Raw genomic sequence first — 60,948 nt, 5'->3', positions numbered from 1 at the left:
TGTTTAACACACTTGTGATGAAGAGCAAGAATTATAATTCAGATAAAGAAGTACCCTGGACAAAGCTCCACTTAGTCCAATTATGGTTCTCAAATCAAATTCTTATATGAAGTTCAGAATCCTTATCCATGATGTTATAGCCTCTACCTCTACTTGTTAGTTCTTAATCAAGTAAATCATTCAATTTCATTTACCAAACCTAATGCCTTAGTGCCTAGTCAATTCAATTGAAGAATGAAGTTTATAAGTTCAGGCCAACACAATAAGTTTCTACCCTTATTCCTAAGTGATAGCAAACAAATCAATCTAATCCCAAGTCCCTTAATCCTCACCAACTTCCGTTGTGCAAGAAGAAAGAAAAACACTTGTGTGCACTCAAGAGAATATTGATTCAGAGAAAAGATACATGGAAAAGAAACTTTATTCATATAAGAAAATAAGAAGTTTAAACCATAATCAGAACTAAGGTTCACTTCACCCAAAGTACAAAGAGAAACTAGCCAAGCATGGCTAGGGAATTCATAATGCAAACTAAATGAACAAAAACCTGAAAGAAGAGGGCCAAGAAGCCTCCCACAAGCTCCAAGGAACTAAAACTCTAAGTTTTGTTCAAAAAAGTACAAGATACCTAAAAGAAATAACAAAATCCCTATTTATAGAGTTTCCAGCGGTAATCCACGCATGTGCGGGGTCTCCACCACGCACATGCGTGGGCAAGACGCTCAAAATCGCACAATTCACAGCATCAGATTTTGCCACCACGCATGTGCGGGGTCTCCACCACGCACATGCGTGGCCAATCTGTCAATTTTCAGCTTTTAAGTCTGTTTACCACGCATGTGCGTGGCCATAACGGCGCACATGCGTGGTCTTCACGTTCCAGCCCCTTCCTCATACAGAACCACCACGCATGTGCGGGGTCTCCACCACGCACATGCGTGGTCTTTGACGAACGCACTGTCGCGGGTGCGTGCCAAAGTATTCTACTTTGAATGCAGTACAAGGTGTTGAACACCAGGATCGATCTCACAAGGACTCGGTGAGGTATTAATTGATAATAGAGTAAAACAAAGCAATTAAAAAGGGGGTTTGATTGATTTGATTGTAAAGTAACAAACAAAACTTAAAAGAGATTTAATCAGATAAAAGAAAGTGTTAGTCATCGGATTATAACATTCAAGTGCAACAAACCTTCATCGGTTACAAAAGATTAATTCTTCCTCATTGTTTCCCTAATTCGTGAGAGTTGATTAACTAAGCGAAAATCAATTCACAGTTTCCTAAACTAAGCGATTAAGAAACAGTTACGAACTAACATGAACTAAGCGAACATGCACCAACTCTTATTCCTAAACCTAAGGAATTAAGCAAACCCTAGATCAGAAATTGAGATGAAAAGAATTAATAAAGAAAGAAATTTGCATTAAGAACAGAACCTCAAGTTTGCAAACACAAGAATATTAAAAATCCTAAGACTAACTATGGAGTTTAGCAACTCATATTAGAAAAGAGGGAGAGATATGAGAGGGGAGGAGGTGAGGGTGTAATGGTGAGGTGGTGTGTGGTGAGGTCTAACAAAAGCCTAAACTCACTTATTTATACTAATAAATAAACTTGTTCATCAAGTAACAATCTTTGTCATCTAAATCTTTTCTAAATCTTCACAATATCGGGCCCACATAAAGGAGTAAGCTGCTGAACAATCAGGCATTCGTGGGTCCCATAAGAAGTCTGAATCTTCAATTGAGGTAAACATGAGAGTTGTAGATCTTTAAGTCAGCTTCGCGGGCCTTCAATCGGATCCTAATTCGGAGTTCTGTAGCCCAAGATATGATCATTTTAGTGCAGACTGTTCCAAACTCGCAGGATTAGCGACAGCAACTTTGCAAGGAATTTATGACCATGTTAGAGGCTGATTCTCAAATTGTGCTGAACATGAAAGTTGTAGGGCTTCGAGTGATCTTTCCAATGACATATTATGCGCCCAATTTGGATATTTGTAGCTCCAGGTTCAACCTGTTCTAGCAAAACAGTCACAGAAACTAAAAGTGTAGAATTAAGCACTTTTCCATGAATAATCCAAATAAGCACTAATGGTCAAAACATGGCTAAGTCATAACAATTAAGCACAAAAATATATATAATGAAGCTTTGAAAGACACACGTAAAGTGCATCAATTATGCGCTTATCAAATACCCCCACACTTAACCTTTTGCACTCCTGGGCAAAACTTAACTTCAAAAAAGATTCAGAAAATCAATTATGATAACAAGTACTTCCTAAAACATAAAAACTCAGCTCACACTTATCTTTGAGAAGTAGAAATTCAGATTTATGAGCAAGAAAACAACCACTTCATTTTCCACAAAGATTAGACAAATTAGATTCCATCACCTACATTCCAAGCCAACAAGAAATCGCAAATTGAACATCAAAGTTGGATGCAAGTGTTATACTCTCTACTCTCAAGTGTTTGGGCTTGTGTTTAATTATGCTTAAGCAACTCTCATCATCTCATGAAAATATGCATCTATCATAGGCTTGACAAGATTCTAACACACCAATTAAATTGAACAAATGCATACAAAGATCAAAGGACTTTTGAAGGTTGTAATGAGGCTAAGGTCAAGGAAGGATTTATGAAAGATATTCAGAGTTAAAACCTTAGGAAAAATAAGAGCAATGGGGAAAAATTCAAATTAAACTTACTCACAACCCCAAGAATTAACACATTATTCCTTATACAACTTTATTTTTTTCAACTTCCACTTCCTTTTCTTTCTTTAGTACCTTCCTTCACTTTGTAACTTCTCTTTTTTTCTTTCTTTTTCTTTTTTGACATTTGCATATATTTTTTTTTTTCAGCATTTCCATTTTTTTTTCTTTCAACTTTTTTTTTTCAGCTTGCTTACAATTTATCCACAAGGAAGGTACCTTTTTAGAGCAACTTAGACCATGCATTCAAATAAATCACCCCCGCACTTGTTGAATACTCATTCCCAAGTCAATTCCAAAGCTCTTACATTTCCTAAGGTAAGGTATCATCATTGTTTTTCACTTAGGCTTGTATTGAGCTACAAAAGAATGGAGATATTAGGCTCAAAGGGGCTAAAACAAAGGTTAAAACATGCAAGGTCAGCTTTTTAGGCAAATAACTTATTGAAAAAGAATGCCTTATCACTTCAATGTATACACATGAACAACAATTTCAGTCAGAATCAAGTCAAGTTCTGCAGTGCATATAAACATGAGGAAATCACACAAGAAAGAAGAGAATGATGGCAAAGACATTACCATTCAAGTGTTTGGTCCAAAACCTCACAAGGTATTCTCACATGGCAAACATATAACACAATGAATCCAACAAATCAATTCTCAATGCAAATCATGATGAACTCAAAATACAAGCAACTTCATCCAAAAGAGACATGAAACTTAACAGAAAAGTGGTTACATTGCTCACAAACTCAGCATCTCTAAAACTCATTGAAAAAGTGTGAACTATTTTATTGAAAACAATAAAAACAAAGCAAATAAATTATAATTGCAAACTATCCTAACTGAGGTTCTACTACTCCTAAATAAGATTCTCACCCCACACTTAAATCACACATTGTCCTCAATGTGAGGCACAAATCATCAAATAAATTAGACAAGTGTAATAAAAGAGAAAGGTTAGGAAAAAACAGGGATCAAGGGAGCTGGCGAGGCATGAAACCTGGTAATGCTCTGAAAATGCTATCACCTGGGTCCGGTGGAGGCCTTGCATTAAGGGGAAGCTCATAGTCTTGAGGCACAACAACAACAATCCACAAGTCAGGTGGCTTTGGAGGGATCTCATCTGCAACAATCTTACCAAACCCAAACTGTTTTCTAGCACCTTCAGCATGACTCATGACAATGTTCAGTTTGAGTGAAAACTTTTTTCGAGTATGTGTCCAACCTGAAATAAGAGTAAATGAAAAATCAGTACATTCAACAATCAACTCTTTGTCTGGAGGTTTCGGTAGAGGTTTCAAAAAGTATTCCTCCATTGAGGTTGGCTTCTTGCAATCAACAAACTCTCCAATAAGCACGACTTTTTCAAAAATGTCTAGGTTAATTAAAAGTGGCTTATGTGGAAAAATTGCTAATTTAGATCCACGTTCTACATCCATCTTCTTAACTTCATCCCCTGCAAAACATTTCTTGAAATTATCCAACAACTTATTTTCTTCTTCACTAGGATAAATCTTCTCACTCTCATAAGTTCTATGTGGAAGAGGGAGATATATTTCTTGTTTGTTGTCCTCATCATTAGAATTAGCATCAGAAGCAACATCGACTTCAAACTCATTAACATCACCAGAACCATCAGTGCTAGCATCAAGATGAGTATCAACACAAGGATTAACTTCATCATCAATCTCTGCATCAGCTTCATGTTGCAATGTGGGAGCGTGTGCAACTAGCTCGTTAACTGGAGCTTGTAAATTCGCAGTATCTTGCAGGTGTTGATTAGCATTTGCATTGAGATTTGCAGACATTTGGTTCAACATGTCTTGAATTTCTTGCAATTTGGAAGGTTCCTCGTGTCGAGGTTGTTGAAACTGGGCTTGGTTTGCTTCATATTGCTTTAAAAGGTCTTCCAAAAATTGGGGTGGATCATTCCAAGGTTGATGGAATTCCTCTTGAGAATAATGTAGATCATGAAAAGGATATTGAAAATCCTCTTGCAGATAGTAGCATGGTGGTGCATAAATAGACTGCTGGAATTGCCCTTGTGGATGATAGCAAGGTGGGTCACACCAAATATTTTCAAAATGCTCTTGTAGATAACATTGAGGTGACTCAAACAATCCCTATTACAAATGATGATGACAACGAGAAATCTTTAGAAGACTATGGGAGCAGTAGCCACGAGGCTAAGGATCATGAAAATGATAGACAGAATTTCAGCACCTGTGTGATGTTATCAAAACCCATCTTAGCATTGAAGTTTAATCAAATGAAGATGCAGGTAGAAGCTCCCGTTGTACTTTCCCAATCCTTGAATTCTTTAGAAACTTCTGTCACCTCGGTTCCATAAGCAGCACAGTTGTACAAATACAGAAATGTATATTTAATTTGGAGCAGCAAAACCTGGGTTTAGAGTTGAAAATTTCTGTGCCCACTAGGGTGGGCAACTTTTATTTTGGTCCACCGGTGGACCATAGTTGACAACCATTGGATCTTGGCATATAAGAATATTCTTTAGATGAATGGTTAGGATTAAAAGGATAGTAAAAGGGTAAAAGTGTAATATACTTTATCTTATTATTAAAAATAAACTAAAAAATAATAATTTAATATTCTTGAATGTTCATCAATGTTCTCCATGTTCATCTCCACCCAGAAATTCACGCCCACACTGTGTATCCAAAACGCAGAACCGAAAAAAACACAACATTTTCCTTTATCCGATGTTCTTCCTCAACTCATACAACCAAACACAGCCACCATCTAAGAAAAACTCATTTCCCACCATGTTCTTCAATCACTACCCATCTGTTTTTATTTTGATAAGCCAAAGTGGTTAATTAAAGGGGGCCCTTAGTACGTAGCACTAGAAGAAGATACAAAGGGGAAAAAGAAAAGCAGGGACTAAAAGGACGAACATATGTCCAAAGCCAAGCATCACGAAGAAAATAGGAGCACAAAGCAACCTATCTCTGTCTAAAAAACAATGAAACCTTCGAATATAAACATTAATTCACTCCCTTGCAAAGTCTATGAATAAAACGCCCTTACAGACCAGAGTCTAAAAAAAACGCCCTTATAAGCAATTAAGCCTCATCAAACAAAATCATGAATTTGTTTGAGGCTAAGAAAGCCACTGCTGAACAGGTACCAGTCTTTACAACACAGCAGCAGTTGCAGGAGAAAAACGATGAGAGGATCACGAGGAAGAGGGAGAAACCACTACACGAATCTGACTACCAGAAGCAATAACATTACTCCAAGTAAGTAATTTACAGAGGACCTCGACGCCGTGGTGGCCTGGAGAGAAGAGGTGGCTCCAGATCTGTTATAATGAGAGAAAGTTTTACGGCGCGGCGACAGGGTTGGCTCAAGTGAACGCCTTCTGGTTGATTTCACCGGAGCACGACGAGATCCAGCTCTTGCGCTGCCCCCTTCCCCGCGCCGCGCGACCAACACCTTCGTCGTGGCTTCAGCCCTCGATCGAACCCGCACCCGACCTGGCACCGCCTGTAAACCCCAAATTACAACAACCCTGCAACCTACGAACCTCCTCCCAGAAGCGTGAGTGAGGGAAGCGTGAGTGAGGAGAGGGATTTTTTTTCCCAGGTTATCCAGATCCAGTTTAGAGAGAAGCGTGAGTGAGGAGAGAGGGATTTATTTATTTTTTTGGAATTTAATTTTTATATATTTTATTTTGTAAATTACTACTATGACCCTTGGTCCACCCGTGGACCACTTTGTTAATTGACCATCCTAGTGGGCACCGAAAATTTCGCTGCATTGAAATTCAAGAATGCACGTTTTGAGATTTCGTACCTCACATAGGGATGGCAAAGGGTCCAAGACCCATTGGGTAACCGCAAAAAATACCCATAATGGGTAGGGTAAAAACCCGCTAGATGGATATGGGGTTGGGTATGGGTAAATACCCGTAAAAACTAATGGGTACGGGTGCTACCCGCACACATATTATACGTATGCATACACATAATTGGTAGTATATGTTAATTAACTTAAAGTATAACTTCCTAACTTCTTTTAAAAAATATGTAAGTGAAGTCTTAATATTATATATACGAATCATAATTATTCTCACTTATTTTTAAAATAAATTATTAACCGACAACTTTAGGAGTTTATCAATAATCTAAATTTATAAATTTAAAGCTTCAATTCTCGCTTATTCCTTTTATAAAATTTATACCTATTCCAATGATTTTACTTCTTAAATATTCGGATGATCGTTTGTATTTTTAATTTATGCTTTTTATTTTATAATAACAGTTATATTTTGATTTTCTATTAAAAAAAGTTAAATTTTCGCTAGTTAAATTGCGGGTAACGGGTACGGGTATGGGTATATAGGTACCCACAGGGTATGGGGACGGGCATTCAGACTGCTACCCACGCGGATATGGGTACGGGTACGGGTACTTTTTGAAAAGTCGGGTATAGGGATGGGTACTATAATACCCTACCCAGATCCTACCCATTGCCATCCCTTCACAAAACGTGAAAGGAATAGTCAAATCTATACTTATATTAAAACACTAACATTCCAAGAATTTTTCTGTAAGAAGAGTCATCCAACCCTTTATCAACTAATCCCAAGCTTACATATGTTCCCTCATGTATTATTTTATTACTTTTTATTCTCTATTTCTTTATTCTGATGGGGCCTTTTCTCTAAAATAATACTATTTTATTCTCTTTCACTTCAGATGGACCCCTCCTCTCTCAAATAATATTATTTTATTCTCTCTCTCCTTCAATTTATTTTTTTCCTTCATTTGTTTTAATGATTCACTTTCTCCATGCATTATTTCCCACACTTCCGTATTCTCTCCAATCATATTTATTAATCCCCTTTTATATGCTCTTTGAAATTCTTATTAAAATTTCCTTTGTCCCATAAAATTTCCTTTGTTAATAACATAATTTTTTGGAACTCGATTCATGGACTTGGTTCTTTTCAAATTCTTATTATATTTTTCTTTGATTTTTTTGAAACTCGATTCCTTAATTTATTTTTCTCTCTCAACTAGAGCTTTTACCCGTGCGCTGCACGGCGAAAAAGATTATAAACTTTGTACATGAACAAATTAAAAAGACAACAATCCATTGAAATCCAAATATGAATACGAATTTCATTAAACTTACGAATAATTTGAACTCAAATTGAATATCTTTTGATTAGAATCTCTTCTAAATTCAATAAAGGCACAAAAAATACATAGATATCACAATTAGTTAATTCATCTTGGACTGCCATCTCTTCCTTTCTATAATTGAAAGTAGCTATCCCTTAAACTTTATCTACTGGGTGTATTATTTACGTAATTCCTTGAGTTGACCCTCGCGTCTTCTGTTTGTGCTTTGGCGGACTACGCCCATTGTCAGATGTCCATGGCGGATTGGTTCACGATGGTTCACCCTTCGAGGGGGACTAGGTTTGAGATGCTTGATCAGGAGGACCCCGACTCATGGGTGGTCGACCCCGCTGGCCACCGAGCGACTTACTCGGGGAGAATAATGGAAGACCGTGTCGATAGTATGGGACACTTGACGGAGGGAGTTCTGAGGAGATGTACCGTCAGCTTTAACCTGCCACCCGGCGTGCACTGTGGACCCGGTGTAGGAGTACCACCACCACCGTCATCTTCGGACGACGAGGACCCCTCGGAGGAGGAGCCTGTGGGAGGGACTTCATCGAACTCTAGCTCACCTACTGTTGTTGTTATTGATAACCTTGGTTCGGGTCCTGGACCCGTGAGACCATCACAAGAGCATGTCGCAGTAGCGAGAGGGGGAAAGATTTCATACATTGACCTAGTCGTTCTGGATTCCGACTCGGACGATGACCACGCTAGCATGAAGTTGTGAGTGCTGGGGTGAACTCCTCTGGACATGATTAGAGTAGGAGTAGCGTTATAACTCTGGTCGTCATGTTTCTTTTTGGGACAGGGTAGGTTCCTGACCGTTAGCTTTTTGTGTGGTTTTCTTTATGGAATTCACAGAGAGTTGGTCGGACTAGGAGGTCTTGCTTAGGCTGTTTTGGGCCGACCTATTCTCGTTTTTAGAGGACTGTGTTGCGAACACTTGACATTTCACTTTGGTTTGTACATATTTCCCACGGGCGCCACTTTCGGTTACTTCCCGTCACTGGAGGATACTCGTGACGTGGTCCACTACTTACAGCGGGGGCTGTAAATATATATTGTACATTAGTTATGTTGTCTTTTGCTGTAGAGTCTTTACTTCGACAAGTCTTTAGTTTTATTATTTAAAACAAATCGGAAAAAAAAATATTCACGTTTTTCCGCTTTATTTTCTTTTTGGTTACTAAAGTGATGCCACCGAAATCGGGGTGTTACATACCCCTTGTACCCCTATTAATAATAAATTAGTGCTACCCAAAGTTAGCTGTTTCTCAATTTTTTCTCCTTATCTACCAGTTATTAGTGCTACTCAAAGTTAGTTGTTTCTCAATTTTTTGAGATTTCCTTATCCAACAGTCTTCACTTTGTATCTTGTACTTCTTTTTCCTTCATTTTAGTGGGTTGGGTACCCCTTGTACCCCTATTAATAATAAATTGGCTGCCTAATAAATTAGTGCTACCCAAAGTTAGTTGTTTCTCAATTTTTTGAGATTTCCTTATCCAACAGTCTTCACTTTGTATCTTGTACTTCTTTTTCCTTCATTTTAATGGGTTGCGTACCCCTTGTACCCCCTATTAATAATAAATTGGCTGCCTAATAAATTAGTGCTACCCAAAGTTAGTTGTTTCTCAATTTTGTGATTTCTTTATCCACCAGTTATCACTTTTTGAAATTGAACAAAGAAAAAAAAAACTACTTGATTTTTTTGAATTTGTTAAAAATCTAGTCTATGTTCACGGAAATGCAGGATTGCACAACCCTTTTGATTTGCACTACACTCAATCATGCACTTTTACCATATAGCATTGTTGCTATGTTTATAGCTCCCACACTTGAAAGTGGCATGGAATGTCAAAGAAGTTATAACAAACACATGCAATTAAGTATTCACAGTGACTAAAGTGTTTTCAAGCATTTCAAACCAGAAAAGATTAGTTCCACTGTCACCCAATTAAAACATCTTGATACATAAAGCTGAAATGTGACTCCAAATCTGTTTATGACATGAAACTGAATAGAATCCAAACTAAACACACAACAAAACAAAATGGCAAACAAAATACCAAAGCTACCAGTTTCCTAAACTTATTCCTAAGTGAATGAACTTCTTGTATGGTAGATTCCAAGAGTTGATTAGTATCCAACAGATCTTTCTCCAAAGTCAATACCCTTGCCTTTTGTGCTTCCACCTCATCCATCATTTTTTTGTTCTTCATCACTAGATCATTGATAAGCTTGGTTGATACTCGACTTGTCTCATCACACCAAATAAAAAAGTCACAATGTTCCGGTCTACCAAATTTTTGACAGCCAAAAAACATCCTCCCTGGGTTTTTCAGTTTTAGAAACTCTGACAGTACAAGGATCACCACAGAAGCATCTTTGCATGTTGGACCCCCTAATTGATGATGTGCTTTTGGAAACAGAGGAAGCTGATGAATTGCCATTATCCATTGCCTAGGACAGGAAATTATGATATAAAGTGAGAAAATGCTACATATATTTTGTAATTTAGAACAAAAAACTCCATACATGTGACCAAAACAGCACCTAGTGGCTTCTTTGTTAGAGTAAATTCTTGATGACTAACATGTATATTCAATAAAATTGTCTGAAACTCTCAGTGGAATTTGTTCCCCTGGAAAAACTAGCAAAAGCCAAATTTCAACTATATATGTGACTCTACCATATATTGACAAATAAATGTCCTGCAGCAAGCTCTTAACTTATAACGATAAAAACCAGATGTAAATTACTTTCATTACTATCACTTATTTTAAAACCTTATATATATCACTGTCCCTCAAAACAAATCATATAGTTTTGACTATGAAATTTATCATCCATAATAGAATTGATGCAGCATGCGCTAAGCATAGAAAAGAAACTCATTGTATTTGAATTCACAAAGATTCTATTTCTTAATAAGACCACAACCTGAAGGACACTTTCACATATATAGTTGAAAAATAATAGTTAAGAGTCACATATGTGACTCTACCATATATTGACAAATAAATGTCCTGCAACAAGCTCTTAACTTATAACGACAAAGACCAAGATGTAAATTACTTTCATTACTGTCACTTATTTTAAAACCTTATATATATCACTGTCCCTCAAAACAAATCATATAGTTTTGACTATGAAATTTATCATCCATAATAGAATTGAAATATGCTGTTCCTGCAGGACAAAAATTGTAATTGGATTAAAATATGCTGTTCCAGCATGCGCTAAGCATAGAAAAGAAACTCATTGTAATTGAATTCACAAAGATTCTATTTCTTAATGAGACCACAACCTGCAGGACACTTTAGCTTGAAAAGTTAGCTTCTAAACAACAATGAATTTCAAACACTCCCCAGTAAACAGCAATGAATTTCAAACACTCCCCATGAACAATTTCTTCTAAATAAACAACAATGAACAACAATGAATTGATGCAGCCTGGAGTATATCACACTCAGAATTCTTCACTAAGGATAAATCCAAATTTGATAGCTATAAATTGATTGCAGGTGATAACGAAATAAAGAGATCACCTTGTATTTCAATTGCTTGGCCTCACACCACTCAATCTTTGATAAACTCAATTTCATGAAAATCATTTGTAATTCAATTTCAAACAAAATAAGTCGCTGGTATGCAAGTTCAAGATCTAACCTTCGAATTTTAGACAAAATTAGTCGTGTGGTTGTGCTTGCTAGGGTTTTAAAGTTGAGAATACGCACCGTTAGATGAAGAGAGGTAGATGAAGAACCCTAATCGCCAGCCTTGATGCAGAAGATGAGGGAAATGAACCAAATCGCGAGCCTTGCTGCAGAAGATGAGGAAAACGACCCAAACCGTGAAATCCAAATCGGGAGCCTTGGGACGCACAAGAGAAGGTGGACGCACCTCTTGTGAGGGACGCACAAGAGAAGGTGGACGCACAGCCGCCGGCGAGGTGGTCACTGAGCAAAGATGAATTTTGAGAATTAGGAATTAGGGTTGATGATAGTAAGAGAGATTAGGGTTCATGAATTCTTTAAGGTTTATGGTAAATTATAATTTAGATTAGGATTAAATCAGATATTTGGAAATTCAATAAAATAAATTAAAACATATTTTTAGTTGAGGGATTAAGTAAAATAGTTAACAAGTAAAGGGACCAAACCGTGAAATATAAAACTTATTATGATACCAGATGACATGGAAACCTATTACACTTGGCTTATTTTGATTGGCACTAAAAGGGGGGGGGGGCATGGCTGCTGTTTTAAACTGGAACAACATATTTAAGCTTGCCATTAACTTTAATTATTCCCACATTCTTTTTAATGTGGTTTTAATTATAAATCCCCTTCCCCATGTTGTTTTCTTCTAGGGTTTTGTTACCAATAGGGGTTATTTTAAATGCCTGTCAATCTTCTTCTATGAGTATTAACTTGCATTGGTATTGGAATTGATGTGACTCTTCATGAGTTTTACGTGTTTGTTGGCCTTCCATCTTCTTACGTGCATCTATAAATTAGCATGACCATGGTAATCTCACTCTATGCCTTTGTCAAAACCCTTTCAATCTCCTTGAATTAGTTCTCATTTGCCCCAATTGGTTATCTGGCATAAGTGCAATGTTCATAATTTTAAACCTAATGCAATTACATATATACGCGCGCATTTTTGTTTCACTTTGTAAATCTCCAATCTAATAAATTCAAATATATGTAATTGCATCTTCATAGAAAAATCATTTATACGGCTCATGTGTAGAATTGTAATTTTTTGCCACTTAATTCTTTTTTTCAAAAGCTTTATATTGGTTAAATCAGTGTATGCGTGCAAACACTATAATTGAAGGCATAAATTTATGTTTTTTTAATATATACATCTTTATTATGATTCTTCTTTGATTTTTAGTATATTAAATTTTTGGCTTAAATGCATTTGGTGCCCCTGATGTATTCCAAAAGTGCACCGAATGCCCCTCCGTCAGGTTGACGTTAAAATCCTAACGGAGGAGCTGACGTGGATATTATTTTTACTTTTTCCTTTATTTTCACTGATGCCACGTGGATTTTATCAACTAAAAACAAAAAAAAGAAAAAATGAAGGATTTCACGTGCTGGACTAAATTGGGATTAGGGTTTAGTAAAATCCCCAAATTGGAACATAGGAACCATCGAACCAGAAGAAGAGAAGAAGAAGAGAAGTGTGGCTGTGAACCCTGATTTGGAAACCTTCGAAAGAGAGAGGTTTAGGCGAGTAAGTAATCGCGAGGAAGAACCAGAGGCATCCATGGCAAGTAATTTTTCAACAAGGAGCTCTGCGTCCAGTGGGTATGGTCGAAGGAGGAACGTACTGTGCAAGTGCGGTGTTGTTGCTCCGGTTATCACTACTTGGACGAATGAAAATGGTAACATTGGGAGGCGTTTCTTTGGATGTGGAAGGTTTAAGGTAATTTGCCTAATTTTTAGCATTCTATGAAGGTTGATTGTCTCCTTCTATTCTGTTGTGACTGAAATTTCCTAGGCATTTTCATCATCTGTATCTAGTGGACTTTCTAGATCATCAGTAGATCCATCTTCATTGTCAAAATCATTAAAGCAGGTTGGATTATTGGCAGCATCATCATCCTCTTCTTCTAAAGTATAATCTGGATTTCTTTCATCTTCTGGAACTTCTAAAGCTGGCCTCCAATCCCAACTCTCATCAAAATCACTGTCATCAAGACTAAACTCACTGTCATCCCCTTCTTTGTTTCCCTCTTCATTTGTTACCTTCTTTTTTCCTTTCTCCTTCTTCGTGTCCTTATTCTTCTCCTTCTTCTTGTCCTTCTTTTTCTCCTTTTTTTTTCTGAGATTTTAGTTGTCCCTCAACCTGAGATTGTGGTTCTCCCTCAACCTGAACTTCGACAGTATCATTAACTCTTTCACCATTACCTTGCCCCTCATTCAATGCCTCATTATTAACCCCCTCACCATTGCCTCCTTCACCATTAACTCCTTCACCATTACCTTGCCCCTCATTCAATGCCTCATTATTAACCCCCTCACCATTACCTCCTTCACCATTAACTCCTTCACCATTACCTTGCCCCTCATTCAATGCGTCATTAGTAACATCAGCAACATTTAATGCATCAGTACACTGTGGCTCATTCACAGCTTCATTTCCCTTACCCCCCTCAACATCAGCAGGTGTAAAATCAATTAAAGGAACTTCTTCCATAATCTCTGGCTCCTCATATACTATATGCTCAACATAGAAGTTAATTACCTCATGACCCCTCACATCATTGAGAAACACATAAACATCTGAATCATCTTTGAAAGGCTTACAACCTATGTCAAGTCCTAGGGCAGGATGTCTATACCACACATTAAAATTCACATAGCCAATGTTTCTGACAATTCTGCCTAGATCAATTGAGTTAATCTCATCTATATCCCAGTTTGGTAGAGTAAGACAAACCCCATTTATATAATCTACCCTAGGTTCACACACAAATTTTCCACCATGCCATATATGCACTGTTGATAAATCTCGACTAATGGGCCTGCAGTGAAAACAACATGCAATGGGAATAAACAAGAGGCAATAAACAAATGTGCATCAACATCAACATAAGTGGAAACACACTTTATCAACAGCACTGTCGCAGAACAAAAGGACAAACAAAAGATGTTTAAATATTGGAGAAGATTCTTGAAAAATAGTACCTAAACCGATAATTGTCGGGAAACTTATCCCCCCAAAGAGAGTATGTAGGGTTATCTCCTAACTTTTCGCATGTGCTCTCTTCAGGGACCACATTTTTGCCTTTATCCTGTCTCGGGGACCCTCTTCCTCTCCCACCAGGACCACGCCCACGACCTCGACCTCGACCTCGATTAGGAGACCCAACAACCATGTGAGAAGATTCGAAGAACAGGTTTGATGAAAGTTATGGGGCCTGGAACGCACAAGGTTTCCAAATCAGGGTTCACAGCCACACTTCTCTTCTTCTGGTTCGATGGTTCCTATGTTCCAATTTGGGGATTTTACTAAACCCTAATCCCAATTTAGTCCAGCACGTGCAATCCTTCATTTTTTCTTTTTTTTGTTTTTAGTTGATAAAATCCACGTCGCATCAGTGAAAATAAAGGAAAAAGTAAAAATAATATCCAAGTCAGCTCCTCCGTTAGGATTTTAACGTCAACCTGACGGAGGGGCATTCGATGTACTTTCTCAAAAGAAGGGGGGTACAAACGTTTACAAAAAAAGGGTAGGGTTATCATTTGCACTTTTGGAATACATCAGGGGCACCAAATGCATTTAAGCCTAAATTTTTTATAATCAAAGTATTTATTGTGTATCAAATATAGTAGTAAATTTCGCCGTGCAGCGCACGAGGAAAAACACTAGTTCAACTTAAAACCATACATGCACTTTGTTATGTCTTCATTAGTTGCTTTTACCAATTGTTTGGTTGGAGGAGAATAGAGGGGAGGGGAGGGATTTTTAAAATTTGAATTTGTTTGGTTCAAACTTTAGGAGGGGACCGGCCCCAATTCCAAAAATAACCCAACACAAATATAAAAATTCATATTTTTTATCCTAGGATTTTCCTTCTTTATTTCATGTTTTATTTCCTTCCTTCTTCATACCAACCGCCGGCTCCCCTCTCTGGTCTCTCTCTCCGCTGCCGCCTCTCCGTTTCTCTCCGCCGCCTCCTTCTCAGCGGCACTGGCCCCCTTCAAGTTAGCATTTATCCACAATTACGGAGGCAACATAAAAGATTTTGGACTCTCATGTCCAGGTACAAAGTCCATCCAGACTCGCTACTGCATCTGAAGTACCTACTGCCAATGCATTATTCATCTTTCTGAAAATTGGGTTTGTTTGTTTGCTTCTCGTTTGTACTATGCAAGATTTGCAGGCGAGTCTTCAATTTATAACGCTAGTAATTAAAATGGATAAATAAAAAGAGTTGATTTTTTTTATTCTACCAAACTCTCTTTCACTCACAGTCACACATGCACGCACACTGTCCTATTAAGTATTAACTATTGCAGCTTGGCAATGTGTCTCTCTAGTTTTGGTTTCGGGAGCCATAAAAATTGAAAGAATGGATAGGTACGTGGTGTAGAAAACCAAGAAAATAGAATGAGACATTAAGTACTAATTGAGCTTAATTAGTATTTTTGTGATATTTTGTCACTGTGCAAGGTCTGGAAAATTATGATTTGTGAGGCTGTGATGAAGGCTTAAATTTATGCAGAAAACCAAGAAGGATGTTATATTGTGTTGTTAAATTCAAGTAAACATATAAAATGGTATAGAAGTAATTTTAATTATAAAATCTCTTCCCTCCCCTCATGAACCAAATAAAAATAAGTTATTTTCCCTCCCCTCCCCTCCCCTCCTATGAACCAAACGTAATAAGTATTAAAATCTCTCTCCTCCTCTCCCCTCCCCTCCCCTCATTTGAACCAAACAGTATGTAAGAATTTCGAAAATAAGACTATAATAGTGGTTGAAGTGAATAAGCATTGTTTGACCAAATGAATCCCCAGACCAAGTGCATCGTCAGATCAAGTATAATATTTGATGATGTGGTGTTAGTTATGTCTCTAAAATTTGAAATATTCTTATTTTAAGTAAAATATATCATCCTTTTGAAGGCTCAGAAAAATATTTCATTTCTACCTTATAACTTCTCTATTCTAAGGTACAAAAGAATATATATCTGAGATAATATTAAGTGTGTTTCAATAAACAAAAGCTTGGGTGGTTTGAACTGTTCATCTAGATTGATGAGTAAGAAGATATTTGATCTTTACCATAATTGCTAAGTTTAGATCTGAATGACACTCAAGTCATTTTCCAGGTAATAAAACACATGATTAAGTTGAAATGGAAGCATTAAGCATAAAATTGATTTCTTTCTTTTCTACAATTTGCTTCCATTGTGACGACTGATACCAATGAAACCCCTCCTTTATACTCTGTTTTTCCTTTCTTGCTTGAACATTCCGTCGAGTTCACGATTGTCCCATCAATGGATTTCAAAAAATCACCGAACCTCTTGCATCCAAATATGTAGGTGGGTATTATGTATGTTTTGGGTTAATTAAGAGAGTAATTGAGTGAGTTGATTGTAATGGAGAACCTGATGAGCTTGACAACGTTTGTTTGTTGGGAGTGTGAATGGAGGAGATGGATTACTAAGAATATTGTGCTAATTGTTCGTGTAGTGGTGAGGATTGAGGCCCAAGGATAGTGTTGTGGTATTGGTGGTGAGTTTTATATATAGAGAATATGTGGAGGCGGATCAAAATCCAATTGAGGTGGTATTGACCAATCAAATTTGAGTTAGTTATGTGATAATTGGCTTTCACGTAATGTTGTAATTAATGTGGTGTACTCACTTCACTACTCACGTTAATTACCACATTACGTGCAAGTCAATTACTACTCAACTAAACTCAAATCTAAGTGGTCAACACCATTACAAATGGATTATGATCTGCATCATCATATTCTTTATAAATAAAACTCACCACCAATACCATCATCGGGCCTCGATCCTCACCACAATACCAGCAATTAGTACAATATTTATGGTAACCCATTCACCTCCATTAACGCTACCACAAACGAAAGTTCTCAAAGTCATCATATTCTCCATTAAATTCAACTCACTCACTCTCAATTAATGCAAACAACAATCACAAATTCAAGATATATGCCATTAAATAATATGGTATCTTTTTAATGTGTGTCTTCATTTCACATGGTTTCTGAAATGGTTGTGACTGGAGTTGATATGTTGCCGAAAAATGACTAGGTGGTGGTGGAAGAGAGAAGAAGAGAAATATGATATTTATGTAATTTTTGCATGGTGAATCACTATCCTTGAATTTTTAAAATAATATATCTATAGTTGCATTTGAATTTTCATTAAATGTACCACAATGATTCATTTTTTCCCTAGACCGTGGTAGCTTATTTGCTCTTTTTTCCTTAAGGTTTCTCATTCACTCATCTTATTTAGAAGATTTACTCTGTGTGACCATGAAATGTTCACAAATAAGTTTTCATTGATTGAAAAATGATGTGTGTTTACACCTTTCACCCACACCCAACATGAGAGAGATAGAAATAGAAGAGAGATGTGATGAATGATGTGATAGGAAAACATAAGGGAAATGAGAAGAAAAAGTTAATAAAATGAGAAGAAAAAGTTAGTGTGAATATATCAAACTTGTTTCCTTTTTCTTTCATTTCAAGTCTCAAAGTGTCGCGATATCAATTCAAATCTCAAATAAAAGTACATATGGTACAACATGAAACTTCCTCACATCTTCAAAAGCTAACTAATCAAGCAGAGCCCTTGCAATCAACAGTCAATCATATACATATTGTTTCTTCCCTCATTCCGCCTTCACAACAAGAGTCTCAAAGCCATCAATATTAGCAGTCGCATGTTTTAAATTCTTTCCCAAAACCATTCCTCCATACCCATATTGTTGCACAACCAGCACAGAAGCCCTCGACCCAAAATTGTTAGACGCCAAAATATCCCCAATCACTCCAAGCTCAAAGCAATCACACCATTCCAACAAACTTGAAAAAACACGAGAACTCCTACAATTACCTTGTCCCACTATGTACAAGTCACAAGCAAGCTTGTCCAGCTTATTTAGTACCATAGGTATTTCCTCACCATTATGGACATCAACCTCCGAGTACGAGATAGAGTCGTCATTGTTCACCGCGGTGAGCCGAAACGCACTCACGTACTCGTCATCCAACTCCTTTTGCTTCTCACTATCCATTACAGCATTCAGTATTCCCTGCGCTTCACCGTGATGTGTAGTATCCACCTCTGCGGCATCATCGAACAAGAGAACTCGAACAACTGATAGTTGGATTCCCGGATGCCCGGCCATCCTCCATGCAACGGCCAACGCTTCACGGTCGTCCGGCCCTCCAACAAACAACATGAGAATACGGATGTCGGTTTTGGGCAACAACCCGAAGTCTCGATCCACGAAGATTCCAACGGAACAAGGCGCACCTTGTATCACGTTTTGATTTATGTCTTTGTACGCGACACTTGTGGTTTCAAGCGACGCTTCTGAGGTTAAGTGTTTGTGGAACGGAAGGAGAATTAAGCTCGTACGTTTCTCATTGGCTGCATTGTATATGTCCTCGTGAATGGTTGCGTAGGCTGACACCACGTTCAGGGCTTGGACTCTCACAGCATCGTAGGCCTCAGCTACCGAGAATAGAAACCAAGAAAAAATGGTAAGAGAAGAGCAGAATGAAAATTTAAGACACTTAATTAAAATTAATAATAACTAATTGAAAGAGGTAATATAAAATATTTTAAGGCGAAAATGTAGGTTTATCCTTGCTAACCTAATGATTGGAAGGTGTGGTTGATGCTTTCAAACTCTGCTTGAGATTTGGTCAGGTTTTGTTCTCCGACCTGGCTGATAGGTTGCGCCATGTGGGCGGCAACAAGGGCAGCTCCGCGTCCGGTAAGTTCAACGAGGAAAAGAGCGAAGACGTGCATCGGGGAGAGTCTCGTGGCATTGAAGGATTCGATGAGGCTTATCATACCTGTAGCATGGCGATTGTTGTGGACACATGCTAGGATTCGAAGCTCTGCATCAACTCTTAGCTTTTGTATAGTCTTTAGCTTGTTCTGCTCAAATCTCTTTCTTGGCTTGTAGACGATATTGATGATGGGCGCAACTACCATGGTCATTAGAACAGCAGCTGAAGCAGCCACAGCATAGGTCGGTATCAAAAAAATCTGCAACAACATATGATGAAAATGAATAACATTTATTTCACACCTTAAACTCATCCATATCATATAAAAATCTCATGTGCACAAATTGTGTCTGATTTTCTATCTCACCAGTAAAATTTTATGTTTTTTTTCATGGGACAAGAAATTGAAACACCATTCACACACAGAAGATCATATTCAACGTGCTCAATGCATGTATACTTTCTATTAAAAAATTAAATGAATACCTGCCTGTCCCAAGCCATGGCGAGCATGATCAATGCCATGGCACCTTTAGAATTGAGAATCAAGCCTAAGGACAAACCATCTTGAATGCGCATGCCAAAGAAGAAAGTTGTAAACAAAGTGCTTACAATCTTGAGGGTACACAACAAGAGCACAATCAACCCTGTAAAGGGCCAATGCACCTGGAGGAACATGGATGTGAACAAAAGTCGCATTCCGCTTCCATTGAAGTAGAGAGGCACAAAAAATCCACCGGCAAAATCATCTGAAACCGAAATCACATGGTCAGCGAACCTCCCATGAGGTAAAATCAGTCCGTACACAAAAGCCCCAACAATGGAATGTGTTCCCAGAACGTCTGTAATTAATGAACAAACCAAAACCCCCATCACCACATACAACAATTCCTCATCATCCCACTCGCCATTCTCCGTCTTGCGATCAATAATCCGCACAAGGATCGGACGTACCAAAAAGATACATACAAAAACGAAGACTACGGTGCTCGCGACAGAGTACACTGCCTTCTCACCAATGGTCGAGAACGGAATCAACAACATGAACAGAATCCAGCTGTAGGTATCGCTGATCATGGCGGCGGTTATAGCGTTTTTACCGAGACCGGTGTATAAGAGCTTGAGCTCGGAAAGCGTGTGAGCCACCACCGGGAAACCTGTCACGGTGAGAACTAGAGTCCAGATCAAATAACCGCTTATTGAACTTTCCTCCATTATGGTCAAGCGTTCATGAGGGTCAGATTTATAGAGTATTCGATGTAGATAATAGAGGCCGGGTGCAACAACCATGGGGAAGATGATCCCAGCAGCGGCTATGCTCACCGCCTTTTTTTTCGCGTGAAGAATGGTGTCCAAATTCATTTCTAAACCAGTGAGAAAGGCATAAAATACTAGACCAAAGTGTGCCAACACTTCAATGTTTAGGACACCTTCTACCGGATAAATGAACCCGTAAATAGATTGAAACTTCCCTAAGAAAGGGTAAGTTAGTAGGATACCCACCTGCATATTTGGATTTTGCATACAAAAAAACAAATAGTTATAACAGGAAACAAGTTCTGCATTGATTTATTCATTATAATAGTAAAATCTGAATTTGAGCAGCGGGTCTGTTTTAGTTTTTTTTCTTTAAAATCTCATTTTTTAAATTGTGTGCCTTTATTTCAACTTTTAAAGTCCTCGAATGATAGCTTAAGTGTAGAAACTATGAGACATATAGATTAGGGTGGGGGAGGTCCGGGGATCGGTCCCCGAAATGTGCAATTTATCTTTCCCATGTAAAAAAACAAGTTTTGAAAAATTACTATTTAAAAAAAAACTGAAAACATATTATTTAAAAAAGTTACTTTGATTACTTTATCAGAAAAATATATTATTATAGATGTGAGAACAAAAACATATGATTTTAATTAAGGTAAAAAACACAAATCATTCTTAAAAATCCTAAAAAGTAATATTCTCTTTTTTAAAACAGTTAAAAATCAAATAAATGAACATTTTAGAGATTAAAGTGTAATTAAAGATATTGTAAATTGAATAACTTGAAGTGTATGTTACACTTACAGAGATCTGTGCTATGAGACGAGGTTGGTGAAGGGGTTTATAGGCAAAGAAGAAAAGACGAGACATCATTGCACCCCAGGTAAGTTGAATGGCGATAATAGGCAGCTCCGATTTTAGAACATTACCAGTTTGCCATATTCGATTGGGATTAAGCATAGTTACATTGTAACATCCAAGATGATCCATATTTTCTTCAATATGTGGGACTTTTCAGTTTCTATTGTGCTTCACGTAAGGGTTAATTATATGTTTCAAAGATTTTTCTTTTGTGACTAATAAGAAGGAAATGTTGTATTGTTTGTATTTATGATGACAAGAAAACAAGTTCCAACCGCATGCGTCTATTTCAGGTGGCATTTAACTTACTATTAGTTGTAGTTTCCCTATTATGGTATGCTTCATATACATCTCCCTATTCTACAGGAACAATGACAGCTATGGATTACAACTATCTTCCCTTTCCACGTCTATGTGTCAACCAATCATCTTTGATATTTCTATTTCCAAATTTATCCATGACAAGTTGTCAAAATTTATTTAAGAGTTAAATATGTTTTTGCCCCTACAAAATTTGAAACTTTTTGTTGTGATCCCTCAAAAATTTCTTTGAAATATATTCCAAATTTTATGAAATACACATGTTTAGGTCTCACTGGTGTGGTGTAGTACTTCCTTATTTTAGTTGATTTTATCCATATAATTAATTACTTTTTTGGAATTTTAAATTTCAAATTAATTTCATTTATTGTACATTGCAACTACATATGTAACATTTTCTACATGATGAGTAATAGGAAAAATTAGCTTTTTAATTCTCTTTGTGGTATTAGAAGTCCTATTTCACTAACCTTCCGATCCCCATGCCCTTCTTCCACCCTGCTTCTCTTATTGAGTTTAGCAGGACCACCTTAGTAGGACCACCAACCTCCCGATCAAACTCAATGCCACCACTTATCCTGCATGGTACAAATAATTTCAATCTCTTTGTGGTAAGCTGGTAATGCCATTAATTTTATCCCCGTAGACAAATTTCGTATTGAACAAACACTAGTCAAAATAGAAAAGAAAACTGTCCACATTACATAATCTTTGCATCAAGATGGAGAGAAACAATCAACTTTTCTTTTTATTAATTAATAAATGATGTATACAATCAACTTTACATATGTTTCTGATGTAGTTTTTCCGATAGTGGGGTGCACCCTGTGGAAACAGTGTGGAGAGCCTGCTTAAGGAAGAGTATTCCCGTAGAAGATTCTTGGGTCATAAGTGTCTTTTATGCGCTTCTACCATTGTTATAGTGAACCGGCCCAACAACTCTACATGGATTGGCTGCAACATGGAAGAAAAAAAAAACAGGTTACTTGTATTATACGTATATAGGATAGAAATAAGAATCCTCACTAGTACTAGCACCTAACTCATATTCAACTTCATGTTACATAGAAATACGGGTTTATGAGCTGTCCTGAGCTACAATTAATAATTTTTTATTCTTCTCTACGATCTTGTCCTTTTTTTTTTATAAGCAAAAATAATTATATTGAAATGAAGTACAAGGGGTACTTCAACCCAATACAAATTCTCTTATGTTTCTTGCTACTAAATTCTAATCAATTCATTTATCCCCGTCCCAAAAAAATGTTAAGGGTAAGACATAAATAATATTGTTTATACCTGTCGGCACCTTTGGTGGAGGTCGTAAACCCCTTGATTCTACAACCCTTGGAAACTTGGGTGCCTTTTCTGAGATTTGTTTGTTCACATCTGGAGTGAATGATTGTTGTGTACTAGGCGCAATTGTAGCAGAATGAACAGCGGACCTTAGAAAAATAAATAGGAATATGATTATAAAATGGCTTAATTGTAACTTTGGTCCTCGATGTTTATCAATACCACGATTTTGGTCCCCCGCCTAATTTAATTACATGGATGGTCCCCGACGTTGTAGGTCGTGTGCAACGTTAGTCCTACCGTTTATTTCTTAATGGAGGAGACTTACGTGGACGTCCAATTTGAGAGAAAATGAGGTATAAGAAGAGAGGGAAGCACGTGAGTATCACGTGACCCTTATCTAAACCCATTATACCCAAACCCCTGACCTCCCTGGAACGAAGAAGGTAACACGATTTAGATTCCTAGGGTTTCAGATTTGGGTATAATGGGTTTATATAAGGTTCACGTGAGTTCACGTGATACTCACGTGCTTCCCTCTCTCCTCAGATCTTATTTTTCTCTCCAACTAGACGTCCACGTAAGCCTCCTCCATTAAGAAATAAACGGTAGGACTAACGTTGCACACGGCCTACAACGTTGGGGACCATCCATGTAATTAAATTAGGTGGGGGACCAAAATCGTGGCATTGGTAAACGTCGGGGACCAAAGTTGCAATTAAGCCTTATAAAATTTATCCATTTCATAGTATATTAGTTAATAAAACAACCAAACTCAACATATGACCTAACATTCAATAGCAAGAAATCAAATGCAGCAAGTACAAAGCCTTTCCGCTCTAAGGAATGACTAGGGTCATTCTATCAATCATGCTGAGCTTTGGGATATTTATCATGGAGCTAAGCTAGCTTTGCTAGAGGCTTCTCCATGATCTGGTGGAAACTGACTCTGCGTGTGCAGTCAAGCTTATTGATAACTGGTACATTGCATCTATGTCTGCTGCTAATCTGATTAGAGAGACCAAAACTCTCCTCAACAATTTTGATCAAGTTCTGCTGAAGCATGTCTTTAGAGAGGTGAATTCAGTTGTGGACTCTTTTGCAAAGAATGGCTTAGATTTGCTTTTGCCTTTTAGGATTTATGATTATTGTCCTTTTTATTTTGTTCCCTTGAGGTTCGACTATATGAGGGTCTAGCTTGAGCGTTAAGCCCTGTAGCAGATCGGTAAAAAAAGTACAAAGCCTTTCGATGGTTTGTGAATGTTGGGCTACTTTTACCATGATTTTCCTCAAGATAAGCAAATTGTTTTCTAAATTGATCAATAGCGCTGCAAAGAAAATATCTCTGTAAATAATAAGCAATGAAAAGATTTAGGGCTCGTTTGGCAAGCCGTATAAGACATGATAATATAAGCTTATACAATACATTATTAGTTTATTCATTGTTTTATTGATGACATTGTGTTGTATGAGCTTATCTATCAAAGTCCCCTTATACGTTAAAATGACGTATTATTTAATCCATCATGTGAGTGATGGATAAGGCATGATAAGGTTGTGATGTAAGTCACCATCACCACCACACTCCATTGCTGCCAACTTACACCACCATTGGCACCACCACCGCCACCGGTGTTGCCACCACCACCCGATCACCACCGTCGCCGCCACCACCTCCCTACCGTCACCACTGGTGTTGCCGCCACCACCACCACCACCGACACCACAACCACCACCCTATCACCACCATCACCAAAATCGCCCCACCACTCTATTGCCACCACCGCCACCACAACTACCACCCTATCGCCACCACCGCCACCATTGCCTACACCCTCCACCGCCGCTGTCATCCTACTGCAGCCGCCACCACCACCACCCTCTTGTCGCCAACACCACAACCACCATCGCTTCCACCACCCGATCACCACCACCGCCGCCCCACCGCCACCACCACCACCGCCCTACCGCCACCACCGACACCACCCTATCGCCACCACCACCATAATCGTCGCCACCACTCTATTGCCACCACCGACACCACAACCACCACCCTATCGCCACCACCACCACCATTGCCTCCACCCTCCACCGTAGCCGCCACCCTACCGCAGCCGCCACCGCATTACCACTACCACCACCACCTTATCATCGCCACCACCACAACCACCATCGCTGCCACCACCACCACCAACCTATCTCCACTGTCACCACCACCGTCGCCAACACCAACCTACCACCATTGCCACCACCACCACCACCAACCTACCACCACTTCCATCACCACCGCCACCACCGTTACAATCACCTCCATATTTAATTTTTATTATATATCATTATTCAATACTTCACTAAACATAAAATTGCATGAATTTAAACGATATGGTATGGCCAAACGCTGGATAGTATAAGAAAGTTATCAGGGTTTATACTATCAGGCCTAATACTATCAGATCTTATACTATCAAGCCTTATACTATACGTCGCACCAAACGAGTCCTTATACATCAAGCATCCATGTACGTAATATCAGTAGAAAAGGCAATGGGACTTAAGCTTTGACCTCGGGTAGAGGAAGTTTGTGCCTCCAATTCCATTTATGTAATCTTTGAGCAGCTGAGGATGATATACCAGTATTTCCCGATAGATGAGTTCCCTAATATCATCCTTGGTCACTTGCCTTCTCTCAAACTCAAGTTCCAATCTTGAAATTGGCTGAGAAGAGGGTTCTCTCTCAACTTTTGCCAAACCCTTAAAGAAAGGATCAGCTAGTGTTTGCCAACCAAACATGGGATAATCCCCCAGATGATCCTAAACCATACTTCATTTAGATAATCCCCCAGATGGGGCATAACATATAACAAGACAGATAAACAGATACCTCCTTAGCAGTTGGCTGATCCTTTGGATCAAATGCGAAGTGCCAGTGGATCAGCAATTGGAATTTTTTGTTCAAATGGCACAACAGCTTTTTTCCGCATTTCCGTCAAGTACTTCCTTGCCTTCTCATTTCGAACCTGCAAAAAATTCAATAAAAAATTGTAAATACTTTTGAATAGTTTTCATGAATAAGATTATCAGAGAAAAATAAAATAAAATAGTGGTTCATACTCCTGCAATAACTTCAGGTGATGGTCTCCCAAGAAGATCAGTAATCAAATCTAATTGATGCACAACACTTTTACCAGGAAACAATGGCTTTCCTGTCAGGACCTCTGCAAATATGCATCCAATGCTCCATATATCAATTGCTGGCGTATATTGCAAATGCGGAGAAACGCAAACAAAATCAGAATATTAACTAAGAATGAAGATTATACATTCCAATCAAACCACTTCAGGGAAACTGACAAACTGACACAATTACCTGAAGGACAGATAAATTCAACTTCCAGGAGAGATCAATATTCCTCCCTAAACAAGAATTATTATAATCTAGGCATTACTGTTTACTATAAATCACACAGAAAGCATTTCATGCAGAAATAAGTGCAGTATCTCTAGAAGTAATGAAAGGAAAATGCATTTCCCATTTCCCTTTCAGGGATGAACACAATTTACTTTCTAAATTAGTGGAAAGAAATTGATTAAAAACTGAAAATATACCACATTGCTGACATAAAATGGTTTGAACTTTCAAATCATTCAATGCATAGCTGCTTCTTATTTCCTCCATGTTCCTACCTACAGGTCTACGGTCCAAAAAACAGTTTAATTGGGAAGTGTCATGAACCAATCAACCAACTATCCAAAAAGTTGAAGCTGTTGGGCGAAGACAAAAAAATGGTTTTATATTATTTTTCTAGCGCCTGTCACACAAGAGCCTATTGGCCTCAATCTGTTGGCCAGCCATGGTGCAAGCTTTGTCTGGATGACCAATATGCTCTTATACAATGTCGTGTTCCACCTACCTTGTGCCGAAGTTTATCTTTCTTTTATCCAAATAATGGGGTAACAAGGATCGGACTCCATACCATGTCATGAACCAATCATTCCAAAAGCTTAAGCTGCTTGGTGTATACATGAATGGTTTAATACTTTAATAATAAACTTCTACCAGAATGATTTTACTTAATTTTCCTTCATCGACAATTACTTGACTTTAATAGTATGTGTCTAACATCCAGCATGAACATGCTCCACAAATCTAGCTTCCACTCAAACGAAAAAATGTGGTAAGATTTTCAGCTCCAGATTTAAATTTTCAGGAGAATCACCCCATCATGAGATCATTTAGAAGCAATTTGGTGCCATATTTTATGGATATATGGTAATAATGCAGCGAGAGAAATTATAAAGGCAAAAAATGAAAGATATATGACCTGTATGCATGAACTTCAATGCACGCAGTATCTGATAAAGAAAAAACTGATTGTGTTCACGAATCAAGTCGTCATTAGCTTTGATGACTTGATGGAGATCATATTCCATAAGCTCAAAGACTACATAAATATCTTTAAACTCCCTCCTTGAAGGTGGCAAGATGATCCGCTTAATCTCAACAATATCAGGGTGCCTTAATAGTCTTAGCAACTTGACTTCCCGGAGGATTCTAATAGCATCAGAAATATGTTCAAAAGCATTATGAATCTTTTTTATTACAACCATTCCCCCTGTGTGCGTGTCAATTGCTGCACATACAACTCCATAGCTACCCTTCCCAATTACTTCAAGAATTTTATATCTATTGGCATCGCTGTACTCAATGAAAAAATCTACCTCTTCAAAATGTTCTGTTCTATACATCTTATTACAAAAGGAAAATAACCGCAATCAACTGGAAAACAAAACATATATAAAGAACCAAATCAAACTAGGAATGAGGATAAAAGATTAACTAATCTTTCAGTTTCAGCTTTACAGAGCGAGGCACAAGGCAGTTGGACTCCAATTGAACTAATAAAATCTGGTGAACAATTCTTTCAAAAAAGTATATAAAAATACACTCAATTGGACTCCAATAATATGTGAAAATTTTAACGAATACAAAAACGAAATGATCAAAGGCACAAGACAATCAATGGAAACTGAACAACATCCACCATTAATCAACAAATGTCAACAACAGTGATGCTTGTTCATAAATCATAACTGCAATCACATAAAAACTAACACCAACAAAAATACAAGTATGTAAACGTAAAGCAAATTAAGGGTTTAATTAACCCTTGGATTTATTATCCTTTTATAAAAAATGAAATTATTTATCATCCTTTTTCAGCCACCCCAGTTTCCAATTATCAATTTTCTTCAAATCTCCCAGCTCCATGTTAGTTCAAAGCATCGTAAAAAACTCAGAACAACAATCATGAAATCGAAGAAAGATAAAAAAAAAAAAAAACTTGTTTGGGCTGATTTTGCTGCATCTTGTTTTTCGTTGTTCCTTCCTTCTTTCTAGGAACAGATCAAACAGAAAGCAACCTCCTGGGTCTTCCACTTCCCTCGCTAACCAAAAGAAAACCCAGATTGAAGCTCCAACTTCAAATTCAGCAACAAAAAGCGTCGCAGAGAGAACGAGAAAAAGTTGAAGTTGTAGCAGAAGTAGAATTCTACAGTTCAGAAGATCTGGCCTCAGAGGACAGAGAGAGATCCAAAGTAGCAGGAGAGAAGAAGGGGACAAAATTTCCATTTATATATTTATTTGTCTTTTTTCGGTCTTAAAGAAATTATAGATTTTTAAAAAATTTTATAACATTCATTGTCATAACTCATAATATATCTCTCAGCCATGTGGTGAATGAAAAAAAAAATCACAAGAAAAGTTAGTTTTATCATAATACTGTTTCCAGCTCGAACAAATTATTTTGAAAAGAGAATATTTGTAAGAAATAAAACATACTTCTCACCATATGCATACACAATTTTATAATTTAATTATAAATTGTGTTTTGTTTGCTACAATGTAAGAAAAAATAATTTTTTGAAATAATTAAAATACATTTATGATACATTATTTTTTTAAGTGTATTTTAAATTATAGATTTCAATAAATTTAATATTTAAATATTAAAATTTAATTTTTAAATAAATAAATTTATATTTAATTTATAAAACTAAAATATATATTTTTATTTTGTGTTACAGAATAATATTATGAGTTTCAATATAGCGGTCCAATAAGAATACACGAAAAAAAATAGGTAAACCAAAAAAAAGTAACGAGCCAATAAGAAATGTCCATCACAATAAACAAAAGGCTAAAAAGCATTTTTGACCCCTGATGTTTCAAGTTTGTGCAAATTCTGCCCCTACTATATTTTTGTCGACGTTTCTACCCCTCATGTTTTCAAACAGTGCACCGTCTACCCCTCCGTCAGTCAGGCTTTCTCAAAAGAGGTTCCTGAGTGGATTGGAGAGATGAAGAGGAGTATATGAAGTTGATGATGATCAAGGAAATGATAAAAATTAAATTTGCTTAATGTATATATCAATTATGTATGTAACTGAACTGGTTAAATGCATGTTTTGCTACTTACAGGTCTTGAGTTTGAATCTCCTATGCCCCTTTTTTCAATTTCACTTGTAATTTCCACGTGACAGGTCCAAATAATATAAAAAAAAATCAAATCAGCTCATTCCGTTAGTTTTTTAACGTCCTCCTGACGGAGGGGTAGACGGTACACTGTTTGAAAACATGAGGGGTAGAAACATCAACAAAAATAGAGTAGGGGTAGAATTTGCACGAACTTGAAACATCAGGGGCCAAAAGTGCTTTTTAGCCTAAACAAAATAAATATTGGCTCATTTGAAGATAGTATAACTTGAAAATATAATCTCTATATATATCTCATATTTTTAGGAATTTTGCTCTATATGTGAATTATTACCCTAGCAAAATTAACCAATACGATTTTAATACCATCGAATAACTTGTATGAACATAGTTTTAAACTTTTTAGAGATAAAGTCATATTTTGGGAGGGACAACCACAATTTCCCAAATTAGTTTTCACTTGTCAAAACCGACAACAATAAAATAATTGTAACTTTTAAAACTATAATAAAATATAACTTTAAAAAAAAAGATATGAGCAGCTTTGGAATTAGGGAAACGTCTTGGGTTGGTTTTCGACTACTCTGATGATGAGGCCCTTCGCGGTTTTTCTGATTTAATTTTAGATATTGCAGGTTGAGGTTGTGTTGGCTGGCTGACCCTTTTTGGCTTGTTCTTCGGGTCTTCTGTTTTTATGGTTCCCTTAGGCGTAGTGGCTGCCTTTGCTAGGCTTTTCTGGCTTTTGCTCTTGGAGCATTCTCTTTTGTTCCAGGAGCTGCGTCCAGGCTAGTGAGATCTTTTGTGCTTAGGCAGATTTTGAGGGAGGTGTTGTAATTAGATTTTGCGTGCTAGTCCGCAAGTTTCCTCTCTTCTTTTTGGTCTCTTTTAGTTTGATAGGTTATGCTTTTAGCCTCTAGAACTCTAGAAGTAAGTAGTATCTACACTGTTCTTTTTTTTTTTATCTGGTTTCTGTATTTTTGAGCTTTGTCTCAACCTCTCCTTTAATATATAAATTTTTATATTTCAAAAAAAAAAAACTTAAATTGTTCTCGCCAAGAACATAGAATCAAAGCATAGTGCCAAGAGTGTGTGGAATGTGATCGGAGATTTTAGAGAGATGAGCTCTTAACTGCTTAGAAAGAGAAAATATAACTGAATTTCACTGTTGTTATTGCCAAATGAGCTAAAAGTCCCTTACAATTGGTAACCGTCCCCTATTTATAGATTTGGGGTTGGGCCTTCGTGCCTTTAACCTGTCTAAATGGGCCGGTTGGGCCCAAGGTCCAGGCATGTTCCGCGCCTAAGGCTGAGTCTCCTAGGCGAGGGACCCTGGGGTCTCGCCCAGTCCACAAGTCCACAAGACACCTGTAAGACCTGGATTTTCAGAACAAGCTAATTTCCGACTCACGCGTAGAATCAGTGTAAGCGTGACAGGAGTTTGATATTTGAGAAAGATTAATGAAGAAGAAAGTTCAGGAATTGCTTGAGGAATGTTGCGTAGTCATTTTAGGAATTAGAGCGAGTCGTCTGCACACCCGCCTTATGGCAAGCGTGTCCAGAATAGGCTAATTTCGCTTTAGAGCAACGTTTTAAGTGAGATTTCGAATCCTTGGAAAATTTAAAGATTTTCTTTATTTTTCCTTCGACCAGCGTTTCATTTCGGAACTCTAGACTGTACGCACGATAGTATTCACTTTTCGGAAGTCCGACGACGCTAATTTCCTTGCTTCGAAACCCTAGATTCGAGCGATGGAAGAAGACTTTTTCTATTCGGGACTTCTAACGAAGTTTCCGTCTGCGTTGCCAGATTTGTTTCGACATTTCCAATCTTTCTTCAGAAGGAAGTTTTGTCGTCTTAGCATCACAGCAAAAAGTAGTTTAACGGGACAGATTAACTTACACCGCCTTTGGGATTTTAGATATCGTTTTTCCCAAATCATAGATAATTGTTTTGAGTTCTGGAATTCTGACGCCAGAATCTCTCTTAGAATTCCTCGGTGGATGTGCTGCAAAAATCGGAATCGCGAAATTTTCATTTTCCCGCGATTTCACCTGCCTATAAATAGCTCGAAAAAGCAAAATCTCTTCATTCTCACCCATTCAAGGCCGCGAGCAAGGAGAGAGGAGGAGAGGAGAAATTTTCGCGAAAACTTGACCAATCTTCGTGCAGTTCGTCCCTACTTCTAGGTATTGAGGTAACTAGCATGAATCCTACCTCTGTTTACTGTTTCTGTTGCGTTTCTGAAGTCGTTTCTGTGCTCACAGTTTTGAGCTTTTTCTAAAATTGTCCGATTTCCTTGATTTCTTGGTTGGGTTATGTTCCTTATGTTCCCATGAGTCTAAAACCTCTGTCAGTAATCGCCGATTGCGATTCAGTTGTCCAAGATCTGAAAAATTGATTCAAAACCCCATTAGTCGCACATTTCGAAACTTTATTGTCGAAAAGCTGTAATCTGACTTCGTGCCTTTAGGATTTGTTGTCACGGATGTCATGAGGATCAATGCTGTCAAATTTGTTTTCCGAACTGATAACTTTGAAGTTTTGAGCCTTTATTTTGGACCAAAATGCCCCTGGATAGTCGTATTTCGACCCGATTGTCCGAAAATTGTTCCGACAGTTTCTTTGCCTTAGTTTTACCCTAAAACTACCTTGTGAATTGATTTAGATCGAAGAAAAAGTTCGAAAACCCTATTTTCCATAGTGGCCGAAACCTAATTGCTTGGGTACCGTGTCCAAAAATAATTTTTGGGTCTCTATGACCTGAGCCTTTGCGTAGCTCTTTCAATTGTCGAAATTTTGGCGCCGGTTTCGTGTCATTCTGAGTTCTGTAGCTCGAGTTATGCTCGTTTTAGCGAACGAAGTCTCCGTTGTCAATTTGTGCCTAAATAGGAACTCTGAAGCTTTAGAGGCTTTCTTTACGATTTCGATTAGTATTAGTAGATCGTGTTGCTCCTAGTGAAGCTTGTGTTGATGATTGTGTTTTCTTTGTTCTAGGTTCGCAATTTCCATGCCCAACTTCTACTCACGAAGGTAAGGGTAACTCGGTTTTAGAGCGTCTTTGAGTCTTGCATGCTTTTATCGCACTGCCTGTGTTTGAGATGAAGATGTTTATATTGATTGGCAGATGATTATGATTATTATGCTGAATTTGGAAAATGTTTTCTGAGAGGCTTCGGCCGTTTACTGGTTTCTGTCGTTACTGCTTCCTAGTGGATGGAACATGTGGTTACTTTGGATTGGTCCTTGGGTGGGCTTTGTTATTGTCTGACTTGGCATATAGGGCTTGAGTCAAGTGGCGATCAGGAGGTGTGTCCTATGATTGTCCCATCTTGCGAGGTGCTAAGTGGCGATCAGGAGGTGTGTCCTATGATTGTCCCGTCTTGTGTGACGTTAAGTGGCGATTAGGAGGTGTGTCCTATGATTGTCCCGTCATGTATGACGTTATAAGTGGCGATGAGGAGGTGTGTCCTATCATTGTCCCGTCTTGAGAGACGATATTGATCGATCCATTTTGTTAGCAGCATATAGTTGCATTATAGGGAACTAACACCTGACCCTATGTTGTTGGATTTTCGTATTGGTTTATTGATATCTGATTTGATGTTACATTGTTGAGGTTATTATTATCTGAGTCCGATTTATGTTTAAGTTGTTGATATATGAGTTGAGTTATGTTGCTAGTTATTTACCATGCCAGGTAATTAAATTCGAACAGCATGATTTTTCTCTTTTATACATGGTAATTGCATGGAGTTAACCCTTTCTATTTGCTACTTGTTGTTTGGGCGCTTAACGCTATTAGGCGATGGAGATCCTTCCGCCGAGGCATAGCTACTCGAGTTGGAGATCGAGTTGTAAGCGGTGGAGTAGAGGTATGAGAAGCAGCTTTGCTTCTCTTCTTGTGGATTATGTTGGAGTCTCTTTTACTTTATGAGAACTCTGTTGTTAAAGTCTTGCTTCCGCCACTGTTAAAGTGCGCATGTTTATTCTGAACCTTACTTATGGTATTGTAAACTATTATTACTGTATATCGGGAAACAAGTTATCTAAATAAAGTTATGGTATGTTTCCAACCTTTTAGCCGAAGTGTTTAGTTGTTTTACAGAAAAAAAATTCCCTTGGTTTTTAGGGATTGCAGATTGGTCCTTAGACTTTGTTAGGTTACTAATGTGACTCCTCAGTTGAGAAATTGGGGTGTTACAACACCGAGCTCGAAGCATGAGAGCTGAGTGTGTCTTTAAACAGAAGAAACCAAGGCGAGGACTATGAAAGACTAAACAATGATAAAACCTAAAGTTTTTAACAAAATGAAAAAAACAATTGCCAACATGGTCGGGGGAATAAAGTCGAAAAATCTTCGTATTCCAAACTTTTCGCTGCACCACCCCTTTCCTAGGCAAACTGAGTCCACAAGTAGTCCCAAGGCGATGACACTTGACCTGCTCGCCTTGCCAGCACTGCGCACGTGCCCTAAATCATGACACTTTTGACAGGTGTAGTGCGTTTGCCACGCGTTGCGCCCTAAAGTAGTTTTTAAGCAAGCAAATCCACTGAATCTCAACTGCCACTTTTGAAATGTCTTTTTGAATCTTCAGCGAACCCTGCCAACCCGAATTTCAACCAATAAGCTTCCTTTACGGTGCCTTCCATTTAATGCGCCACGTCAAACCCTGAAATTTTTTGAATTTGAACCAATCAGCATTAACGGCTACAACTTTTCGCCTAACACACTGCCTTTACTTTCTACTTTCCCATCCTTTAAATTCTCTTCCCCACTTTTCCCCTCTTTCCTTGTTAACTATCTCCTCACTCGCTCCTGATTCCTGTGCCGGGTTCCCTTACTAATCATGCGAATCCCTTGCTCTGCTCCCTGCTCTTTCGTCCACAACCCCACCTCTGGTTAGTTCTTTTCTCTTCTCCTTCTTATTTTTGATGTTCTCCACAGGGGCTTTGTCCTCTCTCGAGGAAATCAAGGCTCACCGCTTGGCAACCTTCGCCACTCTTCCCCCTTGTCACGGAGGCACCCAACCAAGAAATCCTTGACCAAGGATCCGCCGAAGTTCTCTGGGGGCTTCGATCCGGAAGAAGCTGACTTATGGCTCCAAGAGTTGGAGAAGATCTTTACCTTCTTGCGTACAACTGCAGAGATGAAAGTTGATTATGCAACCTACCTGCTAACGGGTGAAGCTGAGTATTGGTGGCGTGGGGCTAGGGCTATGATGGAGGCTGACCATCAAGCCATCACTTGGGAGTGTTTCCGTGGAGCTTTCTTGGACAAGTACTTTCCTAGAAGTGCTAGAGCCGCTAAGGAAGCACAATTTCTGAGACTCCGTCAAGGAGGCATGACCGTTGCTGAGTATGCTGCAAAGTTGGAGTCGTTGGCTAAACACTTCCGTTACTTTAGAGGACAGATTGATGAAGGCTACATGTGTGAGCGATTCATTGAGGGGCTATGTTATGAGCTGCAGAGGGCGGTGCAACCGCTAGGACTGAATCGCTACCAAGTGCTGGTGGAGAAGACCAAGGGGATTGAGGCCATTGATAATGCAAGGGGCAAATTCCAAGGTCTGAACAAGCCTTACCAAGGAAGTGGAGGTCCGGCTAGGACTAACCCAGGAAGAGGTGACAAGGGTAGGCATTTCCAGAAGAAGCCGTATGTTCGTCCTCAGGGTAGGGGGACAACTTCTGGGTCCTTTTATCCTACTGGTGGAAATGCAATTGCACTAAGAACCCCATCTGGGAATCGGGAGGATGTGACTTGCTTCAGGTGCAACAAAAAGGGGCACTATGCCAACCACTGTTCTGAGAGTCTTGCGGCGTGTTGGAACTGCAATAAGCCAGGCCACACTGCTGCAGAGTGCAGGATTCCTAAAGTTGAGGCTGCTGCAAATGTTGCTGGGGCTAGGAGGCCTACTGCTGGTGGAAGGGTCTACTCGATCAGTGGAACTGAAGCTGAGGAAGACGATGGTCTGATCCGCAGTACCTGCGAGATTGCGGGTAATTCCCTTATCGCGCTATTTGATTCTGGTGCTACGCATTCATTTATAGATATAGCTTGTGCGGCAAGGTTAAAGCTAGAAGTGTCAAAGCTACCGTTTGACTTGATAGTGTCTACCCCTGCATCTAAGAGTCTAGTAACTAACACTGCATGTCTGGAATGTCCTTGGATGTACCTAGATAAGAAGTTTGTAGCAAACTTAATCTGTTTACCTCTCAAGGGATTGGATGTGATCATAGGCATGGATTGGTTGTCCCACCATCTTGTTCTTCTTGATTGCACCAATAAGGTAGTTATCTTTCCCGATGCTGGACTCGCTGAGTTCCTGAACTCGTACTTTTCAAAGCTTTCTTTGAGGAAAGGAGCTTTGAGTTCTCTCATGTCTACAACCGTGGTGGAAGCTAAGGAGAATGGAGTACACGGAATTGCTGTTGTGCAAGATTTCGAGGATGTGTTCCCCGAAGACGTACCTGGAATACCTCCGGTCAGAGATATGGAGTTCACAATTGATATAGTCCCAGGCACTGGACCTATATCAATCGCACCGTATCGTATGGCACCGGCAGAACTGACTGAGCTAAAGAGTCAACTCGAAGATTTAACCAAGAAGGGGTTTATCCGACCTAGCGTTTCTCCGTGGGGAGCGCCAGTGCTGCTTGTGAAGAAGAAAGACGGAAGATCGCGACTTTGTGTGGATTATCGACAGTTGAACAAAGTCACGATAAAGAACCGTTATCCGTTGCCAAGGATTGACGATTTGATGGATCAGTTGAAGGGTGCTGCTATTTTCTCGAAGATTGACCTGAGATCGGGATATCACCAGATTAGAGTCAAGGATGAGGATATTCAAAAGACGGCGTTTAGGACACGCTATGGGCACTATGAGTACTTGGTGATGCCGTTTGGAGTTACGAATGCACCAGCTGTATTCATGGACTACATGAATAGGATCTTTCATCCATTCTTGGATCGCTTCGTTGTGGTGTTCATCGACGACATCTTGATCTACTCGAGGAATCGTGAAGAACACGAGGAACATCTACGTCAAGTATTACAAGTTCTTCGGGATAAGGTACTGTATGCTAACGCGGCAAAGTGTGAATTTTGGCTCGAAGAAGTAAAGTTTCTAGGCCATGTCATCTCAAAGGAGGGCATTGCTGTGGATCCCAGTAAAGTGGAAGCGGTACTTGCATGGGAGCGTCCTAAGACTGTGACAGATATAAGGAGTTTCATCGGTTTAGCTGGATATTACCGACGATTCATCGAAGGTTTTGCTAAGATTGCAGGACCATTGACGAAACTCACCCGGAAGAACCAACCTTTTGCTTGGACAGAGGATTGTGAATAGAGTTTCCAAGATATGAAGAAGCGTTTGACGACCGCGCCAGTTCTGACATTACCACAAGAGAAGGAACCCTACGAGGTTTACTGCGATGCTTCGTACCAAGGTTTGGGTTGTGTGTTGATGCAACACCGAAAGGCTGTGGCTTATTCTTCAAGGCAATTGAAGATACATGAACGGAACTATCCTACGCACGATTTGGAGTTAGCGGCTGTGGTATTTGCGCTCAAGATTTGGAGGCACTATCTTTATGGGAGCACTTTCACTGTTTTTAGTGATCATAAGAGCTTGAAGTACCTGTTCGATCAGAAGGATCTGAATATGAGACAAAGGCGTTGGGTGGAATTCATCAAGGACTATGATTTCACTTTGTTGTACCACCCAGGAAAAGCAAATGTTGTAGCAGACGCACTGAGTCGCCAGACAATTCATGTTTCATCGTTGATGATTAAGGAATTGGAACTTATCGAGACTTTTCGCGACCTCAGTTTGGGTATGCAAGTGACACCTGGAAAATTGAGCTTTGGGATGGTGACGATCACTAGTGATTTTCTGAACGAGATCAAGGTGAAACAACTGTTAGATGAGGAGCTGATCGAGAAACGGAACTTGATCATTTTGGGAAAAGCGCCGGATTTTGAGGTAGGAACCGACAACATTCTGCGTTGCAAAGGACGTGTCTGCGTACCATTGGACATGGAGTTGAGAAGGATGATTCTTGACGAAGGTCACAAGAGCAGATTGAGTATTCATCCGGGATCGACAAAGATGTATCAAGATCTAAAGTTGAATTTTTGGTGGCCAGGAATGAAGAAGAATGTAGCAGAGTTTGTGGCGGCATGTCTGACATGTCAGAAGGCGAAGATAGAACATCAAAAGCCTGCGGGTATGTTACAATCACTTGATGTGCCGGAGTGGAAGTGGGACAGTATCTCTATGGATTTCGTGGTAGCTTTGCCAGCTACGAGGAAGAGATTTGATTCCATTTGGGTCATTGTGGACCGTCTGACGAAGTCAGCACATTTCATACCGGTGAAGACCACGTTCAATGTGGAGGCACTTGCAAAAGTGTATGTCGCTGAGATTGTACGACTTCATGGAGTACCATCGAGTATTGTTTCTGACAGAGATCCGAAGTTTACTTCGCATTTCTGGAAGGCGTTGCACGAGGCGCTTGGGACGAAGTTGAGGTTGAGCTCTGCCTATCACCCTCAGACGGATGGACAGACAGACAGGACAATACAGTCATTGGAAGACTTGCTGCGAGCCTGTGTTCTGGATAGTCAAGAAAGCTGGGATGAGCTGTTGCCGTTGATCGAGTTTACTTATAACAACAGTTTTCATGCTAGTATTGGAATGGCACCTTATGAGGCTTTGTATGGGAGGAGATGTAGAACTCCTTTATGTTGGTTTCAAGATGGCGAACATCTTCTCGTTGGACCTGAATTAGTACAACAAACTACTGAGAAAGTGAAGCAAATACAAGAGAAGATGAGGACGTCACAGAGTCGACAGAAGAGTTATGCTGACACACGACGGAGAGAGTTAGAGTTTGAGGCGGGAGACCATGTGTTTCTTCGCGTGACACCAACTACCGGAGTGGGAAGAGCGATAAAGTCGAGGAAGCTGACACCGAAGTTCATTGGATCGTATCAGATTATCGAGCGAGTCGGTAAAGTAGCTTATCGGATTGCGTTGCCACCTTTTCTTTCCAAGATTCATGATGTGCTACACGTGTCACAATTGAGGAAGTATATTCCTGACCCCTCTCACATCATCAAGGAAGATGATATTCAGCTTAGAGACAACTTGTCTTTTGAAGTGGCACCAATGAGGATTGAGGAACGTAGGATCAAGCAGTTGAGGAACAAGCAGGTTCCTCTGGTAAAAGTGATTTGGAACCAAGTCACGGGCGATGCTACTTGGGAACTAGAAGAGAGGATGAAGGAACAGTATCCGGAACTCTTCACTGAGCCTTAAGTTTCGAGGACGAAACTTTCTTTTTGGGGGGTAGTATTGTAAGACCTGGATTTTCAGAACAAGCTAATTTCCGACTCACGCGTAGAATCAGTGTAAGCGTGACAGGAGTTTGATATTTGAGAAAGATTAATGAAGAAGAAAGTTCAGGAATTGCTTGAGGAATGTTGCGTAGTCATTTTAGGAATTAGAGCGAGTCGTCTGCACACCCGCCTTATGGCAAGCGTGTCCAGAATAGGCTAATTTCGCTTTAGAGCAACGTTTTAAGTGAGATTTCGAATCCTTGGAAAATTTAAAGATTTTCTTTATTTTTCCTTTGACCAGCGTTTCATTTCGGAACTCTAGACTGTACGCACGATAGTATTCACTTTTCGGAAGTCCGACGACGCTAATTTCCTTGCTTCGAAACCCTAGATTCGAGCGATGGAAGAAGACTTTTTCTATTCGGGACTTCTAACGAAGTTTCCGTCTGCGTTGCCAGATTTGTTTCGACATTTCCAATCTTTCTTCAGAAGGAAGTTTTGTCGTCTGAGCATCACAGCAAAAAGTAGTTTAACGGGACAGATTAACTTACACCACCTTTGGGATTTTAGATATCGTTTTTCCCAAATCATAGATAATTGTTTTGAGTTCTGGAATTCTGACGCCAGAATCTCTCTTAGAATTCCTCGGTGGACGTGCTGCAAAAATCGGAATCGCGAAATTTTCATTTTCCCGCGATTTCACCTGCCTATAAATAGCTCGAAAAAGCAAAATCTCTTCATTCTCACCCATTCAAGGCCGCGAGCAAGGAGAGAGGAGGAGAGGAGAAATTTTCGCGAAAACTTGACCAATCTTCGTGCAGTTCGTCCCTACTTCTAGGTATTGAGGTAACTAGCATGAATCCTACCTCTGTTTACTGTTTCTGTTGCGTTTCTGAAGTCGTTTCTGTGCTCACAGTTTTGAGCTTTTTCTAAAATTGTCCGATTTCCTTGATTTCTTGGTTGGGTTATGTTCCTTATGTTCCCATGAGTCTAAAACCTCTGTCAGTAATCGCCGATTGCGATTCAGTTGTCCAAGATCTGAAAAATTGATTCAAAACCCCATTAGTCGCACATTTCGAAACTTTATTGTCGAAAAGCTGTAATCTGACTTCGTGCCTTTAGGATTTGTTGTCACGGATGTCATGAGGATCAATGCTGTCAAATTTGTTTTCCGAACTGATAACTTTGAAGTTTTGAGCCTTTATTTTGGACCAAAATGCCCCTGGATAGTCGTATTTCGACCCGATTGTCCGAAAATTGTTCCGACAGTTTCTTTGCCTTAGTTTTACCCTAAAACTACCTTGTGAATTGATTTAGATCGAAGAAAAAGTTCGAAAACCCTATTTTCCATAGTGGCCGAAACCTAATTGCTTGGGTACCGTGTCCAAAAATAATTTTTGGGTCTCTATGACCTGAGCCTTTGCGTAGCTCTTTCAATTGTCGAAATTTTGGCGCCGGTTTCGTGTCATTCTGAGTTCTGTAGCTCGAGTTATGCTCGTTTTAGCGAACGAAGTCTCCGTTGTCAATTTGTGCCTAAATAGGAACTCTGAAGCTTTAGAGGCTTTCTTTACGATTTCGATTAGTATTAGTAGATCGTGTTGCTCCTAGTGAAGCTTGTGTTGATGATTGTGTTTTCTTTGTTCTAGGTTCGCAATTTCCATGCCCAACTTCTACTCACGAAGGTAAGGGTAACTCGGTTTTAGAGCGTCTTTGAGTCTTGCATGCTTTTATCGCACTGCCTGTGTTTGAGATGAAGATGTTTATATTGATTGGCAGATGATTATGATTATTATGCTGAATTTGGAAAATGTTTTCTGAGAGGCTTCGGCCGTTTACTGGTTTCTGTCGTTACTGCTTCCTAGTGGATGGAACATGTGGTTACTTTGGATTGGTCCTTGGGTGGGCTTTGTTATTGTCTGACTTGGCATATAGGGCTTGAGTCAAGTGGCGATCAGGAGGTGTGTCCTATGATTGTCCCATCTTGCGAGGTGCTAAGTGGCGATCAGGAGGTGTGTCCTATGATTGTCCCGTCTTGTGTGACGTTAAGTGGCGATTAGGAGGTGTGTCCTATGATTGTCCCGTCATGTATGACGTTATAAGTGGCGATGAGGAGGTGTGTCCTATCATTGTCCCGTCTTGAGAGACGATATTGATCGATCCATTTTGTTAGCAGCATATAGTTGCATTATAGGGAACTAACACCTGACCCTATGTTGTTGGATTTTCGTATTGGTTTATTGATATCTGATTTGATGTTACATTGTTGAGGTTATTATTATCTGAGTCCGATTTATGTTTAAGTTGTTGATATATGAGTTGAGTTATGTTGCTAGTTATTTACCATGCCAGGTAATTAAATTCGAACAGCATGATTTTTCTCTTTTATACATGGTAATTGCATGGAGTTAACCCTTTCTATTTGCTACTTGTTGTTTGGGCGCTTAACGCTATTAGGCGATGGAGATCCTTCCGCCGAGGCATAGCTACTCGAGTTGGAGATCGAGTTGTAAGCGGTGGAGTAGAGGTATGAGAAGCAGCTTTGCTTCTCTTCTTGTGGATTATGTTGGAGTCTCTTTTACTTTATGAGAACTCTGTTGTTAAAGTCTTGCTTCCGCCACTGTTAAAGTGCGCATGTTTATTCTGAACCTTACTTATGGTATTGTAAACTATTATTACTGTATATCGGGAAACAAGTTATCTAAATAAAGTTATGGTATGTTTCCAACCTTTTAGCCGAAGTGTTTAGTTGTTTTACAGAAAAAAAATTCCCTTGGTTTTTAGGGATTGCAGATTGGTCCTTAGACTTTGTTAGGTTACTAATGTGACTCCTCAGTTGAGAAATTGGGGTGTTACAACACCGAGCTCGAAGCATGAGAGCTGAGTGTGTCTTTAAACAGAAGAAACCAAGGCGAGGACTATGAAAGACTAAACAATGATAAAACCTAAAGTTTTTAACAAAATGAAAAAAACAATTGCCAACATGGTCGGGGGAATAAAGTCGAAAAATCTTCGTATTCCAAACTTTTCGCTGCACCACCCCTTTCCTAGGCAAACTGAGTCCACAAGTAGTCCCAAGGCGATGACACTTGACCTGCTCGCCTTGCCAGCACTGCGCACGTGCCCTAAATCATGACACTTTTGACAGGTGTAGTGCGTTTGCCACGCGTTGCGCCCTAAAGTAGTTTTTAAGCAAGCAAATCCACTGAATCTCAACTGCCACTTTTGAAATGTCTTTTTGAATCTTCAGCGAACCCTGCCAACCCGAATTTCAACCAATAAGCTTCCTTTACGGTGCCTTCCATTTAATGCGCCACGTCAAACCCTGAAATTTTTTGAATTTGAACCAATCAGCATTAACGGCTACAACTTTTCGCCTAACACACTGCCTTTACTTTCTACTTTCCCATCCTTTAAATTCTCTTCCCCACTTTTCCCCTCTTTCCTTGTTAACTATCTCCTCACTCGCTCCTGATTCCTGTGCCGGGTTCCCTTACTAATCATGCGAATCCCTTGCTCTGCTCCCTGCTCTTTCGTCCACAACCCCACCTCTGGTTAGTTCTTTTCTCTTCTCCTTCTTATTTTTGATGTTCTCCACAGGGGCTTTGTCCTCTCTCGAGGAAATCAAGGCTCACCGCTTGGCAACCTTCGCCACTCTTCCCCCTTGTCACGGAGGCACCCAACCAAGAAATCCTTGACCAATCATCTGAGCTGTCAACCAGCGAATCTGTCTATAACCTCGCTAATCGAGTCGGTGGGTTTTGCTACTCCTCCTTGCTAAATGACCTCCTTCGCACCACCGGCTGTCAAGAACAAGACCGCCCTTGGCAGCACCGAGAGTTTAACGACCTCAGATACTCTCACTTTTTCTTCATCCATGAATACCTATTCCTTGACCTGAACATAAAACTTCCCTTCTCACCTTTCCTTACCCTTATGTTGCGCAGAATCAACGTTTCCCCTTGCCAACTTCACCCCTGCTCCTGGGCCTACCTACGATGTTTCGAGATCCTTTGCCACAGTGTTGATGTTGCACCTTCTCCTGCCCTTTTTTCCCTCCTTTTTGAGGTGGATTTTCGTGGATCTCAAGGTTGGGTTGTCTTGGTCCCTCGGCCCGGTCGAGGACGATTTGTCCCTTACGGGGCGGGCTCAGAATCTTATTTTGCTCGGAGATACTTCCGTGTCGTCATCCATCCTGCTTACCCCTCATTATTCACGGAGAGGGGAGGAGAAACCCTTTTCCCTCTTTACTGGACCTCGTCCCCTCGATCTTTAAATGGCCCCCATACCACGTCTCCTTCTCCCCGAGACAATATCGCCCTGGAAACTTACTTCAACTTCCGCTCCTGAATTGTATTGACCTGCTTAATGCCCCCCCATTATCTAAATTGCTTCCCCGATTAGGTCCTAATTCCTGTATGTTTGTCGCTTACTTTATTCCTCGCCTTTCCCCTAATGACTGTTTTACTTTTCCTTTTTCAGGTGAAACGATGAAGTTCTCTACCGCTGAGTTGTTGAATGCCTTTGTTCTTAACAGCTCCAAAGCCTCCCCCTCTGCCCGTGCTGGGGAGAAAAGACAGAGCTCGCCGGCGGACGAAGGTGCCCTAAAGAAGAATAAGGCGAGCGAGGCGAACCCCTCCGTTATCTCCCCTGTTTTTGGTGAAGAGGTCATCATTCCCGCCCCTTGTACCTCTTCAAATGCGGGCAAGTCTCCTGCAGCCGATCACCAGGGCGAGGCGAACGCCTCTGCTACAGCTCACACCTCGCCGTCTGGCAACTGCCCAAACTCTCCCACCAATGTTTTACCAACCCCTCCTTCTCCAAAGAATGTCAATGAGGAGGAGGAACTCTCGCCCGATCGTCAGAAGGGCCCCTCCAGCGACTCCAACCTTGATCCATTTTCCTTCCTTCTTTCTCATCCATATCTTGAGAAATTGAGGGAAATTCCCAGCCAGAATCCGCAAGATATGGCTAAGAAAGCTGTGTCGAATCTTCTCCGCGCGGGTTGCCTATTTGCTCAGGTAGCCTGGCAGGCTCGGCCCTTATCTAGCACTGCTAAGCTTCGCCAGGAAGTGGAGACTTTGCGCGCCGCCAACCTTCGATTTGATGAAACTTGCTCGAGCCTACACCGCCAGTTAGCTTCTGAAGCAGAGAAAACGTCAAAGATGCAAAAGAAACTTGCTGAGGCAAAGCTGGCGCGGGCCGCGACGTATGAGAAAGAAGAGCATCTGGAAACCAAGATTAACGAACTCAAGCAGGCCCTTGATGCTAAAGATGCCGCCCTTGCTGCTCAAGAAAAAGGTCTTTCCAGCATAGAAGAAGAGATTGCCCAGCTGCGCAAGGATTTATCGGACAGGCGCAAGGCTCTTGCCGATGCTCGCCCATATTTCGGGGAGATTATCGGGATAAGAAGCTTTTCCGCACACATCGCCGACGAGGGACGGCGAGCTGCGTCGGACTTTCCGGAGCAATCCCCAGACATCAAGGTCGTGTTGGGATTGCCACATTCAGGGAATTTTTCCCACCGAGCCCTCGCCGCAATTCAGTGTGATTGAATTTGCTGGATACAATTTTTGTATTTTCAATTAGACGTGATAGTCAACAAACTCCCGAGATGGAGAACAAGAACGTGTCTTTGTTTTTACCATTCAGGCACTTTTGGCCGACAATTTCTTCGAATCAAAGTACAAAAGGATTTTCCCTCGCCGAGTCTGCTGCCGATTTTGCATCGGATTCAGCGTTTTTGTTGATCCCGTTAGCTGTAGTAGTATTTTAGACCGGCAGCGTTCCACGATCTTGGCATCCGCCTCCCATCCAAGCTATCCAGGTGATAAGCTCCCTTTCCTAGGACCTTCAAGATTCTGTAGGGTCCCTCTCAGATTGGGCTTAACTTGTTTCCCGTGACCCATGTCCGCTTCTTAAGCACCAAATCCCCTGCTTGCATTTCTCTTGGTCGCACCTTCGTGTCATACTTAGTCGCTGCTCGTTGTTTCATCGCCGCTTCCCCTAGGCGAGCTTCGTCGCGTGTCTGTGATAGCAGGTCTAGCTCCATCGCCATATTTGAAGCGTTCTCGCCCTCAAACTTCGGCACTGTTCGCAATGAGCTGTTATCGATCTCTACGGGGAGCATAACATCCGCCCAGTATGTCATCCTGAACGGTGTTTCTCCTGTAGATGAATGTAGCATCGTGTTATATGACCAAATCACAATCGGAAGTTCATTCAACCAATGTGACTTGCACAAACCCCTTCGTGAACCTCTGTCATAACATCCTCATACATTTCTGGTGGTAGGCATCTTAAGAGGGGCGAAGTGAATCCTCGCTGAAAAAGGGTGCCATCGAGCAACGTGTAGTGCTCTGCTTCTCTCCTTTGAGCCTTTGAATACTTCATTACATCGCCTGGCTCACCCGCCAAGATATCAATGATGGGGTTCATCCAAGTTTCCTGACGATCGACTGAGGCTACCAGTTCTCCCTCTATGCTAGGGTTGGTGAGCGTTTCCTGAATCACTCTTCGGTTATTCCCGGGTTTTCTGGTGTTAGCCAACTTAGCTAGGGCATCAGCCATTTGATTTTGTGTCCTCGACACGTATTCGACCACAATTTCCTTTATTCGACTCATAAGCGATCGTACGCGCTCTATATACTTTATCAAAGCCGGTTCTTTGACCTAGAACTCCCCATTGACCTGATTTGCCACTAATAACGAGTCCGTTCTTACAAACAAACTATCAATTTGCACCTCGATCGCCAGCTTTAGTCCTGCGATTAGAGCCTCATACTCCGCCTGGTTGTTACTAGCCTTGAACTGGAATCTGAGAGATTGTTCTAACACCAGATCTCCTGGCCCCTGCAATGTGACTCCGGCTCCACTTCCGTTGTCATTCGACGAACCATCGACGAACAACGTCCATTGCGTGTTTACTCTTTCTCCTTCCTCGGGTGTCAAATCTACCACAAAATTTGCCAAGGTCTGCGCCCCAACTCTCCCCCTTTTATCATACTGCAATCCATACTTTGACAGCTCCACTGACCATGCGACGAGCCTTCCTGACAAATCTGGTTTCTGCAACACCTGCCTCAAAGGAAGATCAGTTCTCACTTTTACCTGCAAGCGTCTGGCGGTGACGAGGACGGCGAGCGCCGCCTTTTCTATCTTCTAATACCTCATTTCGGCCCCTGAAACGTGTGGCTCACAAATTAAACTATTTTCTGTTCCACGTCTACCTCCTGAAGGATTACCGAGCTGATCGCGTGGTCTCCCACAGAGAAGTACAAGTGTAGGGGAAGACCCTGAACGGGCTTCGAGAGGACAGGTGGTGCTGACAACATTTCCTTGAGGCGAGTAAAAGCTTCTTCACATTCTGAACTCCACTCGAACGTTGCGTTCTTCTTAAGGCATTCGAAGAACGGAGCTGACTTATTACCCGAATGAGGAAGAAATCGGGACAAAGCCGCGATTCGCCAGGTTAGTCGCTACACCTCTTTCACATTGCTTGGGCTCTTCATCTCCCGTATCGCCTTGCACTTGTCCGGGTTAATCTCAATCCCCCTTGACGTGATCATGAATCCTAAGAATTTACCCCCTTGTATTCCGAAGGAACATTTCTCCGGATTGAGCCTCATGTCGTGTTTCCGGATTTTGCCAAAGGCTCCCGATAGGTCCTCGTGGTGAGTCGACCCCAAAATTGACTTAACGATCATGTTGTCGACGTACTTCCATATTCCTTCCTACTTGCCCCTCAAACACCCTATCCATCAGTCGTTTATACGTCGCCCCCGCGTTTTTCAATCCGAAAGGCATGGTTTGATAACAGTAATTTACCCTTGTAGTCATGAAAGTCGTTTTATCTTCGTCCGATGGATGCATTTTGATTTGATGGTACCCTGAGTAGGCATCCATTAAACTCAGAAGCTCATTCCCCGAGGCTCCATCCACCAGTTTATCTATGCTAGGTAAAGGGTATGAATCTTTCGGACATGCCTTATTTAGGTCCGTGTAATCCACACACATTCGTCATTTTCCGTTTGCTTTCTTGACCATTACCACGTTTGCCAACCAGGTAGGGTACTTGATTTCGCGAATAATGTAAGGCCCAAGTTTTAACGCCTTGGATAAGTGAATAAAATAAAAGAGTTATTTGATTAAGATAAATTTGGGAAGGAAAAAGGTTCAGGAAAAGTCCAAGAATTTATCGAAAAACCGAAAGAGTTATAGCACGACTAACATACGCTTAATCCTAGGTCAAAGGTATTAGTGAATAGTTAATTTACGCTTTAGGACACGATGAAAACTAATTCCAAAAAAAAAAATCCTCAGAGAAATGTTAGAACTTCTCTTTTCCGTCCTTAAACAACCATTTCGATGCGAAATCCTGGAAAGTACGAACGTCAAATTCCAATTCTCGGAAGTTTGCCGAAACGGAATCCCTGATAGTTCGAGAAAACCTAAGATCGACAGACGATGAAGACTTTTTCTATTCGGAGCTGCAAAAGAAGATTCCACCCGCGTTCTCCTATTTCTCTCGTCAATCCTAATCTTTCTTCAGAAGGAAGTTTTCTCATCCGACGATCACTGCAAAAAGTAGTTTTTCGGGATAATCCGACTTACACCGACTTATGCCGATTTTGGATCTTTTGGTTTAATTCCAAGAATCCTGTTTTGAGTTCTGGAATTTTGTCGCCAGAACCTATCTTAGAATGCGCAGAGGAACGCGCAGGAAAAATCGGAATCGCAAAAAAATCTTTTTTCCGCTTTTTCCAAAACCTATAAATAGCTTGAAAATTAGATTTTTTGCAAAAAAACCCATTTCCCCTCCCCCAAAACCGCGAGCTCCTAGAGAGAGAGAGAGATCCGGATCTTCGTCGTTTCTTGCCCGTTTGCTTCACCGATCGTCACTAATCGAAGACCTCGAGGTAGGTAAACTATACTCTCCTTCGAATCGTCGTTTCTGTCCATTTCTCCTACGATTTTCTGAGTTCAAAATTTTGAGGTTTTTGAAAAACTGTTCAAATACGCTGATTTCAGTGTCTAAACTTCTTCCCTGCATGCTCCTGAGCGTGTTCTGCGGATTAGATTTTGTCAAATGTCGACGAAATGCCGCCGGGATCAATTTCTACCCTAAATACCCATTTTTCGGCAAAGTCGCAACCTTTACGCTCTAATCTATCGACTTGGCTTAGTGCTAGTAGGATTTGTCGTCATAAACGTCGTTGTGGACGTCCCCATCCAATTTGTTTTTCAAAAATCCAATTTTGAAATTCTGAGCTAAAAATAATGACCAAACTACCCCTATATCAGTTTTCGATCCGAAAATTTTTCCGAGCTTAGAACCGTCTTAGTTACGGCGTATGTTAACCTAGGAACCAAGTTTGATCGAAGAAAAATCGACCCTCCCAATTAAGGAAAGTGGCCGAGAGCTATACCAAGGGGGGAGGAAATCCGACTTTTTCGAAAACTTGTCTTAACGCGTTAGATTGTCGTACCACAGAGTTTGTAATGTACCGTGTAACCCTAGGACTTATTGCTTGCTGAGTTTCTGACTCAATGTGTTGATTTCTGTGATTTTGGCTTAAGGTTCTTTTGAGGAGTTTCCTGGAGATCAAGGCGAGGAACGTGAAGGAGGTTGTGAGGAAAACGCTGGAGGAGTTACAGGTGAGGGCTACTCTCTGAATTACTAGATAATGCTTTAGGTGTCGACAAGTTCGACTTGATTTATGTGTTATGCACTTAATTGCTAAATGTCTGAATTGTTCTCTGAGGCTTCGGCCGATCTTGTTGAGTACTTGATGCCATGATATTGTGTGCTAAATGATTCACATGCTATGTGCTACATGGTTAACTTAGGATGTGTTGGAATATGCTGTTTATGCCTATTGGTTGAGCTGTTTCATGATGCTATTCCACTCGTGCCTATGTTTCTGGAAAGTGAGGATTACGGGCAAGTCATGCCGAATTTTTATGAGATTTTGAGAGAGTTTGAAAGGACGAACGAAGTTCGGACCTTGTTATATTTTAATGGATCGAGACCTTCTCAGAAATTAATTGGGATTATGGGATCCCTGAAACTCATAGGAAGTATCATAAGACTAAACGAAATCTATTTTCTCAAGGAAAATTCATAAGACATTAACCAATCTCTAAACCCCTTGAACAATGATAACAGCTTTCGATAAGAGCTTAGAGCCTGAATATTAGTCTTGAAGATTTGAGAAGTGTCGTCGAGTCCAAGTCTTGAGGAAACTTACAAGTTTCCGAGTATGCTTATACTCTTTCGCTCGATGAGCAGTTTAATGTTTGGCTATCTAAAGTTTAGCCGGAGACTATAAGTTTCCAAGTACTTCGGTACCTTTTCGCTCGATGAGCAGTTTATTGATTGGCTATCTAAAGTTTAGCCGGGAACCATGAGTTCCAAAGTACATTCTTCTTCTTTTGATTAATTCATTTTGTCGCAGAATCGACGTTTGCCTTAGGGTAGGCTTTTTAGAGACAATAAGTTAGCTAGAACACGTGACGACGTGTCGAGTGAGGTCGGAGACGTTGTTTGGCTAATCACTTGCATTCATGCACTCATTTTGAGGTTAATACACGGCGGATTACCGGACCTCGGTGGATTCCAAAATGGTCATAAGACCCGGATTTCCATATTTAGGACACTACGGTGGTCCTTAGTAGCAGACGGAATGGCAGACCTACGGGTTCACTGCTGATCTGACTACTTTTGTGTGGTGTAAGAGGCGCCCGAGCGGAATGGTCCCACTTTGGCCGGTGTTAGGGCTGACTCGATGGTGTCCATCCTTCTTCCGGAATGCATTTTGTTACCCAGCATTGCATTTCATGCAACATACATGCTGACTTAGTTGCTGAGTGTGATTGGTACCTGTTTATCCTACTTGAGGCATGTTAATTGTTATTATGATCTTTATATTCATTGTGATATATGCAACCCTAGGATGTTATCCCTAAACGTATAAGCCTGAGAGGCTAAATAATTATTACCCTATATATCTGGTTTTATTATTTATATAATTCTTTGGAGTTGACCCTCGCGTCTTCTGTGTGTGTTTGGGCGGACTACGCCATTGTCAGTTGAGTATGGCGGACCGGTTCACGATGGTTCACCCTTCAGGGGAAACTAGGTTGAAGAAGCTTGATCAGGAGGACTACGGTTCAGGGGTGGTCGACCCCGCTGGCCACCGAGCAACTTACTCGAGATGGGATTAGTGTAGGAGTAGTGTCGATGCTCTGACCGTCATGCTTCAGTTTTGGGGACAGGGTAGTTTCCTACCGGTAGCTTTTTGTGTGGTTTCCTATGGAGATCACAGAGAGCTGGTTGGATTTAGGGGGTCTTTTCTTAGGCCGCTGGGCCAACTTGTTCTCAGATTTTGAGGTTTAGTGTTGCGGACACAGTATTTTTACCTTGGTTTGTACTTTTGCCTACGGGCGTTACTCTCTTTTACTTTCCGTCACTGGAGGTTTACTCGTGACGTGGTTTACAACTTACAGTGGGGGCTGTAATCATATTGTATATTAGTTCTGTTATCTACGTTTTAGAGTTTCATCTCTTTCTGTCTTTACTTACATTATCGAAAAAAAATAATTCACGTTTTTCCGCTTAAGTTATTTCTTTGGTTACTAAAGTGACGCCACCGAAATCGGGGTGTTACAAATAAAATCTGCTGCAAGTAGCTTATTCACCTCTTGCTGGGTCGCCTTCTCCTTCTCATCGCCCATTCGTTGCCAAGTCTGGGTCACTAGCTTCGCCCCTGGATTCAGTGCTAATTTATGACAAATGAAATTTGGGTCTATGCCAGGCATATCTCTGTGACTCCAAGCAAAAAGGTCTAGGTTCTCTCCCAACAACTTTGACAACCTCTGCTCTTGGCTTTCACTTAACATGGTCCCTATTTTGAGTATCTTCTCGCCGAACCTCAACTCTTTGGTTTCCTCTATCGGGGTGGGTCTATTGACTCGCCCCTCGCCCCTTGGATCCAAGCTTTCGTCCGGAGCCTCTACTTCATTACAGCGATGTCCTGTTGAGGCGTTCTTCTTACCATACCGATCCACAGCATTACAGTAACACTCTCTTGCAACCCTTTGGTCCACCACAATCCGTCATATTCGCCCGCTCGCCAATGGGTACTTTATTGCTAGATGAGCTGTTGATATTACTGCGCACATACGGTTTAAAGTGTTCCTTCCAATGATCGCGTTGTATGACCCTTCCGCCTCTAAAACCAAGTATTTTACTGTTAGTTTTTTGGCATTCTCGCCCTCGCCGAATATGGTATCAAGATCTATGACTCATTTCACCCACACTCGTTCGCCCGCGAATCCTACCAAGGTCCCTTCATACGGGGTAAGGTCACCTTCCCTTATTCCAAGCTGCGCAAACGCCCCGCCGTAGATGATATCTGCTGAACTCCCGTGGTCCAAAAGCGTTCATTGTACGTCGAAGTGGTTAACCCGAAGGGAGATCACGATCGGGTCGTCTAAGTGTGGTTTTAACCCGAAAAAATCAGCGGGTGAAAATGTGATGTCCGAATGCTGAAAACCGAAAGGTGCTGCCGCAACCGCATTCACCGTTCTGAGATATCGTTTGCGCGCTGCACTAGTGATTCCTCCTCCGCTAAAGCCTCCAGCGATTGTGCCTATTTCTCCGATCTAGGAGGTTTATTACGCCGCGCCTTAACAGTCTTTCCTGTTGTGATCAATTTCTCAACTGCATGCTGTAAAGCTCTGCACTTCCCGGTATCATGACCAGAAACTTGGTGATAAGCACACCACTCTCCCGTCACCCTACTCTTCGCCGAAGAAGACTCTAACTTCCTCCTGGAACCTCGGTAGCTTTCCCTATATAATCCGCTAGGTCCTAACGCCGCGTCCATTACGGTAACTGCCTCATCCTGTTGTTCCAAACGGCCAACGACTTCACATATCAACTTTTGCCAACTTCCGCTAGCCTCCAACTCCGAAAATTGCGTGCTTACGCCTGCTGGCACTTGCTCGTCTTGTTCCTGCGTGCTTACGCCTTGCGTTGGCTGATCGTGCCCACGCCTTAATTGTCCTCCTCGCAATCGATGATATCCTTCCATCGTACCGATTCCAATAATGGTTCCTATCAAGTCAAGAAAATTCTACAAGAGATTTTACACCTTCCTTCAAATCGTGATCCACGTTGTCCGGGAATTGAAATCTACCGATCCCCACAGACGGCGCCAAATGTTCTCGCCAAGAACATAGAATCAAGGCATAGTGTCAAGAGTGTGTGGAATGTGATCAGAGATTTTAGAGAGATGAGCTCTTAATTGCTTAGAGAGAGAAAATATAACTGAATTTCAATGTTGTTATTGCCAAATGAGCTAAAAGTCCCTTACAATTGGTAACCGTCCCCTAGTTATAGATTTGGGGTTGAGCCTTCGTGCCTTTAACCTGTCTAAATGGGCCGGTTGGGCCTTGGGGAGAGCGGCCCAAGATCCAGGCATGTTCCGCGCCTAAGGCTGAGTCTCCTAGGCGAGGGACCCTGGGGTCTCGCCCAGTCCATAAATTTATTCAACTTTGGTCATAATTTTTTTTCTCTATTATGCTTGCTCGAAATTGTTTTTACTAATATATAATAAGATCAAAAAAATTATATAGAGTTTGTTTTTTCAAATAAGACACATACATTATAGTTAATAGTAAATGCCTCCTAGTGCCATTTTTAAATTTAAACTATTTCATCTAAATTATTTATTGATAATATTATTTTATTCTAAATCAAGTTTAATTCTTGATATTCTTCACCAATGCAAAATTTAAGTCAATTTATAAGTTTATAAATATTATTAATTAATGAAGGTAGTTGAATAAATTTGGTCCCCCACTTTTATATTTCTCATGATTTTGAACTCTAAAAAAATTTAATTGCATTTCAGTACCCCCAACGTTGTTCTTTGTTAGCAACTTTGGTCTTCCGTAAAAAACGTAACGGTTTATGGGAGAAAAATGAATAAAAACTTAGAAAAGCCAAAAATATATCATCTTCATCTCTTCTCTCCACATCTTCATCACTCTTCTTCAAAACCCAAAAAATTAAAACCAGATTATCAAAAAAAATTAAAATCTTTGCTATTGCTTCATGTATTTTAATACAAATGTTGGATGTTTTTACTCCTTAATATATTTAATGAAATTACGATAATTAAATTAAAAAATAAAATACTATGATTAATATATTTTTAATTTTTTTAAGTAAAAAAATATTTTTTAAATCATCATATTAACTCATATTAAACTTCCTACCACAAACAAATTTTTTTAACTCTTTCTTTTGCGCTTACATGTATCCTCCTTCAGATGTATCTTCCTTTATAGGCAATCCTGTTCAAGCTGAGAATTTTCACATCATATTGCAGTTAACTCTCCTAGCGATGTTTTTTCCTCCACAAAGATATTTATTTACATAAATTATTTTTAATATTTTTTTATCATTATATAACTAAAATTGTTCACATATAAATTTTGGGTACTTTTATCAGTGTAATTTTTTGGTTGATAAACATCAGCCTAATTTTTTTATTATTAGAGTGTCTTGTTTCATTCTTTTCTATTTCACACTTTTTTAAAGAACTAAAATGTTATGTTCTGTTCTACGTTATACAACAAACACGAAAATTAGTTGGTAGTTGATTAACTTATTGCGTTGGAAATTTTGTGAAACTGTTTTTTATTTTAATGTATATAATACAAAAGAAATTTTTTATATCTTGATCTATTTGTAACAAACTTTCAGGTGAGTTTTACATTTATGTGGGTAGTTGAATAGCTAATGACTTAAGTAATTTTATTCATTTTTAATATTTTAATTTAATGTATTTAATACAAAGGTTCAAAGTGACTTTAACAATTTAGTAGGTAGTTGAATAGATTATGACTTGAGAAATTTTATTTAATTTTTTATTTTATTATTAAAGGTAGTAATACAAAAGAAATGTTTTACAAAGGTTCAAAGTGACTTTTACAATTTAGAAGGTAGTTGAATAGATTATGACATGATAAATTTTATTTAATTTTTTAATTAATTATTAAAGGTAGTAATACAAAAGAAATGTTTTACTATTTAATGCATTTAATGTAAAGGAGTGCAAAAACTCAAGTCTGCTTTACATATGTATATAGAAGATTAATATGGCAATTCTTATTAATTTGATAGTGCATCACTTTATTAGAATACTAGACTTTTTACTCGTGCGATGCACGGGGATATTCATTTTTGGCTTTTGTGTTGTGTTATTTTTAGTCTATCTTTTTTTAGAGATATTTTATTGATTAAAAGATATAAATTTTATTTTAGACTATGAGTTCTTAAATTTTCATGTTTTCGTACTAAATGTTTGCTTTTGTTTTTTTTTTGAGTTCTTAAATTTTTTTTTATCATTTGTTCTTGTTGTTTCAAATACCGGATTAATAATATTTTTATATCTATAGAAGCTATTGAATCAACTGAATGTGAGATTGCAAATTCTTGACGGATGTCTATAATAGTTTCATCTTCTATTTGCTTACCTGCATTTTCATATTTTATGCTTAATATGAAGGTATGAAAAACACTAGAAAAGGGGGGGGGGGGGGGTTTGAATAGGTTTTTAGCTTTAAGAAATTTTCCTCTAAGATTAAGGATAATCTTTTCGGACTAAAGATCACAAGGTGCAAGAGATAAGGGAAGGAGAAAAGCTGATAGCTCCTTTGCAAGTGTACAAAGTTGCCCGTAGTAATAAATTATCTGATCCCTCAAGGATTGTGATTCTATAATAGTTTTTATTAATTTTCTTATTTAGACTTATAAAAATAAAAACCAATTTCAAATTTTAGATGTAGTGATGTTGAACGCAATAAGTAACACGAAAAATTAAATAGATTTGAGAATTCAGTTGGGAAAAATAGCACTCGGATATGTTTCACCTATTTGTCCTATGCTTCAATTTTAACAATATTTATATGATCGAACTCATGCAATAAACCTCTCTTCGGCGATCTAGTCTTTATTCTAGGATGTTGATAATTCACACGCCCTAGACTTCTAATTCAAATACTAAGTCTGTTTTATGAGCACCTAGACCAGAGAATTGAAGATTAAGTCCTAATTAAACTAGTCAACGCAACTAGGTTCTACTCGTGAATCAAGCAGTAGGGAACGCCTAATCTAATTGAATCATTATTTCCCTAATTTCTAATCAACTTGCGTTCTCATAGAAATTAGCTAATTCCTTGCGTGCACTCAAGAATAAACAATATAAATTGATTCAATTACGAAGATTGAAAAAAGAGAATTCATATAAATAACGATTCAAATCAAAAGATCATTCAAAACGGATTTACAACCCAAGTACTAAAAGAAGTTTAGCCAAGCATGGCGTCCAATAAATTATTGAAATAAAAAGATTTTAGCAATTGCCAATAGTGCTAGGGTGCTTACTCCGGTGCCCAAAAATTCAGATAAGTGTACGGTACAAGAGTGAGATGGACCAATAATATTAATACATTTAATATGATATGAATAAGTGAGTGGTGACTAGATATTATTTTCTAATTTATCCTTATTCATTCAATATTTGCTTAATAACCCCACTTTTATATCAATATTCAATGGTTCTTCATCTTCATGTTTTTAATTTATGTTCTTCACTTTCTTTCTTTTTTGAACAGATGTTCTTCACTTTCTTCAAATACTCCTTTCCTTATCTCATCTCACTCCAATTTCTGTCTTCGTTTTCTATCTCATCCATTTTTTGGATAAGACACAATATATATATAAAACCACCCATCAAGTACAAATACACGGTACTAGTATAAAAAAAGAAAACAAGAGGGAGAGAAAGAAACAAAGAACTAGATACAGGAAACAGAGAAAAAACAGAGGAATAGGGGAAAGGGGCATAACGTGAAAGAGTAACAGCCAAGGTGGGATAAAAACACTCAAGGAGGCCACCGATTGATCATGAAGGCACTACCCACTTCTGCATGATTGAAATCTGTCATGGATTTTATGTTGTTTTCCCCCAATTTGGGCTAATTAGGGTTTCTCCTTCCTCTCTGTTCAGCATCCTGGTACAGAGCCCACATCCTCAAGGCCCAAGAGGACCATCATTCAGCCAAGAAGGTTCAGAGACTAGTAGTAGTATTTTTAATTTGTGCAATTCCTAAATAAATGGGCCATTAATTCTATTAGCCCAAATTTTGCTAGGTATTTACAATTAGGTTAATTAGTGCACCTGCACACTATAGAGGCGCAGCCTCCTTGTTTTGCTTAGGATTTCCTTATTTAATTTATTGTCTAAACCTTATAAGTAGCACGTTTTGGGTGCTGAGAAGAATAACAACAATATTGAAATTGCCTTCTCCTTCTACTCTTTTATTCTTTCGGTTTTTTTTATGCCAGGCAGAGGGTAACCTCTTACCATCTGGTGCTTTCATTCTTTTGATGGCTCCCTCCCCAGAAGAAGTCGCTGGGATGTTTGCTACCATCACGGAGCAACTCTCATCGATGCTCCTTCGGCTAGACCAAAATGATACCACTGTCCACCAATTATCTTCACAAGTTGCCCAACTGTCTTCTGAGCAACCCGCTGCACTGGCGCATAATCCTACTCGCACCGGATTCAACACCCGTGCAGATCCTACCAAAGCCTTGAAGCTTCAGCTTACTCAATTTGACGGCACCGACCCGGTGTCTTGGGTTTTCCAGGCTGAGCAGTACTTTCAGTTTCTCCAAATTCCCGGTGATCAACGTTTGCATTTGGCGGCTTTCTACATGAAAGGAGAGGCTCTTGTATGGTATCGATGGATGCATACAAACCGTCAACTGCTTTCTTGGGATGAGTTTGTTCGCAATCTCACCCTCCGTTTTGGCCCCTCGGATTTTGAGAATCCTCAACAATCCCTATTCAAGTTGCAACAAACTACCACTGTCACTGACTACCAAACCCGTTTTGAAAAGCTTTGCAATCAGGTCGTCGGTCTTTCTCCCGAGATGTTGCTTAACTGTTTTATTTCAGGTCTGCGGGAGGATATCAAAAATGATTTGAAGCCTTTGCGCCCGTACTCTGTCTCCGATGCTATCGGCTTGGCCAAAATGTTGGAGGAGAAAGTTGCGTCCGCCAAACCACTTTCGTCACGCTTCTCTAGGCCGGCAACGGGACACAACACATTCACTCCTGGCGCCCGTCTGCAGTCTCAGCCACTACCCGGTGCCACCTCCACCGTGAAGGCCAACCCGCCCTTGCTGTCGTCCCCTTCACTCCCAATCAAGCGGTTAACCGGTGCGCAAATGCAGGAACGCCGTGCGCTTGGGTTGTGTTACAACTGTGACGAGAAGTTTGTTGTCGGCCACCGTTGTCAACCCCGCCTTTTCTTGTTGATGTGCGATGACACGGAGGACGATGATCTCCTTTCTGAGGACCTTGCTGCTGATCCGACGCCTCCTACGTTCTTGCACTTGTCTGCTCATGCGTTCCAAGGCCTTCCGAACCCCAAGACGCTGACTTTTCAAGGTGCTGTCCTTGGACATACAGTTTCCGTGCTTGTTGACACCGGTAGTACTCACAATGTGATGCCACCTCGGCTGGCTCGTTTTCTCCGCCTACCCACCAAGCCTGTTCCTCGTTTTCACGTCATGGTGGGCAATGGCAACCATATTGATTGCACCAGTTACTGCCCAGACATTGCACTCACCTTGGAGGGTACACTCTTTCATGTTTCTTTTTATTTACTTGACATTCAAGGGGCTGATTTGGTGTTAGGTATGGAGTGGTTGCGGACACTTGGAAAAGTTACCTCTGATTTCTCGGTTCCCTCGATGTCATTTATGGTGGGAGACACACAACGCACCCTCATTGGCCGTCCTTTACAAGCCCCACTCCAAGCATCGTTTCAACAATTGCGTCGTTTCTGGCAGCACGATGCTATTGCAGAGTGCCACACTATTGCATGTTTTCCTCACACCACTGCTAATTTTTTTCAGCTTGCAGATTTAAATACGTGCCCAGCGGAGTTTAATACAGATATCTGGCACTTATTGCAGCAATATTCACCAGTGTTTGCGACCCCACAGGGCCTCCCTCCGGTTCGTCCTCAGGATCACCGTATCACTCTCCTGCCAGGGTCCGCACCCGTCAATGTTCGACCGTACAGGTACCCCCACTCCCAGAAAGAGGCTATGTCCACCCTATTAAGCGATATGGTTCAAGACGGTGTTGTTGTGCCTAGTACTAGTCCCTTCAGCTCACCAGTTTTATTGATAAAAAAAAAAGGATGGTTCTTGGCGTTTCTGTGTGGATTATCGTAGTTTGAACGCTTTGACCGTCAAGGACCGCTTTCCTATGCTTACTATTGATGAGCTTATTGATGAACTCGGCGGGTCCACTATCTATTCTAAAATAGATTTGCGTTCTGGGTTTCATCAAATTCGTGTGGTACCTGAGGATACCCATAAAACAGCTTTTCGCACCGTTGATGGCCATTATGAATTCCTCGTTATGCCGTTTGGTTTAACTAATGTGTCATCCACCTTTCAAGCGGCAATGAATGACTTATTGCGCCCTCATTTGCGTAAGTTTGTTTTAGTTTTCTTTGATGATATTCTCATTTATAGCCCAGATTTGCTTTCCCACTTGGAGCACTTACGCATTGTGTTAGACAGCCTGCTCTCTAATCATTTTTATGCTAAGTTGTCTAAATGTGCATTCGGTGTTGCTACTGTCGACTACTTGGGCCATGTCATCACTCCTACCGGCATCAAACCTGACGCCTCAAAAGTGCAAGCCATATTGGATTGGCCCACTCCGCGATCACTCACTACTCTCCGGGGTTTTCTAGGTCTTACCGGCTTTTATCGTCGCTTTGTGCACCATTACGCCACTCACGCCACTCCACTCACGGATTTACTACAGACAAATAAATTTAAATGGACTGACACAGCAGAACAAGCATTCTCAAAACTGAAATCCATCATGTCTTCTGCCCCGGTCCTAGCCTTGCCCAATTTCAGCATTCCTTTTGATGTCGAAACTGATGCCTCCGGTGTGGCCATTGGTGCGGTTCTCGCACAACAAAAAGCATCCTATTGCATATTTTAGTAAGAAAATGTGCCAGCAAATGAGGAACCAATCTACATATGTCCGCGAAATATATGCAATCACTGAGGCCATAAAAAAATGGCGACAGTATCTTTTGGGGTCGAAATTTCACATTTATACCGATCAGCAGAGTTTACGCCATCTCTTGACGCAAGCAATTCAAACACCGGAGCAACAAAAGTGGGCTTCTAAATTACTTGGCTTTGATTTTGAGATCCATTACAAACCAGGGAGTGCCAATACAGTGGCTGATGCGTTGTCCCGCTGCCATTCTGACACCCCATTGCTAGCTGCACTGACATCTGCTATCCCAACCTTGCTGGATCAGTTACGCCAATTTTATTCTTCTACTGCCGGTATAGCTCTTTGGGCTAAGTCGCTTACAGAACGGGATTTCACACACCATAATAAATTGTTGTACTATAAAGGAAGCTTGTTCGTACCTGAGATTCCAGACTTGCGCAAATCTCTAATGTCTGAGTATCACTCCTCGCCCACAGCAGGTCACTCTGGCATTCACCCTTCGCTGTCCAGGCTCGCAGCATCCTTCAATTGGCCTGGAATGTATACAGATATCAAGGAATTTATCAGACATTGCACCACTTGCCAGTTCAACAAACATCGAACAACAAAAAAACAAGGGTTGTTGCAACCCATCCCCACCCCTTCCCAAGTTTGGGAGGATATTTCTATGGATTTTATTACTGGTCTTCCCCCATCTCAGGGCCATTCGGTAATTTGGGTTGTGGTGGATCGTCTTTCCAAATACAGTCATTTTATTGGGTTGCCTGCCAAGTTCACTGCAGAGTCCCTGGCTGCCAGGTTCTCCACTGAGATTCTCCGCCTCCATGGGCTTCCCCGGTCAATAATTTCGGATCGCGACAAATTATTTTTGAGCCATTTTTGGCGTGAACTGTTCCGTGTGCAAGGCACCAAACTTCATTTTAGCACTGCCTACCACCCGGAAACCGATGGACAGACTGAGGTGGTTAATAAAGGGTTAGAAACTTACTTGCGGTGCTTCTCTAGTGAGCAACCACAGTCTTGGTTCCGGTTTCTGCACTTGGCCAAATTATGGTATAATACGTCCTTTCATTCCTCTGCTGGCATGTCCCCTTTCAAAGCCCTATATGGCCGGGATTCCCCTTGTTTCCTCGATTATGTTATGGGTAGTGCATCTGAGGCGTCTTTAGACTCATCCCTGCACAACAGAACACTGATTATGAGATCCTTGAAGGCTAATCTTCAGAAAGCTCAACAACGCATGAAGAGTTCCAAAGACAGAGGTCGTGTGGATGTTACCTTCGACGTGGACGACTGGGTTTTGTTGAAACTGCAGCCATATCACCAGCAGACGCTGGTTCGTCGTTCCTCTCAAAAATTGGCTCGACGCTTCTTTGGTCCGTTCAAAATTGTCCGCCGCGTCGGCGCTGTGGCCTACGAGCTCGCTCTACCGCCGGCGAGCCGTCTTCACCCGGTGTTCCATGTCTCGTTGCTGCGCCGTTTCCATGGTGACCCCTCGTCGGAGTTCGTTCCCCTACCGGTTCTGGCTCACGATCTCCTCTATCCCACGCCAGCCGCCGTGCTCCCTCCGTCCGCGACCGCTCAGTCCTCACCGCCGGTCATCCCTCGCACTGGGCCACCGCTCACGGTTGAAGCTCTCACACCAGTGACGCCTCCGCCATCTCAGGCTGCTTCCGCCGTCTCTCCTTCGTTGGAGCTCTCCAAGAATGTTTCCGGAGAAGAGGAACGCGAGACTCCTGCTGGTTTGGTGTTTGGCTCTTTTACTAAGACTCACAATGCTTTGGTCACTCCCCAGAAGGCCACTAAGGTTGATTTCTCTGCCAT

The 60,948-nt window shown here is 40.3% G+C and overlaps 3 protein-coding genes and 1 long non-coding RNA gene across 7 annotated transcripts; 1 reads left to right on the top strand and 3 right to left on the bottom strand.

Annotated features, from left to right (window-relative positions):
* Window positions 1-9,775: 9,775 nt before the first annotated feature.
* LOC130742993 (uncharacterized) lies at window positions 9,776-11,930 on the bottom strand. Its single transcript, XR_009021320.1, has 2 exons — window positions 11,617-11,930; window positions 9,776-10,339 (listed from the first exon to the last, which is right to left on the bottom strand). It is a non-coding gene; the product is annotated as an uncharacterized LOC130742993 (long non-coding RNA).
* Window positions 11,931-18,282: 6,352 nt separating this feature from the next.
* LOC130744216 (cation/H(+) antiporter 15-like) lies at window positions 18,283-21,664 on the bottom strand. The gene is made up of 4 exons (XM_057596409.1): window positions 21,479-21,664; window positions 19,901-20,917; window positions 19,274-19,673; window positions 18,283-19,130 (listed from the first exon to the last, which is right to left on the bottom strand). The coding sequence occupies exons 1-4, from the start codon at window positions 21,662-21,664 to the stop codon at window positions 18,283-18,285; spliced, it is 2,451 nt and encodes an 816-aa protein (XP_057452392.1).
* Window positions 21,665-22,580: 916 nt separating this feature from the next.
* Window positions 22,581-28,849, bottom strand: LOC130742991 (mitogen-activated protein kinase 19-like). Of its 4 annotated transcripts, none has more exons than XR_009021317.1 (5): window positions 27,475-28,848; window positions 26,264-26,367; window positions 26,034-26,169; window positions 23,156-23,301; window positions 22,581-22,810 (listed from the first exon to the last, which is right to left on the bottom strand). XR_009021317.1 is itself a non-coding variant. In XM_057595101.1 (4 exons), exons 1-3 carry the CDS (start codon window positions 27,896-27,898, stop codon window positions 26,062-26,064), a joined length of 636 nt encoding a protein of 211 aa, XP_057451084.1. In that variant the 5' UTR covers window positions 27,899-28,849; the 3' UTR covers window positions 22,581-22,810; window positions 26,034-26,061. The 4 variants fall into 4 exon arrangements, 1 of the variants encoding a protein (XP_057451084.1); XR_009021318.1 differs by having other exon boundaries at window positions 23,156-23,268; XR_009021319.1 differs by having other exon boundaries at window positions 26,264-26,403; window positions 26,520-28,820.
* Window positions 28,850-55,987: 27,138 nt separating this feature from the next.
* LOC130744215 (uncharacterized) lies at window positions 55,988-59,100 on the top strand. Its single transcript, XM_057596407.1, has 3 exons — window positions 55,988-56,074; window positions 56,406-58,156; window positions 58,311-59,100. Exons 1-3 carry the CDS (start codon window positions 55,988-55,990, stop codon window positions 59,098-59,100), a joined length of 2,628 nt encoding a protein of 875 aa, XP_057452390.1.
* Window positions 59,101-60,948: the final 1,848 nt, after the last annotated feature.

Source organism: Lotus japonicus, chromosome 3 (assembly GCF_012489685.1).
Source record: "Lotus japonicus ecotype B-129 chromosome 3, LjGifu_v1.2".
NCBI classification, from domain to species: Eukaryota; Viridiplantae; Streptophyta; class Magnoliopsida; order Fabales; family Fabaceae; genus Lotus; species Lotus japonicus.
Note: the sequence above shows the minus strand (reverse complement) of the source record. Positions and strands in the feature narration are given on the sequence as shown.

Coding starts and splice junctions, on each gene's coding strand:
- LOC130744216 (XM_057596409.1), bottom strand. CDS start 21,664: ATGGATCATCTTGGATGTTACAATGTAACTATGCTTAATCCCAATCGA. Junction 20,918..21,478: donor GTCTCATAGCACAGATCTCT/GTAAGTGTAACA, acceptor CCAAATATGCAG/GTGGGTATCCTACTAACTTA. Junction 19,674..19,900: donor CCATGGCTTGGGACAGGCAG/GTATTCATTTAA, acceptor ATGTTGTTGCAG/ATTTTTTTGATACCGACCTA.
- LOC130742991 (XM_057595101.1), bottom strand. CDS start 27,898: ATGTATAGAACAGAACATTTTGAAGAGGTAGATTTTTTCATTGAGTAC. Junction 26,368..27,474: donor ATTGAAGTTCATGCATACAG/GTCATATATCTT, acceptor GCATATTTGCAG/AGGTCCTGACAGGAAAGCCA. Junction 26,170..26,263: donor CACCTGAAGTTATTGCAGGA/GTATGAACCACT, acceptor AATTTTTTGCAG/GTTCGAAATGAGAAGGCAAG.
- LOC130744215 (XM_057596407.1), top strand. CDS start 55,988: ATGATTGAAATCTGTCATGGATTTTATGTTGTTTTCCCCCAATTTGGG. Junction 56,075..56,405: donor CCTCTCTGTTCAGCATCCTG/GTACAGAGCCCA, acceptor TTTTTATGCCAG/GCAGAGGGTAACCTCTTACC. Junction 58,157..58,310: donor GTCAATGTTCGACCGTACAG/GTACCCCCACTC, acceptor GGATTATCGTAG/TTTGAACGCTTTGACCGTCA.